Genomic DNA, 72089 nt, shown 5'->3' on the forward strand with positions numbered 1-72089 from the left:
ATTATCAATATTTTATTTATCAAAAATAATTTTTGTACACCAAAATTAATCACTAATATATTTGTGTATAAATATATGTGTGATTTAATTTATTTTTAACATATATTTATATTCTAACATGTATTTTATACTAGTGATTGATTTTGATAATTAATTTTAGTATACACATAGCATAGTCTTTTATTTATTTAGTTTATTATTAGTGTACATATCTGAAGCCTAACGACACTTTTTCCTAATAATATAGTGACAAAGTTTCAAAACGTTTAATGATTTATATGGGAGAATATATATTGGGCGTACAACACTAGCTTCCTTCTACATTTTGTGGCTCATTATTATGTAGATATAAAACGTACTACACTTTTAGGTATGATAACATTAATGCGTGATGAATTCATACTATTGATATACTAGACGACACTAGGTCTTAAGCCTCTGATTACCTCAAACAATCGTACAAATTGATGTGGGTGATTCTGAAAGGGGAAAAGGAACGGATCAGCAAGAATGGATGAAGAACTAAATCATTATTATAGATAGACAATGATGAGCCTTGCTTACAAGCCCTGCATGTGTGGTCACATTAGATCCATTTGCCACTTCTATTAACTTCTTAATAATTGAAAAGGTCAATTTATTCCTATTGTTTCTATTTTTCAAAAAATATTTCGAACATTTAGTTTCGTTAATTTTATCTCTAATATTTTTTATTAATTTAATTTTGCCTTTAATATTTTTAATTTTTGTAAAAATTATTTTTAGAAGCTTTTAATTTTCTTTAATATTTTATATGAAATTAACGTTTAAAGATAATTTTAACATAAATAAAAAATATTAAAAAAATTAAATATAATTAAACATTAAAAATATTTAAAAAATTATAAATATTAAAAATAAAAAATATATTTTACCTTAATTGAAACTGCCACCCAATGACATTATTATTCATTTTTATTATAAACGAAACAAAAGAAACATAATCTTGTCAACCGTTTCCATTCATGCAACTATATTCTCTAATTCATATTAGAGTGGTATCATTTACTCTATCTATAGATACCCAATCTGATTCAATCTGATTCGATAGAGTTGTCAATTTAATTCATAGCGGATAATAAAATAAAGACATATAGAATTTTTGTGCGGGTTAAATCATAGATTGGGTGTGAATTAAGTCTCAACTTTATCTGACCAACTCGCAGTATATCTATATATCTATATATATCTATATATATATAGATATATAAAGTGGATATTAAACCAAAGATCAAACCTCTCACTAAATGTAAAAGATCTTTAATCATTAAAAAAAAATTATTAATTAATTAATAATTTAATATTTTTTTACATAAAAATAAGTTCTATTTTAAATTATTATCAAATTATATAATAATGTTGCATTTTTTTAATAACTCACAATAAAAATCGGATACCCACAGATTAAGAATGGATAGAATTAGTATTAGAATATTCTCAACTCGCAAATAATAAAATAAGGTTGAATTTATATAAAAATCTCAATCTAAACGAATAAGATTAGAGTTGAATTCAAATTCTACACTATTCTACTCATTGCTTCCCTTAATCCAAATATAGAAATTAAGTAGCTACTTCTAGAACTCCATAAAACCCAAAAGCTAGAGACACAACACACAAATCTCATCTCACTAAATCCAGATCCATTTGCTAAGTCGGTGAAATCTTGTTTGCTTCTTTCAATTCCTCCTCTGAGTCATGATGACAACATCAGATCCAAAAGAGTCTTTGACAATAGCTGTTGGCTCAGGCACAATGAGAATAATCATGTCCATCACAATGATCTTCCCATCGTTGGGTATAGCCTTGTGTCAATTCTTCTTCAAGCATTTTTCATCAATCCAATCATAAAGTACTCTCTAAAACAAAAAAATCATTATTTTATTAGCTTTTATTATTTCATCAAATTTATAATTAAACTTTTACTTTTAATATGTGTGTAATTAAATTTCTTACATCATATATAATTTTATAATTAGACTCTTTTTAATATAAATATAAAAAATATATATTTTTATTAATATTTTTTTATAGCTCCAAGCATTTACTACAATGGCATGATAGTAACATTCAAGAGTCCCACCACAAAGCCAAAATACTAATTACACATAAAGTAAAAGAGATACACAAAAATAAATTCATAAGGCAGCGTTTGGTTTTAAAGACACAGACACAGAGACATAGATACGCTAGAACATATTTTATGTTTGTTTGTTAAAACACAAATCTTTGATGAATACGTTAGTACACAAATATACACAAAATACATGTATTTAGTGTACTTTCAAAATATTAAGACATAGAACCACAATCAATTAGACACAATTTTTTACTCATTTACCCCTTATAAATTTTTTAATCCTAATTCTTTTTTTTCTTTCTCCTTCTTCATCCACCGTAACCCTTCTCCTTCCTCCCTCCTCCCTCCTTCCGCCGTCGCATCTCGTTGTCCAGATTTACAGTCAGTGTTGCATCTCTTCGTCCAGATCCACCACTACGTCTGCCCCTTTGCCCAGATCAACGTGCTGCCGCCGCTGTGTCTCACACTTCATTCAGATCTGAGCGCTGCCGTTGTGTCTCTCCCTCCGTCCAGATCTGAGTGCTGCCGCTGTGTCTCCTCCTCCGTCCAGATTCGCGCGCCGCCACTCGTCTCCTTCTTCGTCCAGACGATTTGCGGCTGTCGCCTCTCCTCCCTCTTTGCGATCCCCACGACCGCCTTTCCCTCTTCCTCTACCTTGGTTCTTCTCTTTTTACATATTGCTCTTCAGTTAACTTCTCTTCCCTTTTTGTTTTTCTGTTAAAAATAAAAATTCTTGTTGATTCTTGTAAAATTGTTGCGGATTGATTTGTGGTGAATTATGTGCGATGATAAATCTGCAGTGGTGGAGATGGTGGATGATAGTGGTAGTAATGGTGGCTGATTTTTTTATAAGGATAATATGGATTTTTTTTTAATTTTATTGTGTCTTGTTTAATATTTACCAAACATAGTACATAAACACTAATAATTTATGTCTATGTCTTTAATATCTATGTCTCTGTGTTTTTATCTCAAAAGATACATAAACCAAACGCGGCCTAAAAGTACCATCATCATGACTATAAGGCTAATAAAAATAATTAAAATGCCTTATTCCTTGTCAAACAAGGATCCTTCTCCCAAGATTTAATCAAACTAAGTACATTTCTTTGTTCTAAGAATATCTCTGCAACTAGAAAGAATATTTTTATTGGAGTGTCTTTTATCAAATTTATTCAAGACATGAGAAAATATTTTGGAGTTAATCTTAATTACTCTAGGATGATCTGTGCACCTTTTAATGAGATTCTTGATAAGATTAGAGATAGACTAACCAATTAAAAAGATAGATTATTAAACAGGGAGAAGAGGCTCCGTTTGGTCAACTCGATCATGGATGTTATTCTTATATATCATATGCAAACTTCTCTTTTTTCAAAGAAATAACAATGAAGTTAGAGTCTATGATGAGAATTTTTTTTTGAAAAGAACAAGATGACAGTAGAAGTTTGAATCTTGTTAGTTAAAAAGTATTGATTATTCAAAAGAATTATGGGACATTGGAAATTAGAGATCTTTATTATACTAATATCGCTTTTCTTGAAAAGTTGGTTTGACAGCTTCTTCATCAGCACGACAAGCTTTGGGTCCAATTATTTATGGTCAAATACATTCCACTCAGGGTGATAGCTTCGACTTCTCTAGGGGCAAGAGTTCTCTGGTTTGGAAGAGCTTATGTAAAGCTTTCAAATTATTAAAAGAGGATTTTGTTTGGTGTATTAGGAGGTTTTGAGTAGAATTTTTGATTTTCTAATTGGAGAAGAGAGGGAAAGCTGTCTGCTGTGATGGATTATATTCACATTTTTAAGTCTCACCTTCAGATTATAAATCTTTGATCGTATGGTAAGTGACATCTTAATCATATTTATTCCTCTCTAAGTAAGAACTTGATAGAAAACATTCTTTCTTACAATCAGAATTGCAATCGGGCTCAAAGGTGGGTTGGTCTTGGTTCGAGATGCCTCTAAGATTTATGACTCGAGCAATAGATATAGGTGGTTATGCAAGAAGGTCTTTGGGTGGAAAGAGAAGGGGAATTAGTTGTGGTTTTGGCGTCAATTTGTCCCAGAGAAACATAAACGTTTTGCTTGCCTTTGTCTCAGAAATGCTTCACCCACTACAGCTTTAGATTTAACAAGGGTATGTCTTCTTCTCGAGAAACAATAATGCATTGCATTCAGGATTGTTCGAAAGCTCAACTTGTGTGGCAGAAGTTGGAGATCTCAAGCCAACCTATGGATCTGACTTATTAGTTTTTAAGGCATAACAAAGATCATTCTTTCAGATTCTATTCGGGCCTTTTGTAGATATGGTAGGTAATGAATAATGAAATATTTAATGTTCATAAGCTATGGTCTACGGAAAAAGTGATAGGTTTGGCTCTAAATTCAAAAAGGGACCCTAAGAATATTTTTTATTTGCAACGTATTTTTATTCCTTCTTCCATTAGTTGTTCTTGGAGTACTCTATCTGATAGTAGTTGTTCTTGGAATACTCTATCTGATGGTACATTTAAGATTAATTGTGATGCTAGTTATTTTGGTGTAGATAATAGCGTTGGCTTTGCATGCATTATTAGATATTGGAATGAGAATTGGCAAAGAGGATGTTTGAGAATGATTGATAGTACAAGTATTCTGCAAGAAAAATTTACTACAATAATATAGATTATTTTTAAGGATTATATGTGTAAAAAAAGAATTAAAATTTGTAAAAAAAAACAAATTTTGATATTATTTTAACTATGAAAATATGTTAATAAAAGTTTTGTCAAAAATAGTATTTTTAACATATAAGTAATTGTGAAAAAAGTTTAAATCTTATTTTGATAAATATTGGCTGTCAAAAATAATTTGTTAGAAAAATTTGAGAATATATTTTCTGTGATACTTATTAACAGTAAAAAGTACTATTTATTTTGACACTTATTGACCATAAAATATTCTCAACAAAAATTTTTAACAAAGAATGAGATGAGATCTTGAATCTGAAAAATAAATTGAGATTTTGAAGATAAAGAATAAGTAGTATGATCCCAAACTGAGAGCAGTATGATGTCAAAATTGACAGAGTCCAGAGAAGAAGAGAAATAGTAGAGTAAATTGAAAATAAATAAGTGTCAAAATTAAGAAGTAATTTTCTACGATCAAATTATTCATCAAAAAATATAGAGAATTTGATATTTGTGATATTTGTCAAAAATATATATTAATTTTGACATTTAATTATGGTGTTAAAAAATAAAGTATTAAAATAGCTCTCTTTTTTGGTAGTGATTGTTTACTATTTAGAGATGATACTTCTTAGTTTGAGATTTGGATCAAAGAGATATTATTTGTAAAACCGATTGTGTAAAAACTTTTAATCTTGTTAACAATCATCAAGATAGATATTTTTTTGCTCATCCTCTGATGCTTAAAATTTGGATTCATGGCTTAAAATTGGCATGCTGAGCTTTGTTTGATTTTAAGAAAGGTAAATTCAGCGATAGATATCATAGTAAAGATGTCGCTAAAATTAAACCATCTTCATGCATATGGAGCTTCCAACTCTTTGGAAGAACCTTGAGAGTTATCTTAAGAATGACTGCTTATGTGTTTAGGCTTTTTCTTGCGTCTCTTCTTTGTTTTGTTCTTTTCTTTTAAGTCACAAAAAAAAAACTTTTATTCTATATCTTCTTTTTCTTTTACTTCTTGCTCCATACTCTTCTTTTCTTTTATTCTTTAAAAAATTCAAAGTTTTTTTCTTTTATATTTTTTCTCTTTCACATAAAAGAGTTTTTTTTGTCCCATTTTTCCCATCATAATGCCCATTTTATTGCATTTTCTTTTGTCTTTCTTAGAAAAAAAGACTTGAATTTTTCACATTGTATATATAGAGTAGAAGTAAAAGAGACATGCATTATTTAAAGTTGAGGATATAGAATCAAATCAGAGAAGATTTAGAATGCGTTTAATTTGCGTTTTTATTTTTTATTTTTATTTTTAATATTTTTTTTAGATTTTATAAAAAAAATAAAAACAAAAAAATAATATTTTATTTTCTATGTTTACTTTCTTTTTTTAATAAAATTTCTAAAATAAAAATATTAAAAATAACAATAACAAATAAAAACATAAATCAAATACACTCTTAATTTGGGAAAACGGGTGTGTAAATGTATTTTGTTTACGTGTGAGGGCATGGAAAGTTTTCTTGTTTTGCTGGTGAGTGATGAGTGACTGAGTGACTATGATATGATGGTGATGGTGATAGTGAGTGTCGTGTGTGTATGAGCCTTAGAAAGTGATGGATGTTCAATAGAGTATGGATTAATGGAAGAAAGCAAGAGAAGGATAATGTTACACATTTAAGTTTTTTTATGAATTAAATTCAATTAAGTTAAATAATAAAATTTAGAATAATTGTAGCCAGATTATAGTAGAGTAACTTGATAGATTAGGCTGATAGTTTGGCAGTATGTATAACAAGCTGTCCTATTTAATAAATCAACATCAGAATTAGTAAGAGTAGTGTAAGAAGTTTAATCAAACAATTATCAATAGGTGGCTCACATTAAGTGTGTATATATATAAGTTTATAGTAAGAAAATCACACTTTTTGTCTCTCTTTGCTATCTCACATTTTTTGAGCCTCCCTCTCTTGCGTGGAGTAACTATTTTGCCTCACCATCACATTTTGCAACTGAACAGAGTTTTCTTATAGTGCAGTGAGCGTGGAGTTGCAAAAAGAATGTAACCACACTGAGCAAGATCACATCCTTGAGGAGATTCATGTGAAATAGTGCTTACACGATTCAATCATCAATGGAATCGAATGTGCATGACAAAGAGGCAAATTTGGAGAACCAAGCATTTTAGGTGAGCGATATGCAGAAATTCGCGCGCATGATGGCCCAATTTAATGCATTTCAAGCACAAGCGTCAAGATCCAACACAAATTTGCTGCATGATTCATCTAACCATTTTTATTTGCACCCTATCGAAGCTCCTGGTATTTCACTCACGAACGCTCCATTAACCACCTTGAACTACCATTCGTGATAAAGGTCAGCGACGCTTTCACTCAAATCGAAGAACAAACTCCAATTCACCGATGGAACCCTAATGAAGCCATAGAGAGACAATCCTTCCTTCGGAGCCTGGGACCATTGTAATACATTTGTTTTGTCGTGGCTACACGAATCCCTCAATCCAGAAATACTCTAGAATGTCTTATGGTGCAACAACGCTACAAGCTATAGATGGTCCTGAAGCACAGGTTCAATCAAGAGGATCTCTTCAGAATTGCAGATCTGGAAGAGGAATTATTTTCGTTGAGGTAAGGTGAACTCACCATCACTTCCTACTATACTAAGTTGAAGAGTATTTAGGAAGAATTAGATGAGTTTAGACCTATTGCAATATGTTCTTGCCTTCATAACTGTGAATGTTGAAAGAATCTTGAAATGATTAAAGAGTATAGAGAACAGTCTCATGTAATTAGGTTCCTTCGAGGATTGAATAATTAATATGCAAATGTACGCTCCCAACTCATGCTTGTAACACTATTGCCAACTATAGCAGCAGCCTTCTCCTCACTTTTACAAGAAGAGAGACAATTGATGCACTCTATAGATCCTAAAGCAAGAATAATGGCAAATGCTGTAAATACTAATGCATTTGGGACTTATCAGAACAATGGAAGTAGTTCAATTAGAGGAAGAGGCAGGGGTCATGGGGGCAGAGGTAAAGGACCTGGCCAAAGGACACCTAAATTGTGCTCTCACTATGGCAAGAATGGTCACTTAGTAGACACGTGCTATCACAAGCATGGATTCCCACCACACATGCAAAAGAACCAATTCAAAAGGAATACTGATGGCTCAAGTGCAATAAACTCAATAAATTCTATAACTGCTGCGAGCAATGAAGAGAGCAGCATTGAACCTTTAATCCAGAGAGATGAAAAAGTCAGTCTTGATGGGTTATTTTTGGATAAGGAAGCCCTATTTGCCTTGTTCTAAAACAATGTAGTGACCCCTTAAATAATGGAAATTTGGCATTTGTACATGCACCATCTGCATGTACCTTCTATCTTTTATCAATTTTCAGCCATATTTTAAATTTTTATGACTGGATTTTGAATACAGGAGCTAGTGCTCATGTGTCATTCTCACTTGATTTCTCTCAATCTGTTAAAACAATAAAACCTGTTCAAGTCATAATGCCAAATGGTTCTAAAGTTGTCACAACCATTTGTGGGACAACTTTCTTCTCAGCAAGCTTCTACTTGACTAATGTATTATATGTTCCTACTTTCAAGTATAATCTCATTTCAATTTCAAAAGCAGCTGATGCACTTTCTTGTTCCTTTTTGTTCAATGCACATGATTGTGAGGTTTAGGAGCAACTTATTAGTGCGGTATTTTATAACCCACAAACTAACCGGCAAGTGCACCGGGTCGTACCAAGTAATACCTTAGGTGAGTAAGGGTCGATCCCACGAGGATTGATGGATCAAGCAACAATGATTGATTGATTGGCTTAGTTAGGCAAGCAGAAAAGGGTTTTGAGATATTCAAAAGGTTTAAAGAGTGACTTCAAAATATCAGAAGGCAGGCACGCAAGTAAATAAGTTGAAAATAAAATATGGGAGAAACAGTTAAGGCTTTAGAGTTATCTATTTTTCCGGATTAACTTTTCTTACTAACTATTTTTATCATGTAGGATTTAATTTATGGCAAACTATATGTGACTAGACCCTAATTCCTTAGACCTTTCTAGCTTCTTCTAAAATTTATTAACTGCCAATTCCTTGGTCAATTAATTCCAATTAGAAGGTGAAGTTCAAACTCCAGTTTATATGCCACAAAAATTTTAATTACCCAAAAATAAGAGGATTATATGTCACGTATCCTGTTAAATCCAAATAATTAAAATTTAGGAGAAATTGTTTTCAAGCTATTGTTCAAGTAAAGAGCTTTTCCAAGTTTTACAAGAACTCAAATAGAAAGAGGGTCATACTTCCGTTCCACCCAAATTCATAAGATAAAGAGCGAAAACAATTCTTAAATTATAAATCCAGACATGAATTAATATAGAAAAAGCAAATGAATCAATCCATACAATAGACAAACTCCTAACCTTAACAGTGGAGGATTAGTTGCTCATGGTTCATAGAAAAAAACTAGGATTGTAAATTTGTATAGAATTCCCTAATGGAATCCCCCCTTATGGAACCTCTTCAACAGAAGATAAGTCTCCTTTTTATAACTAATCCTAATTAATTTAAAAATCTAAATATCTAAAATTAAGATAATATCTTTTCCTATTTTCAAATTCAAATTTGAATTTAAATCAGAATTAATTATAGCAATCAGCAAGTCTTTAATTGATGGATAGGGACCACTTGATTCTTTCACTCTACAGCCTCTAATCTGTACTTTCTGGGCTAAAAACTGGGTCAAAAGTAGCCCAGAAATCGCCCCCAACGTTTTTTTTGCATTTTCTACACGTGGCGCATGTCACGCGTACTCGTCAGTCACGCGTACACGTCGATGGTCTTTTCCGTGAGTCACGCGCACGCGTCATTGTGCAAATCTTCAAATTATGCTTACGCATCAGTCACGCACACGCGTCGCCATGGAAAGCTCCAAATCACGCACACGCGTCAGTCACGCGTACGCGTCGCTCTTCGCTGCCATCTCCTTTGATTCTTGTGCTGCAGAAACTCCATCAAATCCAACTGAATGCTACCTAAAATAAACAAAATTGCAAAAGACTTAAAGTAGCATCCATATTGGCTAAAAGATAATTAATTCTTTATTAAACTCAACAATTTAGATGCAAATTCACTAGGAAAAGATAGAAAAGATGCTCTCGAATCAGTTACCTTAAGACAATTGGAGTTGCTTATCAAAAGGGGGAATTGTATACAATGCAGATTAAACCAGTTTTGGCAGCAACACCAAATTTAATGCATACAATAAAGAGTGATGTAGCTAAATCTGTGACTTTTGTGCACACACAATATCATTCATACATTAGATGATGCAACACTTTGGTATTGTTCAGGACGTATTTCATGTAATAAGATACAACAAATGAGAATTACATATCCATTTATTACATATCATATTAGTGATGTACCATGTTCTCCATGCCACTATGCAAAGCAAAAACGCTTGCCATTTAATGCAAGCCACACTAAATCTAAAAATATTTTTGATTTAGTGCACATGGACATTTAGAGACCTATATCTATACCATCTATTTCGGGTCACAAATATTTTCTCACAGTAGTTGAAGACAAAAGTAAATTCATTTAGTTATTTAAAAAAAAAAAACAAATATGAAGTTAGAAAATTGATTAAAAATTTTGTTCAACTTGTTGAAACTCAACACAATAAAACCATTATGTGCATTCAATCTGATAATGCTCAAGAATTTTTTATGCCTTCATTCTACTAAATCAAAGGTATTATACACCAAACTATCTATGTGAAAACTCCACAACAGAATAGGGTGGTAGAAAGACAACATCAAAAAATCTTGAACGTAGCCAAGACACTCATCTTGCATACAAACTTACCACTTTGTTTTTGGCACTATACCGTGGCTCATGCCATCCACATTTTGAACAGAACACCTCACATTAGGATAGCATCTTGCAGTCCTTATCAGATGTTATATAATATCTTACCAGATATAAAACACTTCAAAGTATTTAGTTGTTTGGTTTATGCATTAACATTGGTTTCTCATAGAAGAAAGCTTGACACTAGAGTTAGAAAATGTGTTGTTTTAGAATTTAAGTCAGGAATCAAAGGATATGTTCTACTAGACACAAAAACTCGAGATACTAGTCTCAAGGAATGTGAAATTTTTTTAACAGTTCTTCCTTTTCAAATATACCATTGGCCCCATTTTTTTAAAAACAACTACTAACTGTAAGTCACTTGAACATGTTGATCCTTTTCACCACCATGATCCCACTTCGGATCCCTATGCTAATACACAGCAGCTGGATAGCGGCACCTCATTCACGCCCTCATGTACATGATGTGCCCCTTAATCCGGTCCTGGACTTTGATTGCACTCACACTCCCATGGTAGCATCTTAATTCACTCCTCATGCATCATCAATTACTCCTAATTTACATTTTATACCTTATTTACATTCTCAAGAATATGTTCACAGTCGCAATTTAGATATATTACACTTATTTGTGCAAAATTCAGCATTACCTATTATGCAGCTAAAGGTGCGATGATATACTTGAATTAAACACAAGCATGCCTACCTCAAATACTACCATTGTATACAATTCACCACCACTGATCAATAGTCCTCCAGTCAGTTCCACAAAAAAATTCTCTCTCCAATTATGTGTACTTGAATTCTCTTTTAGCATGTCACAAGGCCTTCTCGATTGCTTTATCTGCTAACATTCAACCACGAAGTTATGAGGAGGAAATCACTCATAGTTGTTGAAAGTAGGCAATTAGTGATGAACTCAATGCTCTTGAAGAAAACAAGACATGGACACTAACTTCTCTGTCCAAAAGAAAGAAGGCAATCAGTTGTAATGGGTCTTTAAGACCAAGTTTAAGTTTAATGGTGAAGTTGAAAGACACAAAGTCAGATTGGTGGCAAAGGGATTCACCCAAACTGCTGGGTTCAATTTTTTCGATACGTTTAGTCCTTCCTTTGATCAAGATAACTATTTTGAAAGTCTTGCTCATTATTGCTTCGACTAAAAACTGGTTTGTGCATCAGCTCGATGTCAATACCGCATTCTTACACGGTGACTTATCTGAAGAAGTGTACATGAAGCCACCATTAGGTCTCCAAGCCCCAACCGGTTCTATCTGCAAACTACAACGCTCTTTATACGGTCTCAAAGAAGCCAACCGCCAATGGCACAAAAAATTATGTTGGGTGCTCATTCAGTTTGGTTACTCTCAGTCCAAGGCCGATAGATGTTTGTTTATTAAGTTCACAGCTGCATCATTCACTTGCATCCTGGTGTACGTGTATGACTTGGTTTTAGGGGGGAATAATCTCAAGGAGATTGAGAGAGTGAAACATTTGCTTGATGACGAGTTTACAATCAAGGACCTTGGGGAATTAAAATTCTTCTTAGGACTCAAGATCACTAGAAGCCACAGAGGCGTAGCAATGTATATAAAAAAATACACATTGGACCTCCTTGAGAAATTTAGACTACAAGATGCAAAATCAGTCACCACACCTATGGATTACACCACAAATTGTCAAAGTTGATAGGGAATCGATTGGACGATGTTTCTGCTTATAGAAGACTGGTTGGGCGGTTGATTTATCTAACAAACACTCGTCTAGACATATGTTTCACAGTAAGTATGCTAAGTCAATATCTGGACTGTGCAACTGATACCCACTTCAAGGCAACGCTCCATGTCCTAACAATCTCAAAGGTGCTCCAGCCAAAAGTGTTCTATTCTCAGCTTCAGACCACCTCAACTTGACAGCATTCTCCGACTCAGATTGGGGAGCTTGTCCCGATACTCGCCAGTCTGTGTCTGGATTTTGTTTTTTCCTTGGCAAGTCCCTAGTGTCTTAGAGCTGTAAGAAACAACAAATAGTTGCGCGCTCCTTTGATGAAGCAGAGTATCGAGCAATGGCGCTCACCACATGTGAAGGTATCTGACTTTCCTTCCTTCTTCGAGATTTTCATGTAACACCTCCAAAGCCAATTACCTTGTACTGTGATAACTAGTCTGCATTGCATATAGCAGTCAATCCCATATTTCATGAATGAACGGAATATATCAAGATTGACTGTCACACTATGAGAGAGAAGGTCTAAGAAGGCACCTTGAAGCTGCTACATGCTTCATCAGCAAATCAGGCTGCTGATATTTTGACTAAGCCTTTAGCACCTAATCCTTTCTTGTCTCGTGGAATCAAATTGAGTTTGATTAATTTTCATACCCTCAACTTGAGGGGGGATGTAGCAAGATTATAGCAGAGTAGTTTGATAGTTTAGGCTGATAGTTTGGCAGCATGTATAACAAGCTGTCCTATTTAGTAAATTAACATCAGAATTAGTTAAAGTAGTGTAAGGAGTTTAGTCCGACAATTATCAATGTATGGCTCACATTTAGTGTGTGTGTGTATATATATATATATATATATATATATATATATATATATATATATATATATATATATATATATATATATATATATATATATATATATCAGTTTACAGTAATGAAATCACACTTTTGCCTCTTTTTGCTATTTCACATTTTTTTAGTCTCCCTTTCTTGCATGGAGCAACTCCTTTACCTCACCATCATACTCTTCAATAGAACAGAATTTCTTCAATAATACTAATCATAACTAATTTTTGTTATATTAGACTAACCTGGTTAAACTTGGTTAACAAAAAAAATTAGACATATAACATCATTCAATAAAATATTAAATTTTTATAAAATCAAATTTCATGAAAGTTTGTGTATTATAAATAAAATAGTGTCATCACATGTGATATCTAACTAATTCCATTAGGAAATAAATATAATCCACTCTAAAATATATTGCATCAAATATCTATACCCTAAATCCCATTTTAAAATATAATTGCATCTGAATTTATAGTTTAAAATAAAAATAAGAGTATTTATCCATTTTGGTTCCATAAAGAATTTCGAATCAGATATTTTAGTCTCTAACTAAAATTAATTACTTAATTGGTCCCTAATAATTAGCTCCGTCAGTCACTTAGATCCTTTATTTCGTCAACTCTAACGGAAGACAAAATGGTCCTTGACAATTCTAACAGGGGACAAAATAGTCCCTGACCCCCTCTGTACAGAAACGACATCGTTCTCCCCTAATTTCCATCATATTTCATATAATCCTAACATTCATACTCTCCTTCTTCACATTAATAGTCTTCTTCTCCATCTTCTCTGTTCCCCTCTTCAGCTTCAAGATCAAGCCATGTTGTAACTGCCATGCGTGTCGCACCTACCTTAACATGTCATAGACCACACACTTTTCAAAACTTTGTGACTGGTACACCTACTTTCTCCGCACTTTGCCCACTAGAAGCATCCATCTTCACGTCTTCGATAACAATATCACCTCCAATCCCGATAACGTCCACAACATCCTCAAGATCAAGTTCTATAATTATCCCAAGAGCACGTCTTTTTCCACTTTCTGGCAAGTAATATAGATTGTTGGATATTAGGACATCACGAGAAGATTATCCTTTGACACCATATGAAAATTGTCATTTAGAATGGACCCCAAGTGCTTCATTCCTTCTCTTCCAGAGTCCAAACTGGTAGATAGCTTCAACCTCGCATCCAAGCTATCAGTACAGTGAGCAATGTCGTCGTCACTGTTCATATAGAAATTGAAGCGATTACTGAATATTGGTTCAAAGAAGAAGATGAAGGAAGCAATCGGAGTGGTAGACAATGCGCCCATGTAGATGATAGGGTAGAGGAGGAGGGAGATAGCGACGACGATGACGAGTCTTAACACAAATCGGACTTGCTGTCTAGATTCATGGGATCCATTGAAAATGACAAGACTTGAGATACATAGTCATTAGTTTCCTGAGTATAAATTGGCTGAGAACATGTTGATAATATTTCTTCTTGTGAACATTGAAGTTATGGAGTGTGGACATATAGCTTGAAGTTGCAGTGTTAGACTGTTAGGGTTATGCGAGATCAGATATGATAGAAATTGGGAAAGAACAATATTATTTCTGAACAGAGGGGGCCAGGGGGACCATTTTGTTCCCTGTTAGAGTTATCAGGGACTATTTTGTCCTCTGTTAGAGTTGACGGAGTAAAGGACCTAAGTGACTGACAGAGTTAATTGTTAGAGACCAATTCAGTAATTAATTTTAGTTAGGAACTAAAGTGTCTGGTTCGAATTTTTTTGGAGACCAAAATGAATAAATACTCAAAAAATAATTATATTTAGGAAATAAATATAATTTATTCTAAATTTAAATATTAAATCTTAAATTTTAAATCTTAAATCTTAAAACCTAAATCTTAAATTTATATTCTAAATTATAAATACTAAATCTTAAATTTTAAACTCTAAATTTTAAATTATATATTTTAAACTGATTTTACTTTGTTTATTTTTAAATATTTTTTTACCTGAGTTTTAAATATTTTTATTTTTCATTTTAAATATTTTTTAATGTTCTATTATTGATTGATTTGTTTATTTAAAAAGGTGTTGGCTCCAAGAATTTTTTCAAAATATAAATAAAGATCGGAGCTCCAGAATTAAATTAAAGCAGCATATTTATTCCCTCAACTTTATGAAAATTGCATCTCCATTAGGAACACTCTCAAACATGTCGCCTGCCACGTGTTCCACACCTGCAACATTATTAGAATATTTCTCAAATTAATTAATTCAAGATATTTTGCAAGAAACAAAGAACACACATTTCCTTAAATTTAAAAATAAACTTGCATGGATATATAATTGAACAATCATATATTTTTCTATTTTGATTTAACAAACTCCACGTAAATTAGCAACAAATCAGTCATATTTCTATATATTTATACATATTGTTTCACAAATTCTTTAATTAACAAAGTGATTAGTTACCAAAATAATCAAACATTTCATGAATTAATCATATTTTTCAGAATAGAATAGTCAAAATTTTTATAAAATAAAAAAATCAGTCATCATTGTTATTGTAGTTTTATATTTTCATTCATATTTTGATTATAAATGTAAATCTAGTTGATCATATTATTTATAAACTTTGAATATATACATATGAAAATTTAATTATATTATCTGTAAAGTTTAATTATAAATGTGACTATATAATCATTTCACACTTTAATATGTATTTTCATGTAGGTTAAGTTTTTGTGTCAATAAAGATAGTTAATTAATTTATTTCTTGTCTTTGAGTTTTGGTTATTATTAGATGGATATGTCCAAATATGGAAAGAAAAAAAAGAAGAAGAAATAATTGCACATCCGTACCAGTATAGAGGGGAGCACATTCTATGACATGAGGCAAATCAAAATTGATACCATGAATATGAGGGTATTTAGAAGTGATCATCAATTTAAGATTGTTCCCGACACCACCACCAACATCCACTAGTTTATTAATGTGCTCAAATCCGTTGTAGAGATCAATAGTCCTCTTCATTAATATAGTGGAGGAGTTGACCAGAGCCTTATTGAAAACCTCGTTGAACCTAGGATCAATCTTTGCATACTCAAAGACATGCATGCCATGAGCCCTATTGAATGGAATACCTCCTTCAAGGATTGCTCCTTTCAATTCACTCCTGCTCATTCAAACACACATTCATAATTTGTTTTTTCCAACAGAAAATAGCATACACTACTAGAAAATTAGTTATTACAGACGGATATTTTTGACGAATTTTATTCCACAGAAATACATACAGAATTTTAGAAAAAATTTTTGTCGAAAAACAAAAAAATGAATTAGCATAAATTACAGACGGAAAAGAAAATCCGTCGATAATTCTGTCGAAAAAATTATTTATTTTTTCTTGGGAAATGGTTACAGATGAAAAATCCATCTGTAATTAAATGGACAAAAACGCTACGTTTTATTAAATTATTATAGACGGAAAATTTGTTTGTAATTTAAAATTTTTCGTCGATAATTTTTAGTTAAACCTAGCATTTGCCCGAACTCCATTCACAGCACACAAATCAAAGAAACCTAGTTAAACCTAGCGGTTCAACTTCAAATCAAAGAACTCCCTTAGCTAAACCTAGTACTCCCCTTTCCGTCAACGGGCTCCTTCTTCTATCCATCGCACGAGCTTCTTCATCTCCATTCCTCACATACAGCTCCACCGTCGGCCACCCTAACCGTCGGAGCTACCTTCTCCTTCTTCTCCTCTTTCTTAAACAAAGCAAGCTCCGTGTCTTTCTCGTTCGCAGAACAAAGCAAGCTCAAGCTCCACCACCGCCGCGCCTCTCTCTCTCCTTTTATCCCCCTCAGTGCTGGCTCGCATACCTTCGCGCAAGCCCTAACTCCTTGGCAACCAAAATCGGTTCCACCGTCAGCCGCGGTTCCACCTCTCTCTTTCCCCTTGTTCGAACCGATAAGGTGCGTGAACTAGGGTTTTGGTTTTGTGGCAGTGGTTGTTCATCGGAGAGCCACTGGCGATGCTCCTATTCTCAAGCAATCTAAATTCAAGGTGATCTTCGTAATGGCAACATTATATTTTTTCCAGACTTCAACTCAAAATTCATATGATTTTGTTTGCTTATTGTAATCGTTATGCTTTCTCTCAACTCAAAATTCATATGGAAGGTATAAGCTTTTTTTGTTTGAGGTTACTTGCTTGTTAGAGTTACTTGCTTGTTTGAGGTTACTTGCTAAGATTAAAGCCTCGTTATCTTTCACTTAAAATTTCTGAAGGTTTTGATAAATTTTACCACCAATAGAAGCAGGAGGCTAATCTGATTCAATTTGCTCTTATTGTCAATTATCTCTGTTTCCATCTCAATGTGTTCCTGTCCTAATGTGGATTTGACGAGATGGTGACAGGGAAGGAGAGGAAGTATTACATCTTGTTCCGGTTGAAGGAGTGGAGTCACCATTATATACTCTCGAGGTACTCATTTTGATTGAAACATAATTGAATATTAAACTAATAGTGCTCATATGTTTCTATTTGTGAAACTGTTTCTCGCATTCTATTGAATCTTTTTTTGGGGCAGATAAACCCTGAGAAATCTATGGAAGAGTTCCGAGCAGCTAGTAAAAAACTTGGTAATGGCGTAGGTGTAAATTCTTTAATGCAACTTGTGTTAGTGATTAGATAAATAAAATAAAATAGAATAGAAGTTACTCACATGAATGTTTGATAAGCAATAAGCAATAAGCTACTTCGGACCTGTCTCAGCTGCCAATAAGGTTAGAAATCAGTATCGTTTGTCCATATATGTATTTGTTGTTGCAAATCAATGGCTTATTGAATTCTGTTTTTGGCTGCAGTTTTTCTCATCAAATGGTTTTCCTTGCCCAAGTCTCCAGAATCCTCCTGATCACTTTGTAAAAATTATTAACAAGGATTTTGAATAGGTAGGTAGAATATGAATCACTCTAAGATCTTTACTGAACAACAATTTATTTTAAAGGTTACAATGATAGATTACAAAGAAACTTAACCAATTTATCTCTTTGTTTCAGGAGGAGGATCCTGAGAAAGGATTAGCTAGAGGGCTAACCACAGAAAAAGCAATTCATATACTTGTTGCATCATATGATTCATCTGAAATTAGTCACCAAGTTCATAAAGAAATAGCTCAAATGAATAAAAGGGTGAGTACAAATTTTTTGAAAATTGATCTGATGTCCATATGCAGTACAAATTGTACAAGTGCTGAAAGTCTTAATAATGGATGCAGGACTCAGATGCAATGGAGAAGAAAAGTCATACTTATTTTTTAACACAGTGCATGGTCCTTACTAGGAGGTCTTTTTTAACACATTGTTTTCTGCAATAGTTTTATTTTCTGTACCCATTTTTCTTAATCCAAGTCATTTGTAGCATAAATACTGATTTCTTGTTCTCTTCTATAGTTAGTTTCTTCTGACATAGAGCAAGCTGCCTCAACCCTTGATATGCTTAATGGCATGATAAGGAAATATAAAGGTCAAATTCAGATTCATGATGTTAGTAGCAAGGATGATCTTTGAGCTTTTGAGCAGTTAAAATTTGAGCTCGATGTCTTGCACAAGAAGTGACAGAGCATATTTGAATGGCAGGATGGTCCCCTTGTAAAAGCAATGAGAGGCGGTGATCTCTTTTTTGATGAGATATCTTTGGCTAATGATAGTGTACTTGAGAGACTGAATAGTGTGTTGTAGCCAGAAAGGACGCTAGTAAGTTACCTCATACTGATATTCTGTTTTTAACTTCCTTTTAGATTCATGATGTATCAAGTAGCACCACCTTTTTCTTTATATAGGATTGATGATCACTGTTTTTCTGTTCCCTGCAAAGAAAATTAGGTGTGTTTGGTTTGTATTTTCATTTTCAGTATTTTCTATTTTTAGAATTTTGTGAAAATAAAAGATACCTCTCTAAGCCTTTACTAAATGAACGTTGGTATCAACAATGCCTCAAGATGCTGTTTATGAACGCCCTCTGTTTGGGGGCAAACTCTCAAGCTTATTCCCTCACAGATTCCAAGTAATTGATATTATTTTTGAAAGGCAATATTCATAATTTGTTATTGTGGTATTGTTGTTGTTATTGCAACTACAAATTTGTTGACTTCTGTTACTAATACTACACCTTTTTATGCTGCCCATGTTCTTTATGTGACTTTAGTTTTGTTGAACTTGAACGTTATGGCTTGTTTCTTATAGGATGTCAGTGACATTCGACAAGTCCCTGATCATCAGGTTTGTCATGCTTTGTCTTTTGATTACGCTGTCCATACTAGTATTCTATCTAATTCTTTACTAACTTGTTTATGCACCTTCATTTTAATAGAAGGTTTTTGCAGACGCTACTCGTGATGAGAGCTTGATCTTAGGGGGCAGCAGGTAATGCCAAGAGTTCACTATCCTTTTTCTAATAACCTTCACTTGGTGAAATCAGCATAACTGCATGTTAGGTATGCGAGCCAATTGAAAAACTTCATGGATGATGAGAGTTCCTGCAAAATGATAACATTGAAAACAATGTTAATGTTTTTATTTGGTGCTAATCAGGAAAAATATTATATTGCATTATCAACTACTTGTTGATTTGTGCCAACTGATTACCTAATACATAAAGAGATTGTAACACTTTTGCAACTCTAAACTTGAAGGAAGACCATTAAGCTGTAGGCTTTCAAGCAAAGTACATTGCTCTAAATTTACTTTTGTACTTTTGCTGCTCAGAAGTTTTTTTATCCGGTAATTTATATAGTCATATCTATTAGGTTTGTTGCGATCTGGATTCTAAAGTTTCATTTGATTATCATGCAGGTAAATGACCAATTACGGCAATGGTTTGAAAATGATGATATGCTTGAGCGTGCTATTAACGGAGAGTACATCTCTAACTGAATATGTTGAGTGTCATCCTTATCATACTTAGTAAGGAATTTTTAGATCTCATAACTCTGTTCATTCTTATTTTGAATAGGTGGATTTTGTTACCATGCAGAGATGAAACAGGTCTTAAAACTTCTATTTGCCTTTTAGCTTGCAGATGGGCTAATTTTAGAGAAGACATCATCTCCTATAGGAGTTCTCTTAGTTGTTTTTGAATCTTGCCCTCATGCACTTGTATAGGTGAATTGAACATTTTTTTTTTCAATTTTTCTCTGAACTTTCTTGTTGTCGCTTTCAATTGGTCATGGCTGTGATTATGTGTCATTCCTGTTCAGTGGGCTGTTAAAACAATCTTCAGATTTTCCACAGATTGGAGGAAAAAATTTCCAATTCAGAGTCAGAAAACTAAGTTCTTCGCCACCAAGCATTGGCTGTATCACCAACTGAAAAATCTTTGACTACAAGATTAATACCTGAGCATTACTTCTACTTCAACAACTGACACATAATTTGATAATATTTTTAACTTTATTGTTCCAATTCATGTGAGTAAGTTAGTTTTATAAAGTAATTAGATTAATTTGATGAATGAAGTTGTATGAGAGTGGAAGGATGTAAGTGATATTCATTACTTCTACTTCAACCTTTTTTAATTATATGACGTAAATGAATTATATTGACATGCTTGTTTATAGTATTTCTTTTTTCGCTTGATAATATGATGAACTTGTTTAAATTTATATTTATTTTGTATGAAAACAAGTTTATTTTGCAATGGAAAAATCTAAAAAAAATTCTATTTTACCTTACTGACAGATTTACAGACGGATTTTCTGTCTGTATTTAGAGTGTGGGATGATTTTCCAAGGTTTCAATTACAGACAAAAAATTTGTCAAAAAATCTGTTGCCAATTATCGGCGAAAAATCTGTCGGAAAATTCGTCTGTAATTACCGACAAAAAATCCGTCGAAAAATTCGACGTTTCAGGGAAATGGAGGGGAGGATTTACCGAGGAAAAATTCGTCGGTAACTGGTAAAAATCCGTCAGTAATTTTCTGACGGAAAAAAATTCGTCGGTAAATAATTTTCGACGAAGCTTTTATAGAGAGACAAAATCCGTCGGTAACCAAAAATTCATCTGTAATAAAGACCAAATCTATCTGTATTAAACAATTTTTTAATTGTGATGATTTTCTCTTGTATATTATTTTTCTTAAAAGAGCATTTGTTTCTACTTTTCAGAAAAAAATATTTATAAATAAATTTATTTCTATAATAATAATAATAATAATAATAATAATAATAATAATAATAGTTTTTATTATCCATAATTATCATAATCGGATCGAAACGAACAGTCTGATTACAAAGATGGATGAACTAAGTAGTTTAGCCAGTTCAATTTGTCGACAAATTAGATTATTAGACATGCAATAAACTTGATCAACAACCTATATAATCAAATTTGTTAAAAATTTGCTACTTCATACCGAATTGGATACAATCTGGTCTGATTCATGAAGGTCTACGCATGCACCATCAAGTGTGCTGCTTGTCATTTATTAAATTAAAAGAATTTTAATTAGGAAATTAATTTTTTTTCAGTCAGCTAAAATTTTTGAAAAAGTAATGTTATATCGCTAGTAAATATTATTATTTTTGGCCAATAATAATTTACACACATATTTAAAAGGGTTTTGCACATAAAAAATATAGAGGGATGAAAAATAGTAGAGTAGTAAGATCTGATAATATTCCAATTGAAGTTTAGAAGGGTCTTAGAGAAAAAGATATCAGTTGATTAACCAAACTTTATAATGATATTTTAAAGTCAAAGAAGATGCTAGATGAGTGAAGAAAGAGCACCTTGATACCTATCTACAAGAATAAAAAGGATATACAAAGTTACGAAAACTATAGAGGGATCAAACTCATGAGCCATATCATGAAGTTATGGAAAATGGTGAGAGAATGGAGGCTGAGATAAAAGACACAAGTAATAGAGAACCAATTTGGTTTTATGCCAGACAAATCTACCACTAAAGCGATATACCTGTTAAGAATGATGATAGAGATGTATCGTAGTAATAAAAGGGATCTACATATGGTATTTATTGATTTGGAAAAAATATACGATAGAGTGTCAATCGAGGTCTTATGGAAGGTTTTGGAAAGGAAAAGAGTAAGAATCGCATATATTTGTGCAATTAAAGGCATGTATACACTACTAGAAAATTAGTTATTACAGACGAATATTTCTGACAGATTTTATCCCACGGAAATATAGACAGAATTTGCGAGAATTTTTTTGTCGGAAACAAAAAAATGAATTAGCATAAACTACAGAGAGAAAAGAAAATCCGTCGATAATTCTGTCAAAAAAATTAAATTTTTTCGTAGGAAATAGTTATCGACGAAAAATTCGTCTGTAATTAAATAAACAAAAATGTTGCGTTTATTAAATTATTGCAACCAGAAAATCTGTCTGTAATTTAAAATATTTCGTCGAAAATATTGAGTTAAACCTAACTCTACATCTACCCTCTCGAGCTCCACACTCCAAACGTGCTTCACAGTCATCTTCCTCTCCATTCACACTCCAAACCTTTCTCCTCAGCACCTTCATCCACCACATTCTTCCATCATCAACACCTTTGGGACTTCCATCACTCTCGTCGTTGTCAATCATCGTTGTTCCCGTGCAGTCCCTTCTCTTCCCCTCTTTTACGAGTACAAACCTTAATCCTCTTTCAGTTACTTTTTCTTCTCTTCAAACCCAACATCAATGGTGAGTATTTGAATTTTCTACTATATTTTCTTCCAGTTTTTGATACAATGAAATTCCATTTGTACAATGTAATTTTCATATCGTGTTAGTTTAGTTGCCGCTTGATTTCATTTCCGATTTGGGATTAAGCTAGCGTTTGCCTTTGATTTTGTGATTTATTTGGTTGCTGTGTGAAATTTTTTATTTAATCAAAGCATTTGGAATGATGCACGTAAGATGTTTGATGAAAAGCCACATAAACGGGATATTGGTTTGGAATGACACATTTGGCAATGGTTGGTATACGAGTGTAAGAAAAGTGTGTGAGTTGGTCAAAGCATGGCCATTAACCACTTGCTTTTGTATATGTGCACACTTTATTCTTGTATTATTCTCCTTTTTAATTTGTAACTTGCAGTACCAACCTTTATGCAACAGATTTATTGGTGGTCATGCAAACTAAGGGCAGCATGAGTCCTGAAGTATCTAGAACAGAAGCAAGGTATAAGGTGTGAAAACTTTATTCTGATGTAGAGTTTGTGAGATGAGAACGAAAGAGAGAAGAGAACTTATAGAGAAGTGAGGATCAGAAAATGAAAAATGAAATTAAGGGAGGAATCGCAATCTGTACAAGCTACAACTAGAAGCTTGCAAGTTGCATACACCTAAGCTAACTTCCTAACTGATTAAGTTATAATCCTAACTCACATGTGCTGAATGAATAATAATCTAACTAATTAGATTCCAAATTAGCTAAACTACTGAGTGTCACGAGCAAATTAAGAAAAATGGAATTAGAGGATGACCAAGCAATGAGGGGCAAATTTGGCATTGAATACAAGATAAATTCTATTATGCAAAAGGGACACTTGGCAGCAGATGCGGTTGAGCAGCTGAGGAGAGGCAGCAGAAAGAAATGCTCTAATACTCGGCTGCGTGACTATGTTTGTTAGGCAACTTTTGGTAATTCAACTTCTCTCTCTCCCCTGTCACCTCTGTACCTCCTCTGGCAATATTCTTTCCTTCTTTCCTTACCTGCATTCTCTAATCCTATCTTCCTCACTCAAGTACAATTTGCACACGGTTGAAGGCACTGATTCGAGCATCATCACACCCCTTTCCTATTCTTATTCCTTACTCAATATACTTCCCTTTCATAGACTTTTGTACTGGTTCTGCAATATTCCTTGGTTTTTATACCTGTTCTGCTCTCATATATATATATTGATATCCAAAGAGAAAATTTCTACCTCTTTCACTGAGTCACCTTTATTACACACTAGTTACAAGAGAGATAATAGGTGATTATGAATTAATAATTGGTGATTAGAAAGGAACACTTTATTTTGACAGAGATTGCATGTTTTGAAACATTTTCCAATCAAGTCATGTATATATTAATCAGTTGATCCATATCTTTTACTAATCAATTTTTTCCCTTCTTTTTCAATTTTTCCCTTCTTTTAGAAACATAACCTAATTGTTTCTCAATGCAGTAATCCACTATTTAAAATCTATTATTAATAGGTACCATTTGTTTAAAGCTTACTTAAGCATGATTTGAAATAATTTCTTATTTCCTTAGATATGAGGACAAAATATGAAGACTTAAATAATGCTATCTTGTGAAATTTATTTTTGTTAGAGAGAGTGTGGGTTTCAGTTAATATTGGCTGCTCAATCATTCATAACTTGTTGCGTTTGGATTATTTATGATTTACTGAGTTAACCTTTTCTTATATATGTATTTGATTATCTATTTCTTTCTTCTTCTTTTTTTCCTTTGACTAACCTAAGATCTATAAGCTAAGATATATGAACATGTCATCATATTTATTAGTGTTGCAGTATCTTCCTAGATATTCTTTACTAGTTAGTTCAACTTGTAGGTGAATTGTTTCCATCTTCATAGTCATATTGATGCCATTTGTAATATTTATTAGGCTCAGTATTTTCTTTTTCTGCAGGTCATTGCTTCATTGACATATTTGGTTTATCTAATAGATGATTACCAACAGTACTGGCTTTGTCTTGTTTGGGGTTTTGATAGTGAGCCAAGCTTTTACTCATAGTTTTTGATTGCGGATGGCGGCTAATGGCGGTGAGCCAAAAATTCGCCATAAAGTTATAACGGATGGCGTTGCGGAAAATGGAAGAAATGACAGATTACCTCTAAAATACACATATATGTGCAAAAAAAAAAAACATGTAGAAAAATTGCAAATATAAACTATAAAATCTATCTATACAAGCAACTTTCTAGTCATAAAACATCTAATTAATATAGCAAATATAGTAGCAAATTTAGCAAATAAATATAACATTAAGTTCAAATCATAACTCAAAAGCCATAAGCAAGCCATAAAATAGAAGACATAAAACATAAAAACTATAAACCATCTACATTCTAGCTCTCATCAAATTCATCCAAATTAACACGATTATTATCGTGTCCCTCTACCCCCTCATCATCCTCTGATTCAGTATCATTGAATTGAATCTCCTCTTCTTGTTCTTCTTCATTTTCAGAATTCTCTTCATCTTCAAATTCTGGTTCTTCTTCCTCTTCCACAATTACTACTTTTCCTTTTCCTTTTTTTGAAGTCTTAGACCCACTTGGTCCACCATTTGCACCACCTCTTGCAGTTGCAGGTTCTTTTCTTTTTCTATTTTGTTGTCTTCTAGTATATGTCGTAGGCTCATGTCCTCTCATTGCTTCAAAAACAAGGTTCCAACTCAAAGTGTTGTCATCTTGATGAACCAAATCAACATCATCATCCATATTATCATCATCTCGAAAGGTGGCAGTCTCAATTTTTCCCACTAACCACTCATTACACTCATCAATGTCATTGAGTGCAATAGGGTCAACTTCATCTTTAAGGTTGTACCTCTCGATGAGTTGTTGGTTATACTTTATGAAGACCAAGCTCTCCATCCTTTCATGTTCAAGCCTATTTCTTTTCTTAGTATGAATATGCTCAAATATACTCCAATTGCGCTCACATCCAGAAGCACTACAAGTCAAGCTCAAGATCTTGATAGCAAGATCTCACATGTTTGGAGCTTCATGCCCATATGTCCGCCACCAAAATGCTATAAAATTAAAATAAATTTGTCTAAGCCTTTAATCGAACTAAATTTATAAAGCTTTGTAAAATTTATAACAATCTTACCGGGTGAAATCTTTTTCCTCTGAGATTTTGCAAAGGATGATCCAAAAAGTCCATAGCCGGTCTTATATAGTGTTTGCTCCTCCAATATCTTCTCTTGCACAGCTATACTTGGCACCAATCTAGTGATGCACTCAAACCGTCCCTTTGTAACTTCTAAATCCAATTCAATGCGAAGATTGTCATAAAATAACTCCGGATTCAGAAAATGACCAGCTGCATGCAACGGACGATGAAGTTGGCAATTCCATCTGTTGTCAACGATTTTAAAAACTTCAGAATATTTGCTCACATCATTAGAAAATGTTTTCATGATGCATTCCTTTGCCTACTCCATTGCTTCATATATATAACCCATTGGCGGCTTCTTCTCCCCATCAACAAGTCGAAGCACCCGAACAAGAGGCCCCATGATCTTAAGGGTGTACTTGACATGATTCCAAAAGGAGGGCCTAATAACAATCTTTGTTGCGTCCCTCCACTTTGCCTCCCTTGACAACTTATTCCTTACCCACTCATCCGAAGTGAAAATTCTTCTTATATTTCCTTTCTCCTCATAAAGCCTTTCCAAAGAGAGAAATGAAAGTGGCAAATCGGGTGACTGCATGCCTCACCAATTCCTTGCCATTTGTGAATTGTCTCAACATGGATAAAGTGCTAGAGTGGCTATAAGTGAAGCTAACCAAAGAAATGGCACTTTTTATGGTTTTTTGGATTAATGGTAACTTCCCAATGTCTTCTAGCATCAAATCCAAACAATGGACAGCACACGGGGTCCAAAACAAATTCGGTCTTTTCTCCATCAGCAACTTACCGGCTAGAATATAGGTGCTCCCGTTGTCAGTTACAACTTGAACAACATTTTGCTCCCCAATTTCCTCAACAATACCATCAAGAAGCTCAAACATTTTTTCACCTGTCTTCACATAATCAGAGGCATCAATAGACTTCAAAAATATTGTCACAACAGGAGAGTTTACAAGAAAATTGATAATGCTCCGTTGTCTCTTATCCGTCCAAGCATCTGACATAATAGAGCAGCCATACTTTTTCCATTGTTCCTTATGACCCTTCAACAAGTCTTTGGTGTATTCTAATTCCTCATTAAGGAGTGGCACCCTTAGAGCATGATAAGTGGGAGCAGGTAAATTAGGACCAAAGCTTCCAACAGCCCAAAACATTTCTTGAAAACTCTTCAACCTCACTAGATTCAATGGAATCCCAGCTTGGTAGAACCACCGGGCTATGTATCGATGAACTCTACGAACCGCTTCCTTATTACATGCTTCCTTGATATTTTGTTGTCTCAATTTCTCCTTTTTGTTTCTTGCAATGGCAGTTTCGGGTCTTTTCATAAACAAGTCCATTGGACCTCTCATAGAACTTGTCCCCCTCTAGCTGCTGCCATTGGAGTTGGATTTGGAATTTCATCAATTTCTTGAGCATCGTCCTCTGACAATCCAAAACCCAAACTATCTAAATCAAGCTCCCTAGCATTGACACTATGTTCCTCAGTGCTTGCCGACGTAGAACTTTGTCTTCCTCGATTTTTTTTCTGGTTGTAGAACTTCCATAATTCAGCAATAACATCTTTTGGGACCATTTTACATCCAGCAACATTTCCAGGCTTAATCATTAAGTGCTCCTTTTCCCGTGTAATTCCTCCTCTCGTAATTTTTCCACAAAAATTACATATGGTGTCATTGGTATTTCCCTCTTCTACAACAGTAACATATTTCCACCCTGGATCAATCCTAGTGGCATGGACAGCAGCTACAGAATGAGCAGCAGTTCCAGCAGCATGGCCAGCAGAGGCAGATGCAGGGGCAGGGGCAGGGACATGGGTAGAGGAAGGGGCATCAAAATTACGGGCTAGTCTAGAAGTTGACATGATGAATTGAGCTGAAAGGAAAAAAATTGGAGGAAGAGAGGTTTATGAGGGAAGAGAAGGAGAAGGAGAAGGAGACAGTGAAGTGAGTAAACTGAATGAAAAAAAGGAACGGTAACTTCTACAAACCAGAAAAAGAGGGAATTGTGGTTATGAGTGACGGTGACCACCAGCGGCGACGGGCGGCGACGGACGGCGACAGGCGGTGGCTAAGATCGGCGGTGATTGGAGGCAGAGAGAAGAGAGAAAGAGAACAGAGAGAAAGAGCCATTTTGGACGTTCAGAAAGGAAGGCTCGTTTTTGAACTGCAGCGGCTGAACGTGCGTTACTCTTTCATTTAAGGTTTTGCAAAATTACCCAATTACCCTCGAATTTTTTTAAAAAATCCGAAATAGCCCACCATTTTCGCCATTTTCAATGGCGAACCGCCATGGCGCCACTGCAATTGCGGCGCCTTTTGCCCCGCTGTGATAAGCACGTCGCGGTGGCCTACGTATGGTGGTGAGGCCAAATCCCGCGACGCCATTCCGCCATAGCGCCGCCATGGCCGCTATTTTAAAACACTGCTTTTACTACATATATGGTAAATAATTATGAAGTTGTGTAGTAGTTATCCAAATGCTTATACCAAGAATTAATGTTCTTGTTTATTTTGGGGATGATGGCTTGATTTTTTTCCTCCTATAAAAATAATGTTGATTTATTAGTTCTTATTACATGCTGATTTGGTCGTTTATTTTCTTTTGGTCCTTTTGATTGTAGGAGCCCTCTTGTTTTTGTATTGCTTGGCCAATCAAGATGCTTCATTACTTGTTATGATCGAAGAGTTTGCAATGATTTGGCACAGCCTTGTCGAGAAATCTGTCTTTGTTGCTGTCATCCTGGGTAGTTCCTACTTCCTCTGCCTTTACCTATATATTAAGTCTTGTGATGTTAAAACTCAAAACACACCATTATCCACTAAATATCTGCCTAAAAAACAATTGGTTCTAAACAATTTTATTTTACAGGTACTTCAAATTGGTCTTTAACAAATGTCTTATAGGAGTCTATCATGATTGGTAAGTTCTATGCTCAAAATTTCATGTATTTTCACTTAAGAGGATATCGGAAAGAGCCTTTGGAGTTCAATATTTTATCTTCTATAGTATGGCGCAAACCTGAAAACCTTTCGTAGTAAATGTATTAATTATTATTATTCGTCTTTCTGAAAAATAACTCAAGAACATCTATAAGATTTTATTACAGAGACAGAGATGGCAAGCTCCCGGGGACGCCGATGTTGTTGCGTTAAAGAATTACTTGGATGCTCAATACTATGGTGAAATAAGCATTGGTACCCCTTCCCAGAAGTTCACTATTATTTTTTATACTGCTACCTCTAATATGTGGTTTCTTATGCTGGTTTGTTTATAGACATTTCCAATTATTGTGCAGGTTGCTTGCTACCTACATAACAAGTACAAGTCTAGCGAATTAAGTACATATAAGGAAAATGGTCTGTTACTTTTCTTTGATTGAGGTTTGAAATTCTTTTATGATAAATTCCATGATTTATGTTGCTTCCTAATTTTTTTGAGTTGTTTGGAGTCCTTTCTCACTTTGTCTACACTTTACTTGATCAATACAAACAATTGAACGTTGTTGGAGACTGCACATACACCAGAATGGTGTCTTTTCATTTTTTCTTTATAATTTACCTTTCTATATATTGTTTAGGGACTTCTGCTGCTATTCAATATGGTACTGGATCAATTTCTAGATTCTTTAGCTATGATGATGTCAAAATTGGTGTCATAACTGTAAAGAACTAGATAAAATGGATTATCAATCCTTTTTTATTTAATCTTTTCCTTCACCTCAAAGGATGAGGGTGTTAGTTAAATTGGCTTCTTCATTATATATTAATAAATCAATTGAGATAAATCATGTTTTAGTCTTTTTAGGAATTCATTAAAGCAACTAAAGAGCCTGGAGCTACATTTGTAGCAGCTAAGTTTGATGGTTTGGTTGGACTTGAATTCTAAGAGATAATAGTTGAAAAGCTGTTCTACTGTGGTATCTGTCCACATATAAACTTTTGATTGAATATTTTGCTAACATTTTTGTTTAATCTCAGTCATTTATAAGGCACTTTCTTGTCATAGGTACAATATGATTGAGTAGGGTCCGTTAAGGAAATATATGGTGTGGAAAAAAGGCAATAGTTATTATATAATAATTTAGTTTACTATCAGCTTGTATTGGGTCTGTTGACATTTTCAACTTGTAATTCGATTTAGCCTTCTATTCCTGTTATCTTGTATCAGCTTTATAGTATTCCTATTATACTGTATCAGCTTTATAGAGTTTCCTTTTCTATATCTTTTGTTGCAGAGTGATACTAGTTTGATCTTCTAAAAGCAGTCACAATATGGTTTTGAGAATTTCTTGATCTATCCCTTTGCAACTAACACTATTATAAATCAATAGTTGAATGAATTAGATAGGATTGCATGTTGATTGTCAAAACAATTTGGTATTTATTAAATTTATATTTATTTTGTATGAAAATAGGTTTATTTTGCAATAAAAAATCTAAAAAAATATTTTACCCTACTTACAAATTTACAGACGGATTCTCTGTCTATATTCAGAGTCTGGGATGGTTTTTCAAGGTTTTAATTACAGACGAAAAATCTGTCGAAAAATCTGTTGCCAATTACCGACGAAAAATTCGTCTAAAATTTCGACGTTCCAGGGAAATGGAGAGGAGAATTTACCAGAAAAAATTTGTTGGTAACTGGTAAAAATCTGTCGGTAAATTACCGATGAAAAAAATTTGTGGGTAAATAATTTTTGACGAGGCTTTTACAGAGGAACAAAATCTGTTGGTAACCAAAAATCTGTCTGTATTAAGCAATTTTCTAGTTGTGATAATGGGGCTACAACTAGTGTGAAAGCTTAAGGTGGTGTGACAGATGAATTTTTTATTGGTATAGGATTACTCCAATGATCATCCTTAAGTCAATGCCTTTTTACATTAGTTTTAGAAGTACTCACAGAGTATATCTAAGAGCCTGTGCTATGGCGCATGCTTTTTGCCGATGATATCGTCCTTATGAGAGAGTCAAGGAAAGACCTAAATAAGAAGTTGGATTTATGGAAAGAAGCTTTAGAAGTGTATGGTCTACACATAAGTTGTAACAAGACGGAATATATAGAATATAAGTTTGGCCGCCGAAGTGGAAACCCTAACACAAAGATGAAGATTGGAGAGAACATCCTACGAAAAGTTAAAAGTTTTAAGTATCTTGGGTGCATCATACAGAATAATTGAGAGATTGAACATGATGTAAATCATAGGTTCTAAGCAGGTTGGTCAAAATGGCAGAGTGTGTCTGATTTTATATGTGACAAAAAAATGTCTTTAAAACTTAAAGGTAAATTCTATCGCACTGCGATCAGACCAGCTATGCTTAATGGTATAGTGTGTTAGGCGGCTAAAGGAGAGCATGAACAGCTAAAAGAGAGCATGAACATAAGTTAAGTGTGGCAGATATGAAGATGTTGAGAGAGAGAGAGAGAGAGAGAGAGAGAGAGAGAGAGAGAGAGAGAGAGAGAGAGAGAGAGAGAGAGAGAGAGAGAGAGAGAGAGAGAGAGAGAGAGAGAGAGAGAGAGAGAGAGAGAGAGAGAGAGAGAGAGAGAGAGAGAGAGATTATGGAAAAGATGGTAGAATCGCGTCTCAAGTGGATGAAAGGCAGAGGAAGACCTAGAAAGACCATCCATAAGACCATCCATAAGATAGTCAAACGAGATCTACATGTAAATGGTCCCTCTGTAGACATGATACATGATAAAATTCAATGGCGTCATTTGATCCATGTGGGTGACCCCACTTAATAGGACAATGCTTTATTATTGTTGTTGTTTGCTTTATCAAAATTCATACAAATGAATTAATATCGTTTGTACCAATATTTTTTAAAATTTGCACATATAAATTAATAAAATTTATTTGTTAAAACTAATTTAGTATTTATAATGGTCAAATAATGACAAAAATACTAAAAATTACAAGCATTTTAATTTCTTTTTAAATCCAAAATTTTAAACAAGCATTATTGTAACATGTGTCTTATTAGTTTCAAAAGTCAAAATCTTATTCAATTATGAAAAATTAAACAAGCATACCAGCTTTGGTTGAAGACCTTATCCAAATGAAACAACAACGAGGTTGCCAAAGAAAAACCGTCAGCATCAGTCACAAAATATTTGGAAACAGGTGAGAGGCTATACAGCCTCTGATGCAAGTTATTAGAACTTTGTGGATCTTCAACAACAGAACAAGACAGTAATGAGTGACTTGCAAGAAGCCTAAAAACACGATCCAACATTGATGCTGCTTCAGGGTTGTTGGTTTCAATGTGATCCACAATGTCTTTTTTTGTTGAGAGCTTTGCACCTTCGCCTTCTTTTGCTATGATCTCAAATACACCAAGCTCTATGGCTATCCTCAAAACCATTGGAACCACACCTGATGAACTTGTTATTTGCCTTGCAATCAAGAACCCATCCTCTTGTTCTTGTTCTTGATCATCAATTTCTGGTTTGAGGTAGTACTTTTGGGGTTCCCCGTTGGAATCTGATGCAAGGGCCATGTTTGTGTGAGTTTTGAATTGATAGGAAAGTTATTATGAAATAGATGATGATGATGATGATAATGTAGCTTAAATTGGTCTCTATATATAAATTAAAGTGAACTTATGTAGTAGGTGGAAATTGGAACATCAGACACTACTATTTATGGATGTCAATTATTGAGTATAAACAAAATTTCTGGTTTATTGCCAATAATGGGTTTTTTTTTCCTTAACTTTTTGCTTGGTTCATGTGAAAAGCATTTGTATCATTTATGATTATGTTAGTTGAAAGGCGTTTTTTTTGTTTTACCAAAAATAGGAGACTCGAACCCGCAATCTCTTAATTAAGTATGGGAAAACTATGTCATTTGAATTATTACTTATTGGCAGTTGAAAGGCATTTACAAATGTAAATTTTGAAATTAATATTATAATATTTATTTAAAAAAATAAATTGAAAAAAAGCCGAAGAATAATTGTTATTAGATTATTCCTAAGAATGCTGGGAAAGTCATCCTAGTGGGGCTAAAATTTTTATATATGAATAATTTTAATGTGAAATACAAAAGTATTTGATCATTTTGGTGTTTTACACAGTTGTGGTAGTAGTACAAAACGTCACTGACGTTTTGTAATAAAAAAAATTTTTGATCATAAAAGAACAAAACGTCGCTGACGTTTTGTTAAAAAAATATTATTTTAATTAAAAAAATACAAAACGTCACTGACGTTTTGTAATAAAAAAAATTTTTTGATCATGAAAGAACAAAACGTCGCTGACGTTTTGTTAAAAAAAATATTATTTTGATTAAAAAAATACAAAACGTCACTGACGTTTTGTAAATGGCCATAGTTGTGTTTAACACACAGTTTGGTTCATAATGAAGAATTTCACCTCTAGTAATACAATATTAAAAAGAAAAAGTTCTCCTAGTGGACCTAATGATTCCCGTTGTACCTAATAATGTGATGAGCCTATTGCCAATACTGTTTTATTTTTAATTATATTTGATGATAAGATTGACAATTCAAATAAACAACCCGATTTTATTTAGTTCTTTATTGATTCTTGATCCAAAATTTTGTTAATTCTTTTTTTTTTAAATGAGCACAATTATTATTTTTAATTAATAATTAATTAGTAATATTTAAAAATATTAGCTAAAAATATAATATTACATTGCTGAACAAAAATATTAGATTATTGGTTAAAAATATAAATTAATATATATTAAAATTATCAACCCTTAAATTTTTCTTAATATTTATTCTTATATTTCGTTATAGTATTTTCCGGTGCTTTGCACAGATAATAAAGCTAATTAAACAAATAACTGATTAACCTATAGATAATATACAAAAAATAGTAAGATAACTAGATAAGTATGCCCTGTTTAAAAAAAAAATAAGTATGTCCTGAAAAATTTTAAGACAGTCTTATAAAATTCTAAATAAAAAAATTAAGTTCCCAACAAATTTTAGGATTATTTTATAAGTTTTCGAGGAAAAAATACCGAGTAAAATCCTGAAAATTTGCAACACTCATATATATATATATATATATAACACGGAATTCATTCTATCTTTTAATCGGTTCCATACTTACAAGTGTTTCCCTATAATTCTTTGAAAGACTTGCACAATATTTTTTCCCCTAAAAACTCATAAATTTATTGTAAAATTGTTTTAAAGACTTATTTGACACTTATTTTTCCTTGAAAAATAATTCCGAATTTATCGTTAAAATCCTTTAAAAAACTACCTTTCTTATTATTCTTTAACTTTTACGTAGGTCACACATGAGATACATAGATGATATGATACACCAATTTCTGTATACTCTCCTCGATCGATGAGTTCAATTATTGCAGGGTTCACCCACGAATAGTTTCTTCCCATATCCACATACATTATAATGTAATTCAGTTTATATAAACTCCAACTCTAAGCTACACACACAACTAACACCATCTAATAATTTCTCTGCTTTGTTGCGTGGTTTACTTAATTCACTTATATGTCTCTTGCATCACTTGATTCCGATGCAAAACTTGAGAAACAAGAAGATGATGCCTTTATGTTTGCGCAAATGGCATGTTCAGTTGTGGTTCCAATGGCTGTGAGGACCACAATAGAGCTTGGTGTATTTGACATTATAGCAAAAGAAGGCGAAGGTGCAAAGCTCTCAGCAAAAGACATTGCGGATCGCATTGGAAGCAACAACCCTGAAGCAGCATCAATGTTGGATCGTGTTCTCAGGCTTCTTGCAAGTCATTCATTACTGTCTTGTTCTGTAGTTGAAGATCCAGAAAGCTCTAATAACTTGCATCACAGGCTGCTGTATAGCCTCTCACCTGTTTCCAAATACTTTGTGACTGATGCTGATGGTGAGTCTTGGGGACCCTCTTTGGCGCATCTTCTGGATAAAGTCTTATATCCATGCTGGTCAGTAAACGCATATTATTTTGGATTTTATGCCCTTTCACGTAACTCTTTGAGCCATTAATTTTTGGTGGAAATTTAAAAGTTATTACTCAACAATGATTAAATGATTTGACATGTTTAATTAAATTATTGTTTAATAATTTTTAACTAACAACTTTACATTAATATAATTGTAAGTGAGTTTTTATTTTAATTTTTAGTATTTTTAGTTATCAATTAGCTAATATAAATATTAAATTATTTTTAATAAATAAATTTTGTTAATTATGTGTATAAATTTTAAAAATTATGTGTAAATAATATTGATTCATGTGTATAAAATTCTAGTAAATATAAGTATAAATTATTTGTTTTTTGTGTATAAAATATTCATAAATATAGGTATAAATTATTGCTGACTAAATACTGATAAAAAATAATAATAATTAACATTTTTTAAATTAGTCTATTTCATTAATTTTTTATCTGAAAAATTATTTTATAATACATATATTTATATTTATATATTGTCATATACATTAGTAAAATACATAAATATAGAGAATCAAGCTTTAATTAATTAATATTAGTCATATTTTTTAAAATTACCTTTTTTCATAATCACTCTCTTTTTAAATTCTAAATTTTAATTTTTAAATTCTCTATGAAATGAAAGTTAAAAAATCAACAAATTTCAATTAATTAAAAATTGATTTTCATTCTTACTTAATTACTTATTTCACACCTCCTCAGTCGCCTTCAAAACCCTACAAGTTCTCCTTAATTACTTTAAGGGCACCACTTACATAAAGTTGCCAAAAATAATTTTTCTTAAAGATGCCTACGTGGCAGAATCTAAGCCATATATTCTAAAACCACACTTCTATCTATATAACACTTAAAAACCGTAGCCCTTTATAAGAAAAGCGTCACCTAATGGAAAAAAGTAAATTAGAGGATTTAAGAGAAGAAATAATTAAATTATCAAAATTAATAGATCAAAAATTAATGATTTTATCTAATGCCAATGGTAATGACACCGAATTCCTAAAATCAATACAAAATGATTTTTCTCAAAATCTTTATTTTACTGTAAGTTTTATTGAAGGACTTCAAAAACCTGAAAAAACTTATATTTCACATGGAGTTTCTAAAAAATGTTATCATGGAGACAATTATCCCCATCTTCATCATACTTTTAATCCACAATTAAATTCTATAATAGATATGCTTGAAGAAATTTTAGTTTCTCTAAAATTTCAGAAAAATAAAGAAAAAGAAGAGCCTAATATAATAAATAAAATTGAACAAATACTTGATAAACATTTCCAAAAAGAAATTCCTAAGAAAGAAGAAGTTCAAAATAAAATCGATACAACAAATCTAAAAGTTAGACCACCTCTAAAACTATGAATATTGATGAAAAATTAGAAGAAGTTACAATGCTTTTTAAACAATTAAAAATGGCTCAAGAAGACAATTTTATGGAACAAGGTTTTCAAATTAAAGAAGAACCAGAAATTTCTGAAAGAGAAGAATATGTTTTAGATTATTCTAGTGATGAAGAACCAGTACATCCAGTACAAGTAAAAGATGAAGCTGGAACATCTAGTAATAATAATCAAACCCAATTTAAATGGGAAACAGGTTTTGAAAATTATGCCTTCAAAAAAGGTTTTATAAGCAAAAATTCAAAATATACTAAAATACCATCTAAATACGTTCCTAAAATTCAAGAACTAGAAGGAGAAAAAATGCTTGATCTAGATTGCAAAAAGAACGAAAAAGAGATTTTCGAAGATTGGATGAACTCATTTCTATTAGAAGCTTATACAAACCCAAAATTAAACGAATTATCTGAAATGGATATCTGGAATTTCATAGGATTCCATACTAAAGGAACTATAAGAAATTATATGCTATCTATAGATAATAAAATAATAGAAGAATTAGCTGAAAAAACAACAGCTTATGATAAAATAGCACATATAATGAGAGTCCTATACAAAGAATTTTTTGGAAAAAATGTCATAAATCATAGAAAAGAAATTTCTGAAAAAGAGTATTTAGAAGCAAAAAATCATTTGGCCAATATTCAGATATTCGATCTTTGCTATATAGAATCTTATATTTGTGAATATAGAATATATTATTATAAATTAAAAGAAGAAGATAAAAATCATTATCTTAGCATGTATATCACAAAACTTCCATATCCTGCTAATGAAATTATCATGGGAAGATTTATAAGAGAAATAAATAATAAAACAATTGAAAATAATTTCGGTGGAGCAACATTTGCTATAAGAGAGGAAATAAAAGAACGTTGTATGCAAGAAGCTACTCAGAAAAGATTTAATAATATAATTAGAATTTGTTGTCAAGATAATGAGGAAATTCCTCAAAAATATGGTTCTAATAAAAATATTCGGAAATACCATCCCTATAAAAATATCCAAAGAAAAAGAAAATATCACTTTAGAAAAAGAAAATATTATCCAAATTGGAGAAAAAAGAGATATTTTAGGGAAAGAAGTATCAATAAAAAACAAAAGAACTATTGCCCAAATAAAAAAGAAAACTGTAAATGTTGGTATTGTCAAGAAGAAGGACATTATGCAAATGAATGTCCAAAAAAGAAGGATAAAAAAGACCTAATCAAACAATTGGAAGTTGCAAAAACTTGTTTTATGGAACCTTTAGAAGAATCTGATGATGATCTAAAATATATTTTTGAATATGTCTCAGAAACAGACTCAGAAACAAACTCAGGAACTGAGTAATAGCGCTACATTTATTACTGTAAAAATTACAGAAAAATTTATTAATGCCTTCATAGATACAGGAGCAACAAAATGTTTTGCAAGTTCAAATATAAAGCTTAACTGGAAAAAGTTAGAAAATCCACTAAGAATTAGAATAGCCGATAAATCTATACACAAAATTAATTTAAAAGCAGAAATGGTGGAAGTATTCATTCAAAATTATAGATTCATTATTCCATCTATATATAAATTAGAATCTGGAATAGATTTAATTATAGGGAATAACTTCTTAAAGCTATATCACCCTTTTATCCAAGAATTAACATATATAGTTCTAAAAGCCCCATATGATTCCTCTTTAAATCAAAAGGCAAAATTAATAAAAATCCCAACTACTACTATAAACGAAATTTTAAAATTCAAAATATTTTCGATCCTAGAAGAGTGTTATTTAAATCTATATTTCCAGATAAAAATTCCGAAAAATGACCTTGAAATCAAAATAGAAGAGCTTTTAAATGAAGTTTGTGCTGAAAATCCTTTAGATATTAAAAATACAAACAGAGAATTAATAAGCATTAAGCTAAAAGTTCCTACAAGGGAAATAAATGTTCCAAATAGAATTCCCTATTCAGCTAGAGATAAGGAAGAATTTTCGTCTGAATGTAAGGATCTTTTGGATAAAGGAATTATAAGACTAAGTAAAAGCCCTCATGCGGCCCCAGCCTTCTATGTTGAAAACAATAACGAAATAAAAAGAGGAAAGCGAAGAATGGTTATTAATTATAAAAAAATGAACCATAGGTGATGCTCATAAGCTCCCAAGAAAAAATTCCATTCTAGAAAAGATCAAAGGAGCAACTTGGTTTTCATCGCTCGATGCAAAATCAGGATATTGGCAACTTCGTTTAGACGAAGAAACAAAGAAATTAACTGCTTTTACTTGTCCAACAAAAGAATCAACAGGAGTATTACTCTACGAATGGAATGTCCTACCTTTTGGACTAAAACAAGCTCCAGGTATTTATCAAAGATTTATGGAAGAAAATCTAAAAGATTTAAATCAATTTGTTCTAGTTTACATTGATGATATATTAATCTTTACAAAACAAGATAAAGAAGATCATCTTCAAAAATTACTAATTGTCTTAGAAAGATGTAAAGAAAAAGGTTTAGTCCTTAGTAAAAAGAAAGCTAAACTAGCAAAACAAGAAATAGAATTTCTCGGATTAATTCTATCTACTGAAGGGAAGTTAAAACTTCAACCAAATGTATTAGAAAAAGTAGATTTATTTCCTGATAAAATGGAAGATAGAAAACAATTACAAAGATTTTTAGGATGCATAAATTATATTTCTGATCAAGGATTTTTAAAGAATATAACAGACTATACTAAAAACTTATTTTCAAAAATAAGTATAAAAAAGATTTGGAAATGGGAAGAAAAAAATAGCCTGCAGATTCAAAAAATTAAAGAACTTTGTAAAAATCTTCCAGAACTTTATATTCCAGAAGAAGATGACTATTTAATAGTAGAAACAGATGCTTCAGATAAGACCTGGTCAGGCTGTCTAAAAGCTAAAAAAGCTGAAAAAAGCTTGAACAAAGAAAAAGAATCACTAGATTCTAAACATTCCTCAAAGGAATTACTATGCAGATATATCTCTGGAACATTTACACCAACAGAACAGAGGTATACTACCCATGAAAAAGAAACTCTAGCAGCAATAAAAACTATTAAGAAATGGAGGATTGATCTACTTCCCAAGGAATTTACATTACGAACAGACTCAAGTTATTTAACAGGTTTTATTAGATATAATTTACAATCTGATTATAATCAGGGTCGTCTGGTGAGATGGCAAATGTTTTTATTACAATACCCAATAAAAATTGAGTACATTAAAGGAAATAAAAATATTATTGCAGATACATTGACAAGAGAATGGAGTTCATTGCCAACACAATGAATCAAGAAATCCAGAAGCTTGAACAAGAGCTTGAAAGGTGCAATCACTGTCAGCAACTAAGAACTCAAATTCAATCCATCAAGAACGCCATGGAAGCCATGAAAGTAACCCAACAAGCAACATTACCCACTCCAATACCAATGCTAACAACACCATCAGAGTTCAGCCAGCTAAGCGTGGTGGACCAGCCACAAAACCTAAAACCAAAACTAATTTTTTCTGAAAAAATCCCTGAAAATAAAACTCTGGCAGAAATAGTTAAAAAATCAACTCAGGACAAAAAATATTATGTCATCTATAATGGCCCAATGAAAGGAGTCTACGACGATTGGGCTAAAGCAGCCCCATTCACCCACCAGCCCAAAACTATTCACAAAGGAGGATTTTCGACAATAGAAGAAGCAAAAGAATCCCTCAAAGAATATGAAGTGCTTCACCCAGAGCAAGTTCTAAAAAGAGCTGAAAAAGCTCCAGCTCAAGCCCAAAGAACTCCAGTCCATGTCCGAACAGGAATGCTGAAAAATATTCCCACTAGGGCCGAAATAAATGACAAGAAAAGGGTCTGCAGATCAAACTGTAGAGAAACCTTAAATTTGGTTCTAAACTGGACTCTAGACAAAAGAGCGTTATTGGGATATTATCCCATTAACAAAGAACAGCTAACAAAGCTGGTAATCTTCCCAGAGGCTTCACCCTCTGATACATATCAATTTTTTCAATAAGGATTAATTGATACAATCCTAATTTTTGACAATTTAAATATTATTAAAGAATTTCCTGCAGGTTTTATAGATGCAGTGAAAAAATTTAAAAATATGATTGATGCAAGAGAACCAAGGGATATATCCCTAAAATTTACAAGTAGTCAGCCAATCTTCAATGAAGAAGGAGAATGTTTGATCCCAGCATTTCAAGTAGTTTTCATGTCAGTCTTCCCAGGAGACTTTCAACCAATAGAACAAGTTCAAGATTTATCAATTTACAGCGACGAAGGAAGATTGGCCAGCACATTGGCAAGAGTCTTCGAGAGAGCCCAAAAAATAAACAAAGAATCCAAAACAAGAATAAACTACAAAAGCAGAAACACTCTAATTGTTTCTAGTAAGAAAAACCAAATTGAACCAAGAGAAATGAGACTCCTAGTGGATTTTGAATCAGCATTTCACAACTTTTCTGGATTACTGGAAAAACTTCCTAACGGGATAAGGAGGAATCTATGCCATTTACTAAAAGACAAAGAAGACCACAGATGCCAGCTGTGCGCCTCAGAAATGTCTGAAGAAAGCAACATTGCAGAAGACCCCACCCACGTGGGAAAAGAAGAGGATGAGACATCTGAGTCATCCATCAACATTATTGTTGAATGACGTAAGAGCTTACGTCACAAAAGCACCAATAATGTAGTTGGTGCAAGATAAGTGCTCAGTGACGCATGCAATGACGTCACAAGAAGGGTAAAGATGGGATTTGTCCATCAAACCCAACCATTATAAATAGAGTGCTAATTCATTTGAAAGAGCATCAGAAATCAGAAAGCAGGAAGCTTAGAGTACTCACAGGCCAGGAAGGCAAAGAGGAAGTAGTTGAGACGATTCTGGAGTCTGATCCATTAGAAAAATAATTCTAGGAAACTCCCCTCTGGAGTTAAATTGTAAAATCTCCCCTCTGGAGAAAAACACCTATTGTAAAATAACACTAAATAAAAGTTCATCTCCAGAAAGGTACATCTTCATCTCAATCTCTTTATATTATGAACTATTTAGAAGATTTGGAAATAACTGAAGAATCTGATTATTATAAAATAACTGCTTTACTTGACAATGAAAAACAAGCTATTTTAAAATCAGAACTAGATCTCAAAGCAAATGAGAATTTTAAACAAAGTTTTTTAAAAGAAATTTTTAATAGAAAGAACATAATATATTATGGAAAAATGCAGTTTGAAGCACCTGTAAAAATAGAATCCGCTAATGGAGAACTTGAAATAGCTCTAATAGATGAAGAACAAATAAACGAACAAATAAAGAAAATTAAAGATCAACAAAAAAGATCTAAGATTGGATGGATTCATATTAGTACTATCCAAGTTTTAGTAAAATCAACATATATGAAAGGAATTAATTCACCAATAAGTTTAGCAATTTGTGATAAAAGAATTATTGATCCTACAGATCAAATAATTGGAATTATTCATGGAAATCTGGCAAATGTGAATGTTAAATTTAATACCCATATTGGATATGCCATCCCCTTATCAACAAAGAATTTTGATAGATCTATAAGCTTAGCTTATAAGTTTCATAGACAAAGTTTAATGGAACAAAACGACGAACCTTTTTCAATTACATATGCAATAAACTATGCATTAACCAATAGTCATCATAGTATAGAATTTAAAAACAAAGAAGGAATTTATATTGATGATTTATTCCAGAAGGTTGTTAAAACTGAAACACCAAGGCGCAAACCTATTGAAAAACCAGTTTTATTATTAAGGGAACCATCAAGAAAATCATGTTCCTCTAGTTTTCGAATAAGAGAATCTAAAATCAATAGTCCTTTAAGTTTATCCCATTTAAAAGACGATGAAAAAGATTCTGAAATAAGAGATTTGACAAAAAAGATTGAAACACTAAATGAAACCTTAAAAAACAAGCTATGACAATAAATAAAGAAGAAATATATGTGTCTTATCAAAATAAGAAACAAGAACTCTTTGAAAGAGAAAATCATTTGACATATTTAAGGTTTTCTGAAATAAATCAAAGAGCTTTCAAGGCTTTAGTATTATCTTATAATAATTTGAAAAAAGAAGTCGAAGAATTAGAAAAAATAATAGAATCCTTAGAAAATAATAATGAAGCTATGGCAGAAGATGCGGAAATTTTAATATGAAAGATTTTCAAAAAAGTCTTATTTCTTTAAAAACAATTAAAAGAAATATGAAAACAATGATAATGGCTATAGCTATAAAAATAAGAAATTTGGCAACTGAATCTTCAGATTTAGAAGCAGAAATCAAAAAGATAAATAAGAAGATAATTAGAATAAGAAAATTAATACAACGCTTTAAAACTAAAAAATCAGTCAAAAGTCTAAAAGAAAATATTAAGAATAAACAGATTTATCGTGCTCGTAGATTGCATTATCTTCACATACAAAATATGATTGCATTACAAGCTTTTGAATCGAGAATACATATTCAAAATATTCAAGTAATGCAACCTCTACAGGTTGAACCCCTAGAACAAGTACAAATTGAATCTGAACAAGATTTACAAGTACCTTTATCACCTTTACAAAATCCTATAATCTAAGAAGCATATAAAATGCCTGGTTTAGCAAATCAAACACTACAAGAATTAAAAAATGATTTAGATCTTTAGAAAAGTCAAAAAAGATATTATGAAGTAAGATTACAGAATAGTAACGTTTACACAAGAAATAGAGAAGAAGTAGAACAATTTTGTAAAAATTGTATAGAATGCATATCAAGAGAAATAGAAAAGTTGTTAAAAGAAATAGAAGAATTTAATAATGCAAACCCAACCCAAGAAAAATATTTCAAAAATTTGCATTAAGAAAAATTGGTATCAGAGCCAAGTTAACGATTAAGGGTAACATTTTTTTTCTTTAAAACAACACTTTTAGTGATACGCTTTTAAAACAATAACAACCACAAGATGAAAAACATCTTTACAAAAAGTTGAATTTAACAACTTTACCGGAGTATCCGCCTTACTTTAACCATTTACTCTCGTGACTTTTTCAAGATTGATTAGACTAATATTAATAAGCGATATATAATTAAGAAAAATAATAATATTATATCTAAAACAACTTATTTTGACTATGAATGAGAAAGAAGATGAACATTGTGAAGTAGAATTATTTAGCGTATTGAATGTATTAGAATTCTTCTTAACTTTCGATGTCCAGTACATGCTTCTTTATATATAGGCAGTGACACATTGTTTTGTCGATTTTTAGCAAATCGATGATGGTTCGATATCTAATGGTTTGAAAACGAAATTACTTTTTTGTGCGAGTACCAGTTTTCTAAAAATGTATCAAAGCATCTTCGATTAGACCAATATTAAAAATAAAAATAAAAAAAAGTTTATAAATTGATAAACAACCTTAAAAATTAAAGTTTTTAAAGAATAAATGTGCGAAATATGAAAAGAACTTGCATTGAAATTTAAAAGAAAACAATAAAACATCTTTGATTAGATTAAAAGGTTTCAACGTAAAAATTAAAGAATATAAATATAAATTGAACAAAAGAAATAGAAAAAACTTAGAAAATAAAATTACTTGAAATGTTAAATTTACATAACAGTAAAGTTAATTGAAAGAAAAGGAATGAAGATGGAAGAACTCTATAGAAAAGATAACTCGATTGCAGACTCAGGAAATTGCTGAGATGTGAGTGTGTTTGAGTGTTTTTTCTGAGTGAAAGTTCCAACCCTTATTCCTAATACTTCCTAGTATTTATAGGCTAACTTAAGTAACAGACAACTAAATTATCATTAATAAAATTACAAATTTGAAATGCAATTCCTCTTGGTAATCGTTCCCGCCGCATGATTGTAGATATTATTCCCCATATTTTTCTCGTGTGATAAAAGCCACTAACCTTCTCACTTCCACAACTATTCGACCAGCTCTTCGAAAGCCTTACTCAATTCTTCGAATCGAGTCTTCTACTACTCGATTTGGCTCACTCGATCAACAAAACAATCGAAATCCAAATCAGCGCTGATTACCTCCAACTTCATACTTACGCGCGTGTCTTCTCGAAAAACTACACTTAACTCATTTCGATTCAACTCACTTTTATCGATAATATTTTTTCGATCAACACACACTAACTATATAGAGAGAAGGCTTTGATTAGTTACAACCAACTAATCAGAATAGAGGGAAAGCTAACCATCTAACTGCTTCTGTAACAAACTAACAAACTCTTACTCATAATATGGTAACTATACTTTATCATTGAAAAGTATTCATAAATAATGATATGTCTAATCTTGTATGATCAAATCCAAATTGTTCAAGAGTAGCTTTAAGAGTTAATTAAATATTAAGTTTGGGGTACTTGTTTTAAACCATACAAAACTCAATTTAAATTTAAAAAATTTATATTCTTATAATGTTATTATGGATAAAAACACTAGTTACTAACTAGATGATAACCTTGAGGTTGAGCAGTGTAAACTTGTTCAGTCTAACATGCCAGTATTTATTATGATGAGCACAATTCTAACTGGTTATGGTGATTATAAGATTTAGGTGTATGGTTAATAATATAAATTAAAGTTTAATTTTATTAATAGATAATTATTTTGGAACAAGGTAGTCTATGCATGAGTTACGATAGGATCTTTCTTTTTTTAATTGGTGTGTTTTAAATTATCAGGGCTGAACTGAAAGGAGCAATCTTAGAAGGAGGTATACCATTCAACAGGATTTATGGTATGAATGTGTTCGAGTATGCAAATATTGATCCACGGTTCAACGAGGTTTTCAACAAAGCTATGCTCACATCCTCCACTATATCAATGAAGAGGATTCTTGATGTCTACAAAGGCTTCGACCACATCAATAAACTGGTTGACGTTGGTGGCGGTCTTGGGGCCACTCTCAACTTGATCACTTCTAAATACCCTAATATCCAGGGTGTCAACTTTGATTTGCCTCATGTTATAGAAAATGCTCCCATCTATGCTGGTATATATGATCTACCATTATTTAATTTATTTGTATAAAGTTTTGTTTAATTTAAGATGGCTTGTCTACTCTTGAAGTTGATATGATTATTAGAAATTAAGGATGGCATGATGTTACATGAAGCTAGTAGCATGACAGAACAAATTTCCAACTTTTTCTTTTTTTTTTTTATTGATTTTGTATGCGATCTCTCGTGTTGTATATGTGCTTCGAAATTATGAATATTGTGTTATGGTGTTGTTTTCTTTCTGTGTTGCTGTTTTCTTATTATAAAAAGTTGATAGAAACATTTTGTTGAAGTACTAAAAAGGATTGAATGTTATGTTGTTCTATTGTTGCAGGTGTGGAGCACATAGGCGGAGATATGTTCGAGAGCGTTCCCAACGGGGATGCCATTTTTATTAAGGTGGGGTTTATGTTGCTGTTTTTCACAGAGCTTTTTATTTGCTTGTGAGTTTAAAGTTACTCTGTTACTTGCAAATTATTCATCATGAGGCTGGTGGTTGAATTAAATGCAAATAGGCCTTAAAAAATATCTGAAAGACTTAGCACTAAGATTGAGAGAATGATGAAAACAGAGGAGAAAATAAATTCTGCAGAATATAGAAACTATGATATTGAATATGTGATTTGTGTACTTGATTACATTATACAATCATGCTATCCACTTTATATACATGTATAAGAGATTGACTTGGTCTAAGAGAGGATAACAGAACAACTAACTAACTAAGCACAAAGAAAAATTAGTTAAAACCAAAGGCGGAGCTAGGCTAATTATTTAGGGGGCGGTGTTTAATAATTTACTAAAAATATTTTATATTACTATTTCTATTGATAAAATTAAAAAAATAAATATATAATCTCAATCAAAGTAAGACAATAATATATAAAAATTACCACTTACAGTTTTGTATCATGAAAAGGTTATTCGAAATTTTTTTCTATTTTCAAAATCATTTATAATTGAATTTGTGTCGAAAATAGCTACTAATTCTTTTTCTATATAGATGACTAAATTATCTGCAAAAAAATTCATCAACCATCTTACTTTGGAGTCTTGTCTTAATAATTTTTATTGCTGAAAAAGCTCTTTCTGCTATTGCTGTAGACATTGGTAGAGTCAAAACAAGGCGTATTAATCTATCAACCATGTGATAAGTTCTTGATTTTCCTGTTTCTTGCAACTTGTTGCACAATTCAGAAAGTGTACCAATGCCTTTCAAATGATTTAGTATATCATGCTGATAATGTTGCAATTGAGATTTCAAAATATTTAGCTCATTAGAAGGAAAGTCAAGGGGATAAAACTTCTCTACTAACTTGCTAATTTCTTCAATATTAAATGATTTGAAATTGTCCTTAAGATCTAAAGTACAACTCAAAGTCAAAAGCTTTATTGTTTGCTCATTAAATCTACTATTTAACTCTTGTATTTGAGAGTCAATTATTGCCAAGAATATATCTATTCGATAATGATGCTCAACTGTCACACTTGGTTGACGAGATCGACCTCTTCCAAAAACATATTGTGCATTCATATTAGGGACTTCAATTTCATGCTTTTCAGAAAAATCTTTATTTGCAAGAAAATTGCACCATCCACCATCTCTTAATTGTTGAAGAAGTAACTTTGATGTAGAAACAATATGCATTGTATTAAGAATATCTTGAGATTGTTGTTGCAGTGCTTGGCAAAGAACATTAGTGATTCCCATAATCTCTTTCATCAAGTGCAAAGTAAAAACAAATTCAAATGACAATAATATTTTACTAACACCATAAGTCTCACCTCTTTATGCATAAGTTGTCCCGTCTTCAATGATATTATTGAGAACAATGTTGGTAGCAGTAAATATTTTTACCAAATTGCAAATAGAATTAAAGTGAGAGCTCCATCGAGTATCCCTAACTCTTTGTAAAGTGTTTATTTGATTCGCACATTTGCCTGTTTCTAATTCATTTTGAGCAACCAAGTTTACATTTTTAATTACTTGAGCTTTTTGTAATTGATCATGTCTTTTTGAAGAAGCACTAACAATAGTGACAATAGAGTTTAATTGAGTAAAAAATTCATGAATTTGAAGTACCTCTCTTGAAGCTGCCACCAATGCTAATTGTAACCTATGAGCAAAACAATGTACATAGTATGCTTATGAAGAATCTTTAAGACACAAAGCTTACAAATCATTCCACTCACCCCGCATGTTGCTAGTACCATCATACCCTTGACCTTTAATATTTTCAACTTGGAGATTATAATGAGAAAGGACAGAAATCAATTTTTTCTTTAAAGTTGTTGCGCAAGTATCAGTGACATGCACAAGATCAAAGAAACTCTCTTTAACAAAACCATCTAGAGTAATAAATCTCAAAACAATGGCCGTTCGCTCCTTTTTATATTCATCTCTAGCTTCATCAACAATAATACAAAATTTGGCATCTCCAATCTCTTCTCTAATTGAATTTCTCACCTTAGTAGCAAAAATATGTAGAATTTTTTTTTGGACATCATTTGAAGTATACTTAGCATTTTTTGGAGCATTTTCCAAAACATTCTTTTTCACTCTTTCATTGTAAGATCCCAAAAATTTTAACATTTCCAAAAAGTTACCTCTGTTGCTTGAACTTTGGCTTTCATAAAATATAAAAACTATATTTCAATTCAAAATAAGATATTAGAACAATAATACTAACATCCTAATATAAATAATATAAAATTATAATTAAATAGCTAACTAATAAAAAAACTAAATATACAAACTAATATATAATAACATAAACTTAATTAAGAAATAATAATAAATTAAATAAATAACTAAATATATAAAAAAAATTAGACAAAATTAACAGAAAAATAATAAAAAATATAAAAAATTACAATGCTAGATTAAATACAATTCATTTATTCTATTTTCGTATGACTATGTCTCTTTATTATTAGTTGATTTAGTTCAATAATTTTTTTGAAATAAAAAAGAATAAAAATAGAACCTTTTTAAAGAAAGAGGAGTGAAGAATCACTTGTTGAACTACTATTTTTTTAATCTGTAAAAAAAAAAAGAATCAAAGAGGTAAAAAATAAGAAGATTAAAGAAATAAAGAAAAAAAAGAATAGAAAAAATTGTTACCTGAAATTCTGAAAAATGAAGGCGAAAAAAAGGAGACTGGAACAAAATGGGAGAACTGAGAAGAGGCTAAAAAATAAAAAAAAAAAAGAGGATGGTAAATAGACTATTGAACTAAGTTTTTCGTATGAATTAAAAGGAGAGCTGGAAAAGTTATGAAACAAAACGGAAGGGAGGACTGAAAAATTAAAAAAAAAAAGGAAAATTAGACTATTTTTTTAAATAAAAATTAAAATTTGGGGGGTATTTCCCCTTTAATTATATGTACCTCTGCCCCTGGTTAAAATAGATATTTTTGAAGGCTTTCTTGATTTCTCCGTTACTTGGTCCTTATGCTTCTCTTATGCATTGCTCTTATATCTATCAATATCATATTCACACTAAAAATTAACCAAAATATTATTTATACACTAAAATTAGTTACCAAAATCAATTATTATGTATTTGTGTATAAATATATACATGTGTTGTGTAGCCTATTTTTAATATGTATTTTATATTTCAATCTATATTTTATATTAATCACTGATTTTAATGTATATATATTCAAAAATTATTTAGTAAATTAGATTTTGTATATTTGTGTATAATAAATGTGTTATTGAACTCATTCTCCATATATATATATTTTTATTTTATATAAAAAATTTATTTGATAGCTGATTTTTTATGTACACTTAATGTTCATCACATTAGCATGTATTAATAAATTTTTTTCTCCCAAACATTTACACTAGAAATCGGAATTAATGTTAATGGAATAAACTATATACATTATGATTGAGTTGATCCCATGGTTTTTTTTAGATTATATGATTTTATTTCTAGAACATACTTCATGATTGGGATGACGAAGAATGCTTGAAGATATTAAAAAATTGCCAGAAGACTATACCGAATGATGGGAAGGTGATTGTGGTGGACAAAATTCTTCTTGCAGTGTCAGAGCAGACAGATATTGTTAAGATGGCTTTCAGGTCTGATGTTTTCATGATGATTCAAACGCCAAAAGAGAAGGAACGAACCCATCAAGATTTCATGCATTTGCCCAAAGCATCTGGGTCATGGAGTTCTTCAACCAGTAGCCACACCACAAACCTTTAAATGTCTTAGAACAAGAGTTAATAATTTAGTTTTGATAAATTTTAAGTTACATCATCAGTTAGGTCTTTATATCTTTTAGTGTTCTTATAATTGTGTTTAATTTCAATAGATATGAATACAAATGTCAATTTGGCTCTAGATCTTGATCTTAAATTAATCCTATCTTTTAAAAAAAAATTTAGTCTTAGTTCCCAATAGTCCTTCAATTAAAATGCTAGACTTGATAATCTATGAAGTTAGTCCTAAACTATTTAAAATTTTAGGTAACTGATTGAACAACACCAATCAACTCTAATAATGATTAACTGACCTTCAATTAAAAGGCTAAACTTGTAAGAAGCCTAAGAAGACGATCCAACATTGATGCTGCTTCAGGGTTGTTGGTTCCAATGTCCTCCAGAATGTCTTTTGCTGAGAGCTTTGCACCTTCGCCTTCTTTTGCTATGATCTCAAATACACCAACCTCTATGGCTGTCCTCAAAACCATTGGAACCACAACTGATGAACTTGTTATTTGCCTTGCAATCAAGAGCCCATCCTCTTGTTCTTGTTCTTGATCATCAATTTCTGGTTTGAGGTAGTACTTTTGGGGTTCCCCATTGGAATCTGATGCAAGGGCCATGTTTGTGTGAGTTTTGAATTGATAGGAAAGTTACTATGAAATAGATGATGATGATGATAATGTAGCTTAAATTGGTCTCCATATATAAATTAAAGTGAACTTATGTAGTAGGTGGAAATTGGAACATCAGATACTACTATTTATGGATGTCAATTGTTGAGTATAAACAAAATTTCTGGTTTATACTAGTCTTATCAGCATTTGTATCATTCATAATTATGTTAGCCACTTATTTGTTATTTTAACTGTTCTTATCATCCGCGCTTTGCACGGGAAACATATAATAAGATAAGAGCAATGTTATAAGATCAAGTAAATATTATTATTTTTTATTAACAATTAGTCAATAACAATTTATGTTTATATTTATAATTTTGTATATAAAAAAATATATAATTTATATTTATATTTATAAAATTTGTATATATAAATTAATATAATTTGTACTTATATTTTTTAAAATTTATAATATAAATTAATAAAATTTATTTGTTAAGATAATTTAATATTTATATTAGTCAAATGATAGTAAAAACTATTTAAAATTGATAATTTTCAAAAGTTTTCATAAGATATATATTTAATTAAATTATTTTAAAAATTCAAATGAAATTGATTTAATTGTTAATTATATAATATTGGTTGTTGATTTTGTTTTTGTTTACATTATATATTACTAGGCCAGTGTAGTGTTTTTTTTTTTACTTTTAATTAACATGTGTCTTAAGGATATATATTAAAAATTATTTTTAGTAAAATTTTTTAAATTTTTTATTTTAATAAATATATAATAAATATGTTAAAAGTTTAAACTTTATATTTATAATTTCTATAATTTTTAATTGATAACTTTAATATATGTTTTTAAAGAACATTTTTTTTATCAAAGATAGGAGATTCGAACCCACAACCTCTTAGATGAGTATGAAAAAATTATGCCATTTGAGTTATAATTTATTGGCATATTTTTAAAGAACATGTTAATTAAACACTTTTAATTAATATTATTGACTTCTATTTATCATGGATCTTTGGTTTACTAACATTAGTTGAATACAATATTAGAAAGTATTTAATTTTGAAATTAATCTTGCTATACATACAAGTCTTTTTGACAAACAATTTCATACAAGTTAACTTTAACTCAACAAAACCTACTTACATAACGTGCGCGTGAAATTATGTCATTCCTCTTCCAACGTTTTTGTATCCCGCATTCCTCCTCCACCTCCTCCTTTGAGTTTTTTTTCCTTTTCTTTGCGTTTCTTTTTTTTTTCTTCTTCGTATATTTTATCCTCTTCATCGTTCTTTTTATTATTGTTCTTCTTATTAGTACAAATACACTATAAATTCTTAACAATACACATAAATGTCTTAGTTTTACATAAAAAATTATCACAAATACATAAAAATATTTTTTTAATGCTGCATTTTTTATTTTCTTCTTTTTTTTATTTCTTTCTTTCTTTCTTTTAGTTAAATGAATGTAGGTTCATCCTATTCCAAGTAATTTTGCAGTATTATGTGTTTTTTCTTCTTCTTTGTTTGACTTTTTTGTTTTTATTCTTGTTGAGAGAGTAAAACAATAAGAAAAAGATAAATAAGAAAAAAAAGATGATAATGATAATGATGAAAAAGAAGAAGAAGAAGTAACAGAAGATGAAGATGAGGAAGAGGAAGAATTTTGAATTATGCAAAACTTATCAGTACACATATACCGAAAATTCTTAACAATACACATAAATATCTTAGTTTTACACCAAAATTAGATACAAATACACAAAAATATTTTCTTTAATGATGTATTTTTTCATTTTTTTTTCTTATTTTTTTCTTTTAGTTGAATGAATGTATGTTCATAATCTTTTAAGTAATTTTGCAGTATTATGTGTTTTTTTTTATTTGATTTTTTTTGTTTTTATTCTTATTAAGAGAGTAAAACAAGAAGAAACTTAAGAAGGTAAAACAAAAAAAAAAGATGAATAAGAAGAAAAAAGGATGATGATGATAATGATAAGGATGAAAAGAAAAAGAAGAAGCAGCAAAAGATGACGAAGAAGAAGAGAAAGAGTTTTGAATTATGCAGAACTTATCAGTAAAAATACATCGAAAATTGTTAACAATACACATAAATGACTCAGTTTTATCCTGAAATTTGTTATAAATACACAAAGATATTTTCTTTAATCCTGCATTTTTTCTTCTTTTTTTCTTTATTTCTTTCTTTTTTTAGTTGAATGAATGTAAGTTCATCCTCTTTTAAGTAATTTTATAGCATTATGTGTTTCTTCTTTTTTGTTTGATTTTTTTTATTCTTGTTAAGAGAGTAAATCAAGAAAAAACTTTTGAGAACATTCTATGGCAAAAATTTTGGATATGGCACGATAACAATAGCGACGATAACGATAATGATCATACGTATAAGAAGAAGACGACGATGATTATAACGATGATGATCATGATGATGAAGATTATGGAGGAAAAGAAAGAAAAGTAAGAAGGAGAAGAAAGTCTAATGAAAAAAGAAGGAGGAAGAGAAAAGGAGGAGGAGGAGGTAGTGTTGGTAACAACAATAACGGAAAAGAAAAATAATGAAAAAGAAAGAGAAGAAAAAAAAGACGAAAGAGTGACAAAGAAAAAAAAAAGAAAAAAGAAGAAAAATAGATATACAACAAGAACACACAGAGTATAAATAACTTTTATGTAGATATTAATTGTTTTAAAATGGATATAAAATTAGCGAAACATAAAAAAAATAATAATAAAGGGTGATTTACAAAAAATATATTAGATTCATATTGCAAGGGATCGGACAATATTTATGGCTCATCTTTATTAAGCAAACGGGTGTCATATATATATATATTTTGTTAATTAAATAAATCTTTAGTTTTTATTTATTATATTTTATATTAATAATTTATATTTAAAAGAATAATTTATTAACCATGTTAACTACTTTTTTTTGGTAAGTTTATAAAACAACCCTCAAAACTACAAATAGCATATCATTTTCTAAGTCGTATTATACTCGTTACTTTCTTGATAGTGCATTAATCGATTTTCACGTGCAAAATGTAACCCAAGTTGCTTCTTTAATTTTCTTGCTAACTAACTATATCTACCAATAAATTTAGGAGATTACTCCTGCAAAAATATTTTCACGTAAAAATAATAATTAAAATAATGACATGTATTATACTAAATAATTTATAAAAATATTATTTACACATTAAAATTAATTATTATTTATGTATATATAAATATATAATTTAATTTTTAATATATATTTTATATTTATAAAATTTTAATGTAATCCTAGTTTAATAATTTAGCATGTTAAATCATTCACAGTTTTTCAAGTATCAATTATCAACGGATTTGGATTCTCTAAATTTTGAATTTTACTTTATATTAATTATTAATGGATTTAGATTCTCTAAATTTTGAATTTTACTTTAGAGAGTAAAATGTGATCTCTCACCATTTATTTTATAAGTAGAACCAAAAGTAAATATGAGAGAAAAACCATTTAATAGTAAAAGATCATACTTTACTCTCTAAAGTAAAAATTCAAAATTTAAAAAATCTAAATTCAGTATCAACTATGTGGTTAGTCACCAATTTATTTCACATTTATTATCTACAGATAGGGGTGAGAAAAAAAATCCAAATTTTGGATTTTAAACCAAATCTAAACTAAACCATTTAAAAAAATCAGTTTTAAACAAAAAAAATCTAAACCAAATTATATTTATTTTATAATTTGATTTTTGATCCAATCCATTTAAATAGTTTTAGATTCGAATCTAGATCCAGATTCAAATTAAGATCCAAATCTCAAAAAAAACCCTAATTCTAGATTTCTGATTCGGTGAACTTAACTCGCACAAATTCTGAATTCCAATTCCTCTTCTCCTTCGACCGGGTAGTCTCTGCCGCAAAGAATGTCCCCGCCGTTGCTGACGCCAACGCCAACGCCGACGCCGACGACCATTGGCTCATCGCGGTGCTAAAGATAAGAGTTTCAAAACGCATTGTTCCGGCTATGGTGAGTAGTTTACCATAGAACGTGATCGGCGACGGCGACAGCGGAAGCGTGAACCATCTAGCAGCTGCGGTAGAAGAATGCGTACGGTGGTCGAGGAGGTGGCAATAGAACTTTCTGGTTAGTTTGTGGAACGAGAAGAGGAAAATGTAAGGGCGAGAGAGTGTTTGCTTGCATTGTTGAAACGAAGGGTTAGTTATGGCAATAGAACTTAATCATGCATTGTTCCAATAGAAGCTCAATCATATGATATATAAACTGAAATTATGAAGCTGTATTGGTTGAGTTTGATATATATTAGTTTGATTTGTGCTTGATTATGTTGTGGCGAATATTTAATTGATCTTCTGAATATGTGATTTTATATTGTGATGATTGAATGCTAATCAAACACTTGGAGCTGAGATTAAATGATGAAAAGTGATAAGAGAACCAAGGATATGAAAGATTAAGAATAAGGATAGTTGAGAATCAATAAAATACATCAAAATTGTTTCTGCAGAATTAAGCAGTAAAAACTGAAAATTGTTAGATAAATTATGTTAATTATTTGAATATATTTTTTTTTTGAAACTTGAAGGTTTTTTATGTATTTGAGGGAAATTGTTAAACACATTATAAATAGTTGATTCGATCATATATGTGTGTTCAAATGTATCCTTTTTTTTTATAGCACATAAAGTGTATGTTCACACTAGCATAGATGAAAATCTTTCTTGTGTTTAAGTAAATGATTAAGATGTGAAATTTAAGATTACCTGACAATTTCCAAGGATCAAACTTGTATAAATCAATCACAGGGATAACTTCAAGTTCAATTTCAAGCTCCTCAACTTTTTTTCCAGATAGTATCCATAATAAAGATGAACCAAATTAAGATGAATTAAGATGAACTTTGGCTAAGAAATTGATTGTGACTATGCCTCTAAGCATTAAAGTTTATCAGCTGCATTTTCTTTATCAATGCATTTTAGTTACTAAAAATATTAAGCATTTTTATTTCAGTTTTTCCAATGAATTGAAATAATGCCAAATGCCATCATCTGTAAAACACTAAATCATTTCATGTCTTGTGAGAATTCAATGATCTACCAATTTTATTTTTTGCCTTTGTTTTGTGGACAAACGGATTCCATTATTGAAATATATGGATATTGGATAATGACATTATAGAAACAGGGTATGCATGAGATAACATATTCCTTCTTCTTCTGTGTCTCATCTTTAGGCCTTAAGATCGAATATTGTCCTTGCTAGTTTATACCATGTTTTGCTTTTGTTTTTTCTGGACTATTAGATTGAAGCAATGCACATTTATAGTGAAGGATGCTGAATTTATGCTGACTATAACTTATTTTTTCATGTTAATGATAATAGAAACAGAGGGCTAATTGAATCTGTTAGTTCATATCATAGTAATTTTTAAATGGATGTGGATTGTAACTTCCATGCTAAAGATAAGTATTGCATAACTAGAGCAACTTATGAATAATGTTCAAGGTTGTATTTAGATATTAGATAATGATGCCTCAAATGTTGAATGCACCATAGAAGTTTAGATGAAACCAATGTTTTTAGTGTAAAATTTCAGTAGTATAGTTTCAGCTGTAGCTGTCGAAAAAAAATATGTTTGAAAGAATATCTATTTCCATAAGCTTGGTTGCCTCATTTTGACCGGTTGTCCACAATTAGAATGAAGATCATTATTCCATAATTTCACCAAAAATTCCAGGGTGTGTTGATAATCTTATTCCAGATAAATAAAATTTTTTAAATAAAATTGAAAGCCTCGAAAGTTAAGATGAACCAAATTAAATAGTAATGTAGTTACTTTGAAAGACCTAGGAATACGGTACCTAAATGGAGGCAATATAAACATAGAGGATTTAGTTGAATCCCATAAAATTTCATATTGATCAAATCTAAATTAGATAGTAATATTATATTTGATACTTTGTGGTTGTTGTTTTAGAGAGATTTTTTGGTGGTATTCTTTTGATATTTTGAGAATGATTAAATGTTATATAGATTAGCTATTGTCATTAGATTTATTAGCTATTGTCATTAGATTTATAAAGAACCAAATTCTAGTTGTAATGAACCTATACACTTTAAAATGACTTTAGTATTAATTTTACTTTTGAAAAAATTATGGTTTGAAAATTGAATTTCTAAAAACCGGTTTTTAGAAGTGAATTTTTTGTTAAAATATCTAGTTTGAAAATTGGATTTTTAAAAACTAGTTTTAAAATTGAATTTTTGGTTGAAAAAATCGGTTTTAAAACTAGATTTTCAAAAATTGGTTTTAAAACTGGATTTTTGGTTAAAAAATCTTGTTTTAAAACTGGCTTTTATAAAAAAAAAAAAAAAAAAAATTTTAGATTTGGATTAAAAAAACCATATTTAAAACCGATTTGTAAGTAAAACCGAATTTAAAACCGATTTATAAATAAAATTAGATTTATACTCTAAAATCGGTTTAAAATTGGTTTTTATTTTTTTAAACCGATTTAAAACCGATTTTTATCTCCAATCCAGTTTTAGTTTGGTTTTATGAACCATAAAACTGGTCTGAAGTGGTTCCAGTTTAGATTTATAAAAATCCAAACCATGTCCACCCCTATCTATAGATGCCTTTCGACATCTACGCGCGCGTGTATATATATATATATATATATTCATTTAATTAATTTTAGTATATAAATAATATTTTTTTAAAATAAAAAAAATAAAAGGTAAAAGAGTAATCGCAAGTGCATGTGGCTGGGGATTAATAAATAAAAAAATAAATGGTAATTGTGCAGCAATGTTCTATTTAAAAAAAATAAATTAGGAAGCCAACACTGATTCAACTAATAAATTTAGAAATTAGTCAATAATTGAATAATAAAAAATTTTAAAACTAAAACAATAAAATATCCAAAATTAAAATAAAATAAATATTTAAAAATAGAACAAAGTAAAAATCAATTTAAAGTATGAAATTTAGAATTTATAATTTACAATTAGAATTTAAAGTTGAATTTATATTTTACGGTTTAAAATATAAAATTTAGAATTTATAATTTAAAATAATTGACTAGACGACAAACCATGATAACTGATGGCTAAGATTGGGCACAGGATTCGGTGGTCCAGGAACCTTTGGACCACTTAGTGGTCCAAGTAGAAAACATGTTTTTAGAGTTTTTTTATCAATTGCTACGTAGTCCTTGAACTAATTTTAATTACAAATCAACCCCATATATTTTATTTAATTATAAAAATAGTTTTTTATTTTATAAATTATTATTTTATCAATTATCTATTATATTTATTAACAATCAAATACAAAAATAACAACTAATTATATCATCCATTCATCCTAATAATTCTAATTGATTAAATAATTAACTTTGATCTCGTTACGTTCGTCCATGGCTTCCAAATCGTGTTTCCTTGAAATTCAATCGATTGGTTTTTCAAAACAATCGATTGAATGATAACTCAATCGATTGGTTTACACTATATCACAAAACAATCGATTGAAAGTTGTAAGGTAGAATGGTAAAAAGCTTATACCAATCGATTGTTTATACTTTCCAATCGAATGAATACCTCAAAACAATCGATTGTTGTTGTTACTCAATCGATTGAATTCACGAAAACAACATGGATTTGCTAAATACAATCGATTGGAAAGTGATGAAGTTGAATGTTTTGCCAATTTCAATCGATTGGTAATGGTACCCAATCGATTGAAATGAAACTGTACACTGAAAATTTATAAATTCACCTTTGCTTCGCATGCTGCAACTAATGCATGTTACATACAAGAAACTAAAAAGCACATAAAATAAAAACAGACAATTAATTACATGATTGTTCTATTTTAAATTTAATCTGTTTGTCCTCTGATTTTGCGCCACTGAAATACAATCAAGAAAATAATCCATGTTTAAATCAAACGCAGGACCAAGATGCTCAACATTCATAATACCTAATGAAATAAATTATAATGCATGGATCACAATAAAATAGCAATAATCCAAATAAAGTAGTATCAAATGGGTAGTAGCAGGAATATCTATATGATATGAACTTGTATGAGGAGGAATTCATCAGCCTTGTTTTGATTCCTTCTTTGATTACGTTGTTGGTTACTTGCAAGTTCAATTTTTGTTTTATTATGTCAATTTTGTTTTATTATATGGTTTGAAACTCTTGATTATTCAATTCATTCTTAAGGAAGATGTCCAAAACAAAATACTGAAAGAAGAGAAAGGATGAGCTTGTTATTTAGATTATTTTTTTATTAGTTTAATATTGATGATAATTAATTATAACAAAAGTACATAAGGAGTACATAAGATTAACCATAAAATATTTTTTATAATTTTTTATTTTTATTATCAAATTTATATTTTTGTTAATGTTGGTTTTGGTTCTTTCTTTTATTCTGCTACTACTCATTTGATACTATTTTATTTGGACTATTGCTATTTTATTGTGATCCATGTATTATAATTTATTTCATTAGGCATTATGGATGTTGAGCATCTTGGTCCTGCGTTTGATTTAAACATGGATTATTTTCTTTCAGTGGCGCAAAACCAAAGGACAAACAGATTAAATTTAAAATAGAACAATCATGTAATTAATTGTCTGTTTTTATTTTATGTGCTTTTTAGTTTCTTGTATGTAACATGCATTAGTTGCAGCATGCGAAGCAAAGGTGAATTTATAAATTTTTAGTGTACAGTTTCATTTCAATCGATTGGGTACCATTACCAATCGATTGAAATTGGCAAAACATTCAACTTCATCACCTTCCAATCGATTGGATTACATTACCAATCGATTGAATTTGGCTAAAACTTCAATGTCATCACTTTCCAATCGATTGTATTTGGCAAATCCATGTTGTTTTCGTGAATTCAATCGATTGAGTAACAACAACATTCGATTGTTTTGAGACATTCATTCGATTGGAAAGTATAAACAATCAATTGGTATAAGCTTTTTATCATTCTACCTTACAACTTTCAATCGATTGTTTTGTGATATAGTGTAAACCAATCGATTGAGTTATCATTCAATCGATTGTTTTGAAAAACCAATCGATTGAATTTCAAGGAAACACGATTTGGAAGCCATGGACGACCGTAACGAGATCAAAGTTAATTATTTAATCAATTGGAATTATTAGGATGAATGAAGGATATAATTGGTTGTTATTTTTGTATTTGATTGTTAATAAATATAATAGATAATTGATAAAATAATAATTTATAAAATAAAAAACTATTTTTATAATTAAATAAAATATATGGGGTTGATTTGTAATTAAAATTAGTTCAAGGACTACGTAGCAATTGATAAAAAAACTCTAAAAACATGTTTTCTACTTGGACCACTAAGTGGTCCAAAGGTTCCTGGACCACCGAATCCTGTGCCCTAAGATTGTAGTGTTAAAAGAAAAGAGAATAAGTAAAAACAAAAGATAAAATAATAACTTCAAACAATAACGATGGATAATTGAGTTTTTTTTGGGTTTAGGGTTTGTTGGTTTTTTAGTTGGATGGAGGGGGGAAAAATTAATTTACCTCATCAAAATAACAATTTGTCCCTAGAAATTTTTTTATGCATTCATATTCAAGAAATATTTACACATCTGGCTCATATACGGTTATTTCTCATCAGGCTGACAATAGATATAATAGAATTTGGACTCTATTTTAATTCTATTTACGAGTTAATAATTTTATTAAAATTTTATTCTATCCTATCTGCGAGTTGAGAATATTTTAACACTAACTCTACCTGCACCCTAAAGTTTTAAACTCTACTCTACTCTACTCGCAAAAATATTAAAATTTTTTAAAATAAATATAAAATTTAATCATTCCAAATTTGGTACAGAATAATAAATGCTTTGAGTTATTAAATTAATTAACTAATTTTGTGGTTGCTCATTTATTACAAGTCATTACATGAAAAATATTGAAGATTTAACTCTTACTTATACTTAATTTTTATAAAATGTGTCCTACCCTATCTGAACGAGTTGGACCGGATTGGATATCCGCAAGTAGGGTATGTATTGTTAACCCGAAATTTTCACAACTATTTTTCCAATAACAAATTTTATGAGTCGATTTCTATATTGATATTATTTTTTTAAATTATGAATTTGGAATATATCGTATTTACAACCATCCATTGAGTTATTAGTACCATAAAATTTAGGCCTTAGTCCTCCTATATGGGTTAGGATAAAAAATTATCCAAAAATAAAGACTAATGTTTCTAAAAAATTCAGTTTGACAAAACTATTGTACAACCTAGAGGGTTTGGAGCCAACTTTAGAATTATCTCTTTTACCACATTTTCTAAATTTATTTTTAATATTTAATTTTGGCCTCTCATTTTAGCCCTATATTAATTATAGTTACCATATTTTTATCATTTTCGATCCTATATCATTGAAATCGGGTGGTAATCACCTAGGTAGCGTTTGTTTGTAGAGACACGACAGAACAGGACACTGAGACAAAGACAATAGGACAGAGACATTAAAAATTATGTTTTGTATATCGTGTTTGGATACGATGGATAGGATACTAATGTAATGTCTAGTATTATGTTTGGATACACATGGACAAGACTAAAATATTATATAAAATGACTAAAATAGCCATGTGATTCCAAATTTTTTAGTATAAATTAATTTAATAATTAATGAGAGTACGTAGGAGTATAGACAGTGGGAACTTGAAAAAAAATATTTGAAGCAGTCAAAAATTTTAATAAAAAATTATATAATAATATTTATATTAAAATAAAATTTATAAATATAATTATTTTTTTAAATTTATTATTAATATGTAAGAATACATATGGTTAATATTAACAAAAAAAATCTGAGTTTGATTAATAAAAAATTTTATTTAGGTTAATAAGCCAAATTAATTTTAAATACAAAATCAGTTTTAAAAAAAGAATCTATTTTTAAATGGAAAAAAATTAATTTTTGCACATAAAAATCTATTTTTATTTAGAAAATTAATTTTTTTATCTAAAATTTTATTTTTCTTTTCAAAAAATTAATTTCTCTTTAAATTATATAAAATCAATTACAATTTATAAATTATTTTTTAGCATTTTAAAATATCAATTTTACCTTTATAATATTTATCTTTTAAAAGTTTTCAGACTAATTATTTTTGTTATTATTTTTATTACAAATCAAATAATATAATATAAGGTTAAAATGATGTTGAAGTAAGAATGATAAGAAAAAAGAAATTATCCAATCCAATAAAAATTTTTATAAAAAGGAGAGAGTACCTGAGAAAAAAAGAGAAAGAAAAAGAACGTAGATATAGAAAAAGAGCATAGAGTACAAAAAGTACTTTCTGAGAACAACGCAAAATAGGAAAAATAAGAAGGGGTAACAGTGGAATAATAAAAAATAGCACCATGGACAAAAAAGAAAAAAAATTCATAAAAACAGTCCGTGTCCCTCTTCCAAATCCCGTGTCCATCATTGTCCTTCGTAAAAGAGTGAACACAAAAGTATAGAAAACTGTCCCGGAGACAATATGTCCAGTGTCCATGACTTTGCTTCCAAACGCTTTTTAATAATGTGCTGTCCATGTCTCCATGTCCTGTCTCCGAAAACAAACGCTACCTAGAGAGTTGGTCGACCGACAATTGTCCTGGTGTCAACCAATGATCGATCAGAATAGCATGTCACCATAAACTGATCGATTAAGTTAAGGTCCATACGTTATTAGGTCGGTTATTAGAGTTGGTTGGTGTTCAATAAGTAACCTAAAATTTTAAATAGTATAGGACTAACTTCATAGATTATCAAGTCTAGCATTTTAATTGAAGGACTATTGGGAACTAGGACTAAAAAAGACTTTTTAGAAGATAGGATTAATTTAAGATCAAGATTTTAGAGTGTGAGTTTGAAATTAAACCGAGAGCCTAGAGCCAAATTGACATCTCTATTCATATCTATTAAAATTAAACACAATTGTGAGAACACTAAAAGATATAAAGACCTAACTGATGATTTAACTTAAATTGATCAAAACTAAATTATTAACTCTTGTTCTAAGACATTTGAAAGTTTGTGATGTGGCTACTTGAAGAACTCCATGACCCATAAGCTAGATACATTACAAAGCAATGTTATGTTATTAAATCCAGATGCTTTGGCCAAATGCATGAAATCTTGGTGGGTTCGTTCTTTTCCTTTTGGCATTTGAATCATCATGAAAATATCAGATCTGAAAGCCATCTTAGCAACATCTGTCTGCTCTGGCACGGCAGGAAGAACTTTGTCCACCACAATCACTTTTCCATCATTCGGTATAGCCTTCCGACAATTTTTTAATATCTTCAAGCATTCTTCGTCATCCCAATCATGAAGTATATTCTAGAAATAAAATAATATAATCTAAGAAAACTATGGGATCAACTCAATCATAATGTATATAGTTTGTTCTATTAACATCAACTCCGGTTTCTAGTGTAAATGTTTCGGAGAAAAAATTTATTAATACATGCTAATGTGATTAAACATTACGTCTACATAAAAAATTAGCTATCAAATAAATTTTTTATATAAAATAAAAAAATACATATGAAGAATGATTTCAATAACACATTTATTATACACAAATATTCAAAATTTAATTTATTAAATAATTTTTTGAATAAACTACATGTACATTAAAATTAATCACTAGTATAATATATATATATATATATATATATATATATATATATATATATATATATATATATTGAAAATAGACTACACAACACATATATTTATATACAAATACATAATGACTGATTTTGGTAACTAATTTTATTATACAAATAGCATTTTTGTTAATTTGTAGTGTGTATATTTAATAGATATAAGAGCAATGCATCAGATCAGAGAAGCATAAGGACCAAGTGACAGAGCAATCAAGAAAGCCTTAAAGAATATCTGTTTTAACTAATTTTTCTTTGTGCTTAGTTTGTTAGTTGTTCTGTTATCCTCTCTTAGACCAAGTCAATCTCTTATACATGTATATAAAGTGGATAACATGATTGTATAATGTAATCAAGTACACAAATCTGCATATTCAATATCATAGTTTCTATATTCTGCAGAATTCATTTTCTCCTGTTTTCATCATTCTCTCAATCTTAGTGCTAAGTCTTTCAGATATTTTTTAAGGCCTATTTGCATTTAATTCAACCACCAGCCTCATGATGAATAATTTGCAAGTAACAGAGTAACTTTAAACTCACAAGCAAATAAAAAGCTCTATGAAAAACAGCAACATAAACCCCACCTTAATAAAAATGGCATCCCCGTTGGGAACGCTCTCGAACATATCTCCGCCTATGTGCTCCACACCTGCAACAATAGAACAACATAACATTCAATCCTTTTTAGTACTTCAACAAAATGTTTCTATCAACTTTTTATAATAAGAAAACAGCAACACAGAAAGAAAACAACACCATAACACAATATTCATAATTTCGAAGCACATATACAACACGAGAGATCGCATACAAAATCAATAAAAAAAAAAAAGAAAAAGTTGGAAATTTGTTCTGTCATGCTACTAGCTTCATGTAACATCATGCCATCCTTAATTTCTAATAATCATATCAACTTCAAGAGTAGACAAGCCATCTTAAATTAAACAAAAATTTATACAAATAAATTAAATAATGGTAGATCATATATACCAGCATAGATGGGAGCATTTTCTATAACATGAGGCAAATCAAAGTTGACACCCTGGATATTAGGGTATTTAGAAGTGATCAAGTTGAGAGTGGCCCCAAGACCGCCACCAACGTCAACCAGTTTATTGATGTGGTCGAAGCCTTTGTAGACATCAAGAATCCTCTTCATTGATATAGTGGAGGATGTGAGCATAGCTTTGTTGAAAACCTCGTTGAACCGTGGATCAATATTTGCATACTCAAACACATTCATACCATAAATCCTGTTGAATGGTATACCTCCTTCTAAGATCGCTCCTTTCAGTTCACTCCTGATAATTAAAAACCCACCAATAGAAAAAAGAAAGATACTATCGTAACTCATGTATATACTACTTATTTTGGAATGTGAAGTCTAAAATAAGTTGCAACTTTATTTATTTTCATGTGAAATTGATGGTAAAAGATTATTAGATGATAATAGTAAATATATCAATTTATCTTATAATTTTGAATTATCAGTTTTATATGAAAACAAAATAATTAACTATATCTAAAACTCCTGAAATGAATTATTTGTACATAAAATTAAATTTTAATTTATATTATCAACGATACACCTAGATCTTTATTAGTTAGGAAATAGTCAAAATCAGATATAATTTGTTATAATGTAATTGATTCTGAGGGTCAAATTAGTTTGATTGGTTCACAAGCTTATTCTATCTTCTCATAAATAACTTTTACTCTGTTTTTGAACTTCTCAATAACAGAATAAAGGAATTATAATTTAAAATAAGAAAAAGAATATAAGAGTGAAATAACAATTTTAAAAATGGTAACCACTCAGATAAAGATGCTAATTTCACTTTTTGTTAAAGATGTTTTTATATTGTGTTTTAATTGGTTTCTGTATAATTTATTCGGTGTTCTTTATCATATATTATTAAATTTCTCAAAAAATTTTCTTTCCAAAAATAATAAAAAAATATTTAATTTAGACTAAAACAAAAAACGTAATAGATTAACTATTAGATTTTTTTAAAAATTATTTATATAAAAAATATATCACATTTATCAATATATATATATATATATATATATATATATATATATATATATATAGAATAAGCTCTTAAAATTTTTACAAATAAAAAAATAATTAATTTATATTCGTACAATATATAAAATAATTATTAAATTATTATTATATTGTAGATTAAAATTTACTAATTTAAATTTTGTTTTCGTTTTTAATATAAGCATTAGAAATAAATAAATTTTTTATAACAAGATGTAGTGTAACAAAATATATATAATATTAATTAGTTTTTAAAAAATTCTAAAAAAATGATTTTCTCTAATAAAGTGTTATTAGAAAATTAACATTATAAAAACTAATTTCAACCAATATGATATAATAGGTTATTAAATATATTTAATACAAAACACATTGAATATAAATTTTTATTGAGTTTAAATTTTAAATAATTTTTAATTGAATTTCGAATATTTTTATTTTAAAGAATTAGAATATTTTAACGTCATCTTTTTCGTATATTTTTAATTGAGTCTTTGATTTTTTAAATTATAAACCTTATTTATAATTAAGAGTAATATTTTAAGTTTTAACACCCCCAATTAGTCACACATATAAAAATACCAGAACAATTTTATTGTCATAATTATAATCTAAGTTTATAAACAATACAATACAATGAAATTATATATAAGTAATATAACTAAATTTTATCTATATTTATAGTCATATTTCATAAATAATATAATTAAATTATATTTATGTTTATAATTAAAATATGAATAAAAATACAAAAAATTATCATGATGGTTAATTTTTTTTGTTCATATTTTTTTATTATTTTTGTTGTGAAAAGTTTAATTATTTTAATAATCAATTATATTTTAAAAAAGATAATTGAATAACACAAAAAAGTCTTATTAAAAATAATTTATTTATATATGATTAAAAAATAATTGAATAATTATATACAGTAAAAAATTAATATTATTAAAATATAAATTAAAATTTATTTTAAAATTAAAAATAAAGTTTATTTAAAAATAAAATTAAAAATCATGTTATTTTCTTTTTTTTTTAAATTTATCTACGAGTAATTCTATAAATATTTTATGATGAATAAAAATATTAAACTCGTACTAAAATTTATTCTAATAAAATTTAGAATAAAAGACATATCGGTCCCTGACCTTTTTAAAATTGGACATTTTAGTCCCTTAAGATTTGAAAATACTTTTAAACCCCTCACCTTGTAAAATCTGGGACAATTGAACCCCTCCGTTGATTTGGTTGAAAAACGTCACCGGAGAAGGCTGATGTGGCTGGGGCAGTGTGACCTGTCCGTTTAGGTTGCTGAGCTAGAGGGGATACTAAAAGTTGAAGAACAGATCGATCCCTCACCCACAAAACGACGTCGTCCCCTTCCCTGAGCCGATTTCACATATTGTTATTCCCATAACACCCAGAAGCCACGCCTGTAATTACTGAAAACCCTACATGAAGACAAACAGTTTCTTTCTCCCTCCAAAAAAAAAGAACGTCTTCAACTCGTTGAGAAGGTGTTGTGTGCTCAGTGGACGTTGCGGGTGGCGAAGGATTTGACAGGCTTCGTCTTGCAAGAAGCTGCCTTCTGCTACAGAGGTAAGGGTATTAGTCGAATCACACTGTTCGTTCTTGTTTAAGTCTTTGGTAGAATATAATGCATGGGGTTGGGGTTAGTGATGATCGCTTGCTCTGTTTCGGGGATTTAACTGATTTCAAATTCTCAGGCACTTGATCTAGGGTTTAATGTGTGATTGCTATATCTGTGCGTAATGCAGATGGTTGATATATATGTTGTACCTGTTTTTTACCATGGAGGTCATTTTGGTAGAGGACCCGGTGGCACTCTTGAGTATATTGGTGGGAAGGTTGAAAAATTTCCAGAGATGGATTTGGACTTTGTGAATTTTGGGGATTTGGTTACGCTATTCAAGGGTCTGGGCTATGCAACATACAGGGCAGTCTATTGGTATGACCCAACCAGTAATGATCTTGAGTCTGGACTGCACATACTGAGAGGGGATGCTGGAATCAATGAAATGCGGGAAAACAAGTTGAGGAACTCAAATATCAATGAGTTCTATATTTACTTCGATCACGCTGTTGATGAGCCACAGATTGTGGAAGAAGAAGTTGTTGCAGAACAGGGGCCGGAAGAATTTGATGATGCAGTTGATGTGGACAGTATCATGCGAGAGCTTCAGTCATCACCATCGACAGCAGGGGATGGGAATGGTAGTGGGGAGGACGACTTGTATGAACCTCCTCCGAATGGTACTGAAACTGGTTCTGATGATGACTCCTCTAGCTGTGATGAGGAGAATGATCTGATGAAGAAAAGAAGCACTGTGAAAGGAAAGGAGAAAGTGATGCCAAGAAGAAGGGTCACTGTCAAGGAAGGGCCAGGGGCAGAGTCAAGTGGGAACAAGAGAGGTGCTGGGAGAAAGACTGCAGGTGTGCCTAGTGGTAAAGGTACCATGCCAGCTGCCAAGCCCAAAGGAACTGGGCCTAGTGCGAGGCCCAAAAGAACCAAGCCCACAGCGAAGCCCAAAGGAAGTGTTCCTCATCACAAGCCCCAAAAAACTGGTGCTGCTGTGCATGCTAAAGAAGATGTTCCATATGTGCAGCCCAATGACAAGCCTCCAATAGGGCTCTATGTGAATGAGGAGGAATCAGATGATGATGACCCGGTTTATGAGTATGCATCTGAGGACCTTCACACACCAGTGTCATCAGAGGATGAGGGAGACAAGCATGAGTTTCCAGTGTTTAATAAAGACTATGGATTTGGAGAGGGGAGATTTGAGGTGGGTACCAAGTTTGCAACCATAGATGGCTTCAAAGAGGTTGTGAAAGATATGTTCATAGCTGAGGGGAGAGAATTGTTGTGGATAAAGAATGATAAGGAAAGGGTAAGAGTTGCATGCAGAGGTAAAAATTGTCCATGGCTGGCACATCTATCTTACAACAAGACACTGCTATGCTTCCAGGTTAAGACTTACAAGTCTGAGCACACATGTGCAAGAGATCTGGGTAGTAATGTTGCTGATCAACACTGGATCAGTAAGAAGGTGGAAAAGCGAATGGAAAGTCAACCTCATATGACAACTAATGAGGCAACTGATTTCCTCAAGGAAGAGTTTAACTTAGTTGTGCATCCGAAGATGGTATATAGGGCAGTAAAAGAAGCCAAGGAAAGGCTAGTGGGAAACGAAAAAGAACATTATGGAAAGCTCAGGGAGTATGGGATGGAGATTCTCAAGAGTAATCCTGGGTCAACAGCAAGAATTGATGTGAAGCCTATCCCTCAGTCCCTTCCTGTCTTTGACAAGATGTATATCTGCTTCGAGGGCTGTAAGCAAGGCTTCAAGAGTGGATGTAGGCCTTTCATCCATCTAGATGGGGCCTTTGTTAAGACATACCATGGAGGCCAGTTACTATCAGCAGTGGCATAGGATGCCAACAATCAGTTCTATGTTGTGGCATTTGCGGTTGCAAGATCTGAGACGAAGGAGTCATGGAAATGGTTCCTGACACTACTTCAGGAAGACCTGGGTGATGCCTCCCAATTCGGTTGGAACTTTATGTCTGACCAGCAAAAGGTAACAATCTTGCTTTCCTTTATGTGTTTAGTTGTGGGTGTTGATAGACTTAGCCTATAATCTGCTTAATTGTTGATGTTTAGGAAAATAGCCTATAATCTGTTCGTATCTTGTTGTTTATTGAATTAGCATATAACATGTCTAGATGTTGGTGTTTATTGAGTTAGCCTATTTGCTATTTATATTTTGGTGTTTATTGACTTAGCTTATAATGTGCTTATTTCTAGAGTTTGTTAGGGTAGCCTATAATGTTGTTTAATTGTTGGTGGAAATGAGTAGGGCCTGCTGCCAGCCTTAAAAGAGGTAATGCCAAGGGCACATCATAGAAACTGTGTCATGCATATATGGAAGAACTTTATTAATAGGTTCAAAGACATGCACATTAGAGACATTGTGTGGGAGTGTGCTAGGTGTACAACTGAACCAGAATTTAAGGAGAAAATGGATAGGCTGAAGGGGGTAAACAATGCGGCATGGGAATATTTGATGAAATTTGAACCTACCACCTGGGTTAAAGCCTATTTTAGTCATGGACCCAAGGTGGATAACCTGACTAATAATATGTGTGAAGTGTTCAATGCAAAGGTAGTAAAATACAGAGTAAAACCTGTTTTGACAATGTGTGAGGAGATTAGGTGCTACTTAATGAGAAGGATGACCAAGCACATTAGATTGTTAGAACACCATAGGGGTAAGTTAGCACCAGTTCAAGAGAAAAGGTTGCAGATGAAGATAAAACCAAGCAGTAGGTGGATAGCTAAGTGGGTGGGAGACAATGAAAGAAAAAGGTTTGAGGTCACAAGAAAGAAGACGAAAGTGGACGTGGATCTAATCAAGCACACCTGTTCATGCAACACCTGGCAATTGACTGGTAAACAGTTTAAGCCCAACTAATATGTTTTGGTCGTATGTAAAACTATGCTTTTTTACATGTAACTTTTGCTGTTTATGCAGGCATGTCGTGCATACATGCTATTGCTGCTATCAGAAAGAGGCATGACCAGGTTGAGGATTACGTGCATTCATGGTTGTGTATGGAGTCCATTCACAAGACATATGCACATTGCATCAAGCCCGTTCCGAGTGAAGAATTCTGGACCACAACTGAACAGCTGAGGCCTGCCCCACCACCTATCAAACGGCCTATTGGGCGGCCAAAGGTGCACAACCGCAACAAGGACCCTGCTGAAGCTCATATTCAAGGAGAAAAGCTGAAAAGGAGCTTCCAGGTTACATGTAGCAAGTGCAACGAGAAAGGGCATAATTATAAAACTTGTAAAGGAGCTCCAAGCAACCCGAACTGGAAACCAAAGAAGAAGAAACCCAAGAAGACAGTTGACAACTCACAAGCTCTGGTGCTGCTTCCCCTTTCACAATCAGCCCCTCAACCAGAGGTAAGCCGACACCCAAAAATGTTTTAGACCTCATTTGGTAAAGCACTAATCAGCCCCTCCATTTTATGCTTCTTATTATTAGTCAGTAATACAAAATTGATACTGCTTAAGCACTAATTACCCCATTTGGTTACATTATTGTGTCTTTCTTACATAAGATCAAAATCAATCACAGGGTCAAACATTGGGTGAACCTATTGCTGGGGAGGCAGCTGGGTCTGCACCAGTTCCTGCACCATTTATGGCCCAACCTTCAGCTCCAGCACAGACTCCATTCAGACCTCCATCCCAGCTGCCAAGAATGGACCAACCAGACTCCAATGCTGCTGCACATACTTTCAGACCCAAGCAACCAATTGTTCGACCACCAACAAGTGCAAATCCACCACCAAATCCAACACCACACACACAAAAAACTCCAACCAGCAGGGGACCCTCGAAGGAGACCATGAAAGCAGCTACCAGTGCCACAAAGAGAATTCTCTAGCCTCAGAAGAAGTGAACAAGGCAGCATGATTTCTGTGTTTTTTTTTTGGCTAGTTATTAGCATGACATTAGACAATGCTTATTAGCAAAGTAATCTTGGCAAACTTGTTTACATGCCAACCAGAAATTATCATATTTTGGAGTTAACTCATGCTGTTTAGCTATGTTTTGGATTAAATCAGACACAATGTCATTCTAACGTTTTGTTTTAAATCTATCGAGAATTACTATCTTGTTTAATGCTTGGAATAATGTCTGAATGTTCTAAATTATATGCATACAGCAACAAAGAATTCCAAAAAAAACATACATACAGCAACCACAACAAATTCCATGTACATCAATCATTTTTGCATCAATTCCATGTACATCAACCATTTTTACATCAACCATTACAACCAACTCCATGAACATCAATCATGTTTACACCCTAAACATACATACAGCAACAACAACAACAACTACTACACCAATCACAATTATATGCCACAAACTCAATTTTTTTTGGCTTTCAATAGACAACAGCTTCCTTTCCAACTCTTCTACTTTTCTCTCAATATCCTTATTTCGAAGTAGCTGTTCTTCAATGGCTACTCTATCAGCTTCATCCACCGCACCCAAGGCTTCAAACTCGACGGCCCTAATTTTTTTCAAATGTTCATCCAGCCACATAAAGTACCGGCAATACGGTTCTTTAGCCTGGAACAAAATTTCAGTGAATCACCCATTAACACCCAGCACACTATAAGCCAACTACTGTAAAAATCGCTCACTTACCTTGAACAGTGGACACCCAAGAAACACTCTATTAGGGTTACTAGTCGTTCTTGACTTGTACATAATGGCGTAGACGCCACAGTAACACTTGGGCGCAATCGCAACTCGCACACATCCTCCTTGCACAGCCCATGAAGATCCCCCTCCAGGTCTTGTGCATGAAGAGCTCCCTTCACTCATCATGGACAATCGCAGCATCAACACCCATGTCTTCCTCCAAGGTTTTTGATCAAATAGGGCTCAGGGAAGGGGACGACGTCGTTTTGTGGGTGAGGGATCGATCTGTCCTTCAACTTTTAGTATCCCCTCCAGCTCAGCAACCTAAACGGACAGGTCACACTCCCCCCAGCCACATCAGCCTTCTCCGGTGACGTTTTTCAACCCAAATCAACGGAGGGGTTCAATTGTCCCAGATTTTACAAGGTGAAGGGTTTAAAAGTATTTTCAGATCTTAAGGGACGAAAATGTTCAATTTTAAAAATGTCAGGGACCGATATGTCTTTTACTCTAAAATTTATTTTTATTCTACTAAACGTTAAATAAACTATTGAAAAGAATTTTGTTT

At 31.4% G+C, this 72089-nt stretch overlaps 3 protein-coding genes, 2 long non-coding RNA genes and 1 pseudogene across 5 annotated transcripts in view; 2 read left to right on the plus strand and 4 right to left on the minus strand.

The window, feature by feature from the left end:
• Positions 1-1558: 1558 nt before the first annotated feature.
• On the minus strand, positions 1559-32852 carry LOC112701201 (cathecol O-methyltransferase 1-like; annotated as a pseudogene).
• Positions 32853-34597: 1745 nt separating this feature from the next.
• LOC112702630 (cathecol O-methyltransferase 1) lies at positions 34598-49923 on the plus strand. The gene is made up of 4 exons (XM_025753759.3): positions 34598-35103; positions 45243-45553; positions 45895-45959; positions 49510-49923. Exons 1-4 carry the CDS (start codon positions 34676-34678, stop codon positions 49783-49785), a joined length of 1080 nt encoding a protein of 359 aa, XP_025609544.2. The 5' UTR covers positions 34598-34675; the 3' UTR covers positions 49786-49923.
• On the minus strand, positions 46459-50583 carry LOC114924209 (uncharacterized). The gene is made up of 4 exons (XR_011863777.1): positions 50096-50583; positions 49577-49779; positions 48950-49041; positions 46459-48750 (listed from the first exon to the last, which is right to left on the minus strand). It is a non-coding gene; the product is annotated as an uncharacterized lncRNA (long non-coding RNA).
• An 11779-nt stretch (positions 50584-62362) lies between these two features.
• LOC112702632 (cathecol O-methyltransferase 1) overlaps positions 62363-72089 on the minus strand; it is a 12979-nt gene continuing 3252 nt past the window's right edge. Inside the window, exons 2-4 of the mRNA XM_025753762.3 lie at positions 64206-64516; positions 63800-63864; positions 62363-62883 (exon numbers count right to left, since the gene is read on the minus strand). Coding sequence (XP_025609547.1) covers positions 62587-62883; positions 63800-63864; positions 64206-64516 — 673 coding nt within the window. The 3' untranslated portion in view covers positions 62363-62586. The remainder of the gene's footprint in view (positions 62884-63799; positions 63865-64205; positions 64517-72089) is intronic.
• On the plus strand, positions 69824-70789 carry LOC112702631 (uncharacterized). The gene is made up of 2 exons (XM_025753760.3): positions 69824-70261; positions 70437-70789. Exons 1-2 carry the CDS (start codon positions 69824-69826, stop codon positions 70746-70748), a joined length of 750 nt encoding a protein of 249 aa, XP_025609545.2. The 3' UTR covers positions 70749-70789.
• Positions 71063-71891, minus strand: LOC140174464 (uncharacterized). Its single transcript, XR_011863779.1, has 2 exons — positions 71525-71891; positions 71063-71446 (listed from the first exon to the last, which is right to left on the minus strand). It is a non-coding gene; the product is annotated as an uncharacterized lncRNA (long non-coding RNA).

This window comes from Arachis hypogaea, chromosome 7 (assembly GCF_003086295.3).
Source record: "Arachis hypogaea cultivar Tifrunner chromosome 7, arahy.Tifrunner.gnm2.J5K5, whole genome shotgun sequence".
Taxonomy (NCBI): Eukaryota; Viridiplantae; Streptophyta; class Magnoliopsida; order Fabales; family Fabaceae; genus Arachis; species Arachis hypogaea.

Excerpts from the sequence above, each read along its gene's own strand:
- LOC112702630 (XM_025753759.3), top strand. The coding sequence starts at position 34,676 with ATGTCTCTTGCATCACTTGATTCCGATGCAAAACTTGAGAAACAAGAA. Across the intron at positions 45,554-45,894 it reads AAATGCTCCCATCTATGCTG|GTGTGGAGCACATAGGCGGA; the intron begins GTATATATGATC and ends CTATTGTTGCAG. Across the intron at positions 45,960-49,509 it reads GGGATGCCATTTTTATTAAG|AACATACTTCATGATTGGGA; the intron begins GTGGGGTTTATG and ends TTTTATTTCTAG.
- LOC112702631 (XM_025753760.3), top strand. The coding sequence starts at position 69,824 with ATGTCGTGCATACATGCTATTGCTGCTATCAGAAAGAGGCATGACCAG. Across the intron at positions 70,262-70,436 it reads AATCAGCCCCTCAACCAGAG|GGTCAAACATTGGGTGAACC; the intron begins GTAAGCCGACAC and ends AATCAATCACAG.